This window comes from Anser anser (assembly GCF_964211835.1).
Source record: "Anser anser genome assembly, chromosome: W".
Taxonomy (NCBI): Eukaryota; Metazoa; Chordata; class Aves; order Anseriformes; family Anatidae; genus Anser; species Anser anser.
Genome location: NC_139731.1, coordinates 3,205,899 through 3,277,987, shown reverse-complemented (window position 1 = coordinate 3,277,987; position 72,089 = coordinate 3,205,899).

Below are 72,089 nucleotides of genomic sequence, written 5' to 3'. Positions count from 1 at the left end.
TTGTCGACCCCCATGGCCACACTCCCACATCTCCTCTTTCTTTATTAACATAAGAAAGCACAATTAACACAAATTAAGAAGGCAGGATCAACACTAACTAAAACACGGAGAAAAACTGGCAGGCATACTAAGACTATCTTTAACAAACTTTGCAACCCCATCCCTGGTAGTGGCAGGCACTGAGTGCTGCCCAGCCGGGGGGCTCTAGCTGCCTCTCCAACTCCTGGAGTCCTTGTTTGTGGGTCCTGCCTATGCCAGCGAGACCCTCCCATATGCTGTTTTTTGTTTGTCCCTGTTCTGATAGCCTGTCCCTATTCATTCCTTTTTTGGTTTTGTCCCTGTTCTGTTAGACTATCCCTGTTCCTGTTCTTCATGTCCCTGTTTAAGGTGTCTCCTGAATCACCCTTCTTTGTTCCCTCTCAAGGCTTTACTTTCCTCATGGCCTCATCTTTAAGAGTCGGATGTGATCACCAACCATGGGGCTTGTCGACCCCCATGGCCACACTCCTGTTAGCGTAGCAACCACATAACCACCAAGTGATTATATGAAGGTGCTTTATTCAGCGCTGGAAGCCGGGGCAGGTGCCCAAATCTGGCTTCAAGTCCCGTTACTTCCCAGCCGTTATTTATACATACAATATTGCGTCAGGTATACATATTCATTACAGGTTGCAACATCAGCCTCGCTTTTCATTCTAATTAGCTCCCCTCCCCTTTGCACATGCGTGGCGCACTCTGGTGGTCGTCCAGGTGGTCGTCCAGATGAAGTAAGGAGTCTTCCTCTCCGCTAAACTCTTTCACCTTTCTCACTCGACGCATGCTCCCTCCGCTCCTTGGTTCTGCTTCAACTCATTTCATCATCTCCAGGCCCTTATCCAAGGTCAGGTTGTACCTATTCCCTCCCAGGGTTCCCCTTCAACGATTCCTTTAAATGTTCAATGTACTCCCTAGGTTTCCAGTATACATAGATTACTTGATAATGTAAGTACATTTAATAATATTTAATTATACCGTATGATCCATCACCTGAGAAACATTAATAGAACATCCATTCGATTCTCCCCAACACTAACATTTCCCCCCTTTGAAAATACTTCACTCACACCAAGAGCAAGTATTTTCATTACTATTAAAACATAATTATATACATCCTGTTTACCGGTAACATGCATATTCGGGTTCGGTTCAGGAGACTCATAAGGTTTTCCATACATGATTTCATAGGGACTTACTGACATCCCACTTCTTGGCTTTATTCTAATTCTTAGCAAAGCTATCGGTAAGGCCTGTGGCCACTGTATCTTAGCCTCCTGACAGATTTTGCTTAATTGTCCTTTTAAAGTTTGGTTCATCCTCTCTACTTGACCACTAGATTGAGGCCTCCATGGGGTATGTAAGTTCCAGGTAATTCCTAGTAACCTACTAACCTCTTTAACCACATTGGCAATGAAATGTGGTCCCCTGTCTGAAGAAATACCCAATGGTACACCAAATCTAGGGACTATTTCCCGTAGTAACCATTTTACCGTTTCTTTAGCTTGGTTGGTTCGACAGGGAAGGGCCTCTGGCCATCCTGAAAAAGTATCAACCCCTACCAATAGGTATTTATAACCTCTTGCTTTAGGCAGTTCCACGAAATCTATTTGCCAGTAATCTCCAGGCTCTATTCCAGCTCTAGTTCTCCCCATCTCAGCATGTTTCCTTGCTACCGGGTTATTCTTTAAGCAAAGCTCACATTTTGACATTACTGACTTTGCCATTGTTAACATGTGTACCGAGATGACACCTCGTTTCAAATAGGTCACCATTGCTCCTGCACCCCAGTGACATTCATTATGTTTTATTTGTAAGATTTCTCGCATTATTATAGGAGGCACTATGAGTTGTCCTGTCGTAGTCACATACCATCCGTCAGGATTCTTCCGGGCCTTCATCAAATTTGCAAGTCTCTCATCTTCTGCTGAATACTTTGGGTCTTTAGGTAATTTAAAACAAGAGAGGCCTACCTTCGATGGAATTAGAGCCATTACTTTCCGTACTTCACGCGCGACCTTCCGGGCCGTCAAATCTGCCAATCTGTTACCTTCTGCAATCTCTGACATCCCTCCTTGATGAGCTTTACAATGCATTATGGCCACCTGTTGGGGTTTCTGTACAGCTGTTATTAATTTCAATATTTCTTCCTGATATTTTATATTAGTCCCTTGTGAGGATAGCATTCCCCTTTCTTTCCATAATGCCCCATGTACGTGGACTACCCCGAATGCATATTTTGAATCTGTCCAAATATTCACATTCTTACCCTCGCTTAGTTCCAGGGCTCGTGTCAGGGCAACTATTTCTGCTCGTTGGGCTGAAGTCCCCGGAGGTAGGGAATTTGCCTCAATCACTACCTTTGATGTTGTTACCGCGTATCCTGCATAACGAGTCCCATTTTCCACAAAGCTGCTTCCATCCGTGAAAAGTTCCCAATCCGGTCTCTCCAGAGGCTGATCTTTTAAGTCTGTTCTGCTGGCATAGGTATGTTCGATGATCTCCACGCAATCATGACTGAGGTCTCCTTCCTCCGCAGTTGTTCCTAGAAACACTGCTGGGTTCAATAGGTTAGTAGTTCTTAAGATTCATTCGGCTGGGCGATAGCCAATGGCCCCCCTTTTGCCTGTATTAAAAGGACTGTGGCTGCCATGGCCCTTAAACACGAGGGCCATCCGGCGCTTACCGCATCCAATTGTTTAGAAAAATACCCCACAGGTCTTTTCCAGCTCCCAAGTCGCTGGGTCAGTACTCCTAATGCCAATCGTTGTCTCTCATGCACAAACAGCTGAAAGTCCTTTAATAAGTCCGGCAAGCCCAAGGCAGGCGCCTTTATCAGGGCTTCTTTTAATTTCTTAAAGGCCTCTTGTTGTGGCTTCCCAGGTAAATGTACAGGCCTTTTGGGTTTCATAGAGGGGCTTTGCTATGAGTCCATAGTCCCCAGTAGACCCACAGTCTACACCACCCGGCCATACCTAGGAAAGCCCGTAGTTCGTGCAGATTTCGCGGCTCGGGGATTTCACAAATAGCTTGTATTCGGTTAACTCCCAATTTTCTTTGTCCTTGAGAAATTTCACATCCCAAATAAATTACTGTTGTGCACGCGATTTGTGCCTTTTGTTTAGAAACCTTGTACCCATTTAGTTCCAATTGATTCAAAATATCAATAGTTACCTGAATACATTCTGACTCTCCTTCGGTAGCTATTAATATATCGTCCGCATATTGTAGCAGCAAGTATCGGTCCTTTGGTACCTGAATCTGTTCTTGGTTAATCCAGTCTTCTATTTCTTTAGCTAGTTGACTGCCGAAGAGGGTCGGGCTATTCTTGAATCCTTGAGGCAATCTTGTCCAGGTCAGTTGCATCTTTCGTCCGTTCCGTGGACTTTCCCATTCAAAAGCAAAAAGTTTTCTACTATCCTTGTCAATGGGTATGCAGAAGAAGGCATCTTTTAAATCAATTACAGTAAACCACTTATATTTTTTCTTTTACAGATGTTAACAATGTATAAGGATTAGCCACCACTGGGTGAATATCTTTTGTTATTTCGTTTATTGCCCTAAGGTCCTGCACTAGCCTGTATTCCCCATTAGGTTTCTTTACTGGGAAAATTGGGGTATTATATTCAGATTTGCATTCCTCCAGAATGTGGTAGCTAAGAAATTTATCTATAATCTTTACTATCCCTAGCCTAGCTTCTAGCTTCAATGGGTACTGTTTAATCCATACCGGTCGGGCCCCTTCCTTAAGTTCAATTTTTACTGGCTGGGCTACTTTTGATTTTCCAGGCACGTCCGTTTCCCAAATTGCAGGCATTACTGCATTTTCTACCTCTTTTGGGATATGAGGAACAGCCTTCTCTTTAATCATTAATATTTGTCCCACTTTTGATTCCGGGATTCTCATAATCAATTCTCCATCTTCAAACATTATAGTTTAGTTAGCAAATCCCGTCCCAAAAGAGGAATAGGGCATTCTGGTACATATAAAAATTCATGCGTAATTTCTTTACCTCCAAACTGTAAATCAAGGGGTTGTAAGAACGGCCGTATTTCCTCCTTCCCGGTGGCACCTACAATAGTAGTTTTCCTTTCCCCTATCTTACCACTTAATCTATTGAGTACTGAATATGTGGCCCCTGTATCAATTAAAAATTTTACTTCCTTATTTCCTATTTGTATTTTTTACCAAGGGCTCTTTAGTTTCTTTCAATCTCTCTAAAAAGGCGGAAGGTGATTCCGCTTTTTCTTGCCTGACATTATACAATTTTGACCAATTTATGGTCCGGGGCATGGCATTCTGTACCCCGATTTGTACCCAATCTTGATATCTCTTCAGCCTCCTTATTCCATCCCCTGTGTTATAATCCCGTTGGGGATCCTCGGTGGGGAAGTTTTGATCTAGATTTCCAAGCACTAATCCATTACGTATATCTTCTCGGGCTCTCTCTCTGGCTGCCCGTAATACCATGTCCTTTTCTGTTGAATCCATCAAAGTATCCAGGATCACCTGGAGATCATCCCAATCGGGATTTTGGGTTTTAATTATCATTTTCATTATCCTAGCTACTTTATCTGGGTTTTCCCTGTAGGTGCCGGCTGCTTGCTTCCATATCATTAAATCCCCAGCTGAAAAAGGCACCTTGACATATACCGGTCCTTCTGTCCCCACTCCTTGCCTGAGGGGAGCGATTATTTTCCCTCCCTGTCCTGGCTCTTCCGGCGGAGCCGACGGCGCAACTTCCAGATCAATATTTCCATTATTATATTATTATATTATATTATTATATTATTATATACATTATTATATTATTATATTATATTATTTCCCATAATACTTATTATTCTCTATTGCCTGATGCTGTATACAGCGTCCCTCCTTAGTACATGCACAACAACGTTCCTCAGTTTAAACTTCAAGCACCATTATTCCACAAGCATGCTGCCATTCAGGCTTTCGGCGCAAATAAAAGAATAATTCCACATACGGCAGTTCATCATATTTTCCTTCCCACTTACAAAATAGCATTATTGTAAAATTGTATTATATTGCAATGTTCCATTCTCAGGCCAAGTTTCTTGGTCCTCTAGTTTATACTGTGGCCACCAAATATTACAATAATCAATCAGCTTTCCTTTCCGCATTTCTTGACCAAAACCTCCCTCTTTCCAGTGTGCTAGCAAACACCCCAGCGGGGATGTCCGCGGGATAGGTACATCTTTTCCCAGAATTTCTTTAATCTTTTTCATTTTGAGCTTATAATACGGACCCGAAAGCTGCCGGAGCAACAACACACTCTCCCGAAAGCTGCCGGAGCAACAACACACTCTCCCGAAAGCTGCCGGAGCAACAACACACTCTCCCGAAAGCTGCTGGAGCAACAACACACTCTCCCGAAAGCTGCTGGAGCAACAACACACTCTCCCGAAAGCTGCCGGAGCAACAACACACTCTCCCGAAAGCTGCAGCAACACACTCTCCCGAAAGCTGCCGGAGCAGCAACACACTCTCCCGAAAGCTGCTGGAGCAACAACACACTCTCCCGAAAGCTGCTGGAGCAACAACACACTCTCCCGAAAGCTGCTGGAGCAACAACACACTCTCCCGAAAGCTGCCGGAGCAACAACACACTCTCCCGAAAGCTGCCGGAGCAACAACACACTCTCCCGAAAGCTGCAGCAAGACACTCTCCCGAAAGCTGCTGGAGCAACAACACACTCTCCCGAAAGCTGCCGGAGCAACAACACACTCTCCCGAAAGCTGCCGGAGCAGCAACACACTCTCCCGAAAGCTGCCGGAGCAGCAACACACTCTCTCGAAAGCTGCCGGAGCAGCAACACACTCTCCCGAAAGCTGCCGGAGCAGCAACACACTCTCTCGAAAGCTGCCGGAGCAGCAACACACTCTCTCGAAAGCTGCCGGAGCAGCAACACACTCTCTCGAAAGCTGCCGGAGCAGCAACACACTCTCTCGAAAGCTGCCGGAGCAGCAACACACTCTTCCGAAAGCTGCCGGAGCAGCAACACACTCTCCCAAAAGCTGCCGGAGCAGCAACAGCACACTTTCCGGAAGCTGCCGGAGCAGCAGCGTGCTTTCCCAAAAGCTGCCGGAGCAGCAGCGTGCTTTCCCAAAAGCTGCCGGAGCAGCAGCAGCACGCTTTTTACATACCAATAATACCAGGTGCTGACCCTTCAGCACAAACCAATACAATTACCAATGCCGAACCTGCAGAGCTTTCGCTCTGTCTAACGGACGGCGCCTAGGCTTACCCCGGGAGCTCCCTGCCCAACCGAGCGTGGCTTTCGCCGCGTCTGACCGGCAGGCTTTCCCAACCAAATCGGTACCGAATACCCAAAGTTGAAAGCACCTTTGCTTACCACTCCAGTGGTACGTCGTGAGCAGCGGAGGTCGGTCGTGGTCGACTGCTCCCCGAGAATCCCTCGGTGCCGGCTGGAGCGAAACCGAGACACGATCCGCCTCAGCAGTGCCCACGCTGTCCCATCTGGGTCGCCAAAATGTTAGCGTAGCAACCACATAACCACCAAGTGATTATATGAAGGTGCTTTATTCAGCGCTGGAAGCCGGGGCAGGTGCCCAAATCTGGCTTCAAGTCCCGTTACTTCCCAGCCGTTATTTATACATACAATATTGCGTCAGGTATACATATTCATTACAGGTTGCAACATCAGCCTCGCTTTTCATTCTAATTAGCTCCCCTCCCCTTTGCACATGCGTGGCGCACTCTGGTGGTCGTCCAGGTGGTCGTCCAGATGAAGTAAGGAGTCTTCCTCTCCGCTAAACTCTTTCACCTTTCTCACTCGACGCATGCTCCCTCCGCTCCTTGGTTCTGCTTCAACTCATTTCATCATCTCCAGGCCCTTATCCAAGGTCAGGTTGTACCTATTCCCTCCCAGGGTTCCCCTTCAACGATTCCTTTAAATGTTCAATGTACTCCCTAGGTTTCCAGTATACATAGATTACTTGATAATGTAAGTACATTTAATAATATTTAATTATACCGTATGATCCATCACCTGAGAAACATTAATAGAACATCCATTCGATTCTCCCCAACACTAACACTCCCACATCTCCTCCTTCTTTATTAACATAAGAAAGCGCAATTAACACAAATTAAGAAGGCAGGATCAACACAAACTAAAACACAGAGAAAAACTGCCAGACATACTAAGTCTATCTTTAACAACCTTTGTAAAACCATCCCTGGGAGAGGCAGGCACTGAGTGCTGCCCACCCGGGGGGCTCTGGCTGCCCCTCCAACTCCTGGAGTCCTTGTTTGTGGGTCCTGCGTAAGCCAGCGTGACCCTCCCATAAGCTCTTTTTGTTCGTCCCTGTTCTGTTAGCCTGTACCTATTCATTCCTTTTTTTTTCTTTTTCCTGTTCCGTTTGCCTGTCCCTATTCATTCCTTTTTTGTTTTTGTCCCTGTTCTGTTAGCCTGTCCCTGTTCCTGTTCTTCATGTCCCTGTTTGTTTTCTTCTCGTCCCTGTTCGTTTTCTTGTCCCTGTTGGGGGGCGATTTGTGGCGTAAAGACCGCACGGACAACGGGGTTCTTTCAGGATCTGTAACTGCTACCTCTTTATTGATGACATAACTTGAACTCTCTCTTACTTAGGGCATAACTTCATCTCTCAGAGTGAGGGCACAACTTCATTCTATCCCTTATTCAGGAAAGGCTCCCTTCCTATAACTTCCGCCTCACAGCAGTACCTTTCCACTAACTAGTCATTGGTCAACAACTTTGCCCGGCAACACCAAACACCCAGCCACTTCCATGCATTAATGGCTGGAGAACAAGGCCACCCCAGACAAGAAGGTGTCACCTGAATCACCCTTCTTTGTTCCCACTCAACTCTTTAAATTCCTGATGGTCTCATCCTTAAGAGTCCGATGTTATCACCAACCATGGGGCTTGTCGACCCCCATGGCCACACTCCCACATCTTCCCCTTCTTTATTAACATAAGAAAGCGCGATTAACACAAATTAAGAAGGCAGGATCAACACAAACTAAAAAACAGAGAAAAACTGCCAGGCATACTAATTCCATCTTTAACAAACTTTGTAACCCTATCCCTGGGAGAGGCAGGCACTGAGTGCTTCCCAGCTGGGGGGCTCTGGCTGCCCCTCCAACTCCTGGAGTCCTTGTTTGTGGGTCCTGCCTATGCCAGCGAGACCCTCCCATAGGCTGTTTTTTGTTTGTCCCTGTTCTGATAGCCTGTCCCTATTCATTCCTTTTTCGTTTTCCTCCCTGTTCTGTTAGACTATCCCTGTTCCTGTTCTTCATGTCCCTGGTTAAGGTGTCTCCTGAATCACCCTTCTTTGTTCCCTCTCAAGGCTTTCCTTTCCTGATGGTCTTATCCTTAAGAGTCCGATGTTATCACCAACCATGGGGCTTGTCGACCCCCATGGTCACACTCCCACATCTTCCCCTTCTTTATTAACATAAGAAAGCACAATTAACACAAATTTAGAAGGCAGGATCAACACAAACAAAAACACAGAGAAAAACTGCCAGGCATACTAATTCTATCTTTAACAACCTCTGTAAAACCATCCCTGGGAGAGGCAGGCACTGAGTACTGCCCAGCCGGGGGGCTCTGGCTGCCCCTCCAACTCCTGGAGTCCTTGTTTGTGGGTCCAGCATATGCCAGTGGGACCCTCCCATATGCTGTTTTTTGTTTCTCCCTGCTCTGTTAGCCTGTCCCTGTTCCTGTTCTTCATGTCCCTGTTTAAGGTGTCTCCTGAATCACCCTTCTTTGTTCCCTCTCAAGGCTTTACTTTCCTCATGGCCTCATCTTTAAGAGTCGGATGTTATCACCAACCATGGGACTTGTCGACCCCCATGGCCAGGCTCCCACATCTCCCCCTTCTTTATTAACCTAAAAGAGCTCGATTAACACAAATTAAGAAAGCAGGTTTAACACAAATTAAGAAGGTGCGATTAACAGAAATTAAGAAAGCACTATTAACACAAACTAAAACACAGAGAAAAACTGCCAGGCATACTAATTCCATCTTTAACAAACTTTGTAACCCCATCCCTGGGAGAGGCAGGCACTGAGTGCTGCCCAGCCGGGGGGCTCTGGCTGCCCCTCCAACTCCTGGAGTCCTTGTTTGGGGGTCCTGACTATGCCAGCGAGACCCTCCCATACGCTGTTTTTTGTTTGTCCCTGTTCTGATAGCCTGTCCCTATTAATTCCTTTTTTGTTTTTGTCCCTGTTCTGTTAGACTATCCCTGTTCCTGTTCTTCATGTCCCTGTTTAAGGTGTCTCCTGAATCACCCTTCTTTGTTCCCTCTCAAGGCTTTACTTTCCTCATAGTCTCATCTTTTAGAGTCGGATGTGATCACCAACCATGGGGCTTGTCGACCCCCATGGCCACACTCCCACATCTTCCCCTTCTTTATTAACATAAGAAAGCGCAATTAACACAAATTAAGAAGGCAGGATCAACACAAACTAAAACACAGAGAAAAACTGCCAGGCATACTAATTCCATCTTTAACAAACTTTGTAAAACCATCCCTGGGAGAGGCAGGCACTGAGTGCTGCCCAGCCAGGGGGCTCTGGCTGCCCCTCCAACTCCTGGAGTCCTTGTTTGTGGGTCCTGCCTATGCCAGCGAGACCCTCCCATACGCTGTTTTTTGTTTGTCCCTGTTCTGATAGCCTGTCCCTATTCATTCCCTTTTTGTTTTTGTCCCTGTTCTGTTAGACTATCCCTGTTCCTGTTCTTCATGTCCCTGCTTAAGGTGTCTCCTGAATCACCCTTCTTTGTTCCCTCTCAAGGCTTTACTTTCCTGATGGTCTCTACTTTAACAGTCGGATGTTATCACCAACCATGGGGCTTGTCGACCCCCATGGCCACACTCCCACATCTTCCCCTTCTTTATTAACATAAGAAAGCGCGATTAACACAAATTAAGAAGGCAGGATCAACACAAACTAAAAAACAGAGAAAAACTGCCAGGCATACTAATTCCATCTTTAACAAACTTCGTAACCCCATCCCTGGGAGAGGCAGGCACTGAGTGCTGCCCAGCCGGGGGGCTCTGGCTGCCCCTCCAACTCCTGGAGTCCTTGTTTGGGGGTCCTGCCTATGCCAGCGAGACCCTCCCATAGGCTGTTTTTTGTTTGTCCCTGTTCTGATAGCCTGTCCCTATTCATTACTTTTTTGTTTTCGTCCCTGTTCTGTTAGACTATCCCTGTTCCTGTTCTTCATGTCCCTGTTTAAGGTGTCTCCTGAATCACCCTTCTTTGTTCCCTCTCAAGGCTTTACTTTCCTGATTGTCTCTACTTTAATAGTCGGATGTGATCACCAACCATGGGGCTTGTCGACCCCCATGGCCACACTCCCACATCTTCCCCTTCTTTATTAACTTAAGAAAGCGCGATTAACACAAATTAAGAAGGCAGGATCAGCACAAATTAAAACACAGAGAAAAGCTGCCAGGCATACTAAGTCTATGTTTAACAACCTTTGTAAAACCATCCCTGGGAGAGGCAGGCACTGAGTACTGCCCAGCCGGGGGGCTCTGGCTGCCCCTCCGACTACTGGAGTCCTTGTTTGTGGGTCCAGCATATGCCAGTGGGACCCTCCCATATGCTGTTTTTTGTTTCTCCCTGCTCTGTTAGCCTGTCCCTGTTCCTGTTCTTCATGTCCCTGCTTAAGGTGTCTCCTGAATCACCCTTCTTTGTTCCCTCTCAAGGCTTTCCTTTCCTGATGGTCTCATCCTTAAGAGTCGGATGTTATCACCAACCATGGGGCTTGCCGACCCCCATGGCCACACTCCCACATCTTCCCCTTCTTTATTAACATAAGAAAGCGCAATTAACACAAATTAAGAAGGCAGGATCAACACAAACTAAAACACAGAGAAAAACTGCCAGGCATACTAAGACTATCTTTAACAAACTTTGCAACCCCATCCCTGGGAGAGGCAGGCACTGAGTGCTGCCCAGCCGGGGGGCTCTGGCTGCCCCTCCAACTCCTGGAGTCCTTGTTTGTGGGTCCTGCGTAAGCCAGCGTGACCCTCCCATAAGCTCTTTTTGTTCGTCCCTGTTCTGTTAGCCTGTACCTATTCATTCCTTTTCTGTTTTTGTCCCTGTTCCGTTTGCCTGTCCCTATTCATTCCTTTTTTGTTTTTGTCCCTGTTCTGTTAGCCTGTCCCTGTTCCTGTTCTTCATGTCCCTGTTTGTTTTCTTCTCGTCCCTGTTCGTTTTCATGTCCCTGTTGGGGGGCGATTTGTGGCGTAAAGACCGCACGGACAACGGGGTTCTTTCAGGATCTGTAACTGCTACCTCTTTATTGATGACATAACTTGAACTCTCTCTTACTGAGGGCATAACTTCATCTCTCAGAGTGAGGGCACAACTTCATTCTATCCCTTATTCAGGAAAGGCTCCCTTCCTATAATTTCCGCCTCACAGCAGTACCTTTCCACTAACTAGTCATTGGTTAACAACTTTGCCCGGCAACAGCAAACACCCAGCAACTTCCATGCTTTAATGGCTGGAGAACAAGCCACCCCAGACAACAAGGTGTCACCTGAATCACCCTTCTTTGTTCCCTCTCAACTCTTTAAATTCCTGATGGTCTCATCCTTAAGAGTCGGATGTTATTACCAACCATGGGGCTTCTCGACCCCCATGGCCACACTCCCACATCTTCCCCTTCTTTATTAACTTAAGAAAGCGCGATTAACACAAATTAAGAAGGCAGGATCAGCACAAACTAAAACACAGAGAAAAACTGCCAGGCATACTAAGTCTATCTTCAACAAACTTTGCAACCCCATCCCTGGGAGAGGCAGGCACTGAGTGCTGCCCAGCTGGGGGGCTCTGGCTGCCCCTCCAACTCCTGGAGTCCTTCTTTGTGGGTCCTGCCTATGCCAGTGGGACCCTCCCATATGCTGTTTTTTGTTTCTCCCTGCTCTGTTAGCCTGTCCCTGTTCCTGTTCTTCATGTCCCTGTTTCAGGTGTCTCCTGAATCACCCTAATTTGTTCCCTCTCAACTCTTTACTTTCCTGATGGCCTCATCTTTAAGAGTTGGATGTTATCACCAACCATAGGGCTTGTGGACCCCCATGGCCATGCTCCCACATCTCCCCCTTCTTTATTAACATAAAAGAGCTCGATTAACACAAATTAAGAAAGCAGGTTTAACACAAATTAAGAAGGCGCGATTAACAGAAATTAAGAAAGCAAGAGAAACACAAATTAAGAAAGCACTCAACACAAATTAAAATACAGAGGAAAAGTGCCAGGCATACTAATTCCATCTTTAACAAACTTTGTAACCCCATCCCTGGGAGAGGCAGGCACTGAGTGCTTCCCAGCTGGGGGGCTCTGGCTGCCCCTCCAACTCCTGGAGTCCTTGTTTGTGGGTCCTGCCTATGCCAGTGGGACCCTCCCATATGCTGTTTTTTGTTTCTCCCTGCTCTGTTAGCCTGTCCCTGTTCCTGTTCTTCATGTCCCTGTTTAAGGTGTCTCCTGAATCACCCTTCTTTGTTCCCTCTCAAGGCTTTACTTTCCTGATGGTCTCATCTTTAAGAGTCGGATGTGATCACCAACCATGGGGCTTGTCGACCCCCATGGCCACACTCCCACACCTCCTCCTTCTTTATTAACATAAGAAAGCGCAATTAACACAAATTAAGAAGGCAGGATCAACACAAACTAAAACACAGAGAAAAACTGCCAGGCATACTAAGACTATCTTTAACAAACTTTGCAACCCCATCCCTGGGAGAGGCAGGCACTGAGTGCTGCCCAACCGTGGGGCTCTGGCTGCCCCTCCACCTGCTGGAGTCCTTGTTTGTGGGTCCTGCGTAAGCCAGCGTGACCCTCCCATAAGCTCTTTTTGTTCGTCCCTGTTCTGTTAGCCTGTACCTATTCATTCCTTTTTTGTTTTTGTCCCTGTTCTGTTAGCCTGTCCCTGTTCCTGTTCTTCATGTCCCTGTTTGTTTTCTTCTCGTCCCTGTTCGTTTTCATGTCCCTGTTGGGGGGCGATTTGTGGCGTAAAGACCGCACGGACAACGGGGTTCTTTCAGGATCTGTAACTGCTACCTCTTTATTGATGACATAACTTGAACTCTCTCTTACTGAGGGCATAACTTCATCTCTCAGAGTGAGGGCACAACTTCATTCTATCCCTTATTCAGGAAAGGCTCCCTTCCTATAACTTCCGCCTCACAGCAGTACCTTTCCACTAACTAGTCATTGGTCAACAACTTTGCCCGGTAACAGCAAACACCCAGCAACTTCCATGCTTTAATGGCTGGAGAACAAGCCACCCCAGACAACAAGGTGTCACCTGAATCACCCTTTTTTTTTTCCCTCTCAACTCTTTAAATTCCTGATGGTCTCATCCTTAAGAGTCGGATGTGATCACCAACCATGGGGCTTGTCGACCCCCATGGCCACACTCCCACATCTTCCCCTTCTTTATTAACTTAAGAAAGCGCGATTAACACAAATTAAGAAGGCAGGATCAGCACAAATTAAAACACAGAGAAAAGCTGCCAGGCATACTAAGTCTATGTTTAACAACCTTTGTAAAACCATCCCTGGGAGAGGCAGGCACTGAGTACTGCCCAGCCGGGGGGCTCTGGCTGCCCCTCCGACTACTGGAGTCCTTGTTTGTGGGTCCAGCATATGCCAGTGGGACCCTCCCATATGCTGTTTTTTGTTTCTCCCTGCTCTGTTAGCCTGTCCCTGTTCCTGTTCTTCATGTCCCTGCTTAAGGTGTCTCCTGAATCACCCTTCTTTGTTCCCTCTCAAGGCTTTCCTTTCCTGATGGTCTCATCCTTAAGAGTCGGATGTTATCACCAACCATGGGGCTTGCCGACCCCCATGGCCACACTCCCACATCTTCCCCTTCTTTATTAACATAAGAAAGCGCAATTAACACAAATTAAGAAGGCAGGATCAACACAAACTAAAACACAGAGAAAAACTGCCAGGCATACTAAGACTATCTTTAACAAACTTTGCAACCCCATCCCTGGGAGAGGCAGGCACTGAGTGCTGCCCAGCCGGGGGGCTCTGGCTGCCCCTCCAACTCCTGGAGTCCTTGTTTGTGGGTCCTGCGTAAGCCAGCGTGACCCTCCCATAAGCTCTTTTTGTTCGTCCCTGTTCTGTTAGCCTGTACCTATTCATTCCTTTTCTGTTTTTGTCCCTGTTCCGTTTGCCTGTCCCTATTCATTCCTTTTTTGTTTTTGTCCCTGTTCTGTTAGCCTGTCCCTGTTCCTGTTCTTCATGTCCCTGTTTGTTTTCTTCTCGTCCCTGTTCGTTTTCATGTCCCTGTTGGGGGGCGATTTGTGGCGTAAAGACCGCACGGACAACGGGGTTCTTTCAGGATCTGTAACTGCTACCTCTTTATTGATGACATAACTTGAACTCTCTCTTACTGAGGGCATAACTTCATCTCTCAGAGTGAGGGCACAACTTCATTCTATCCCTTATTCAGGAAAGGCTCCCTTCCTATAACTTCCGCCTCACAGCAGTACCTTTCCACTAACTAGTCATTGGTCAACAACTTTGCCCGGTAACAGCAAACACCCAGCAACTTCCATGCTTTAATGGCTGGAGAACAAGCCACCCCAGACAACAAGGTGTCACCTGAATCACCCTTTTTTTTTTCCCTCTCAACTCTTTAAATTCCTGATGGTCTCATCCTTAAGAGTCGGATGTGATCACCAACCATGGGGCTTGTCGACCCCCATGGCCACACTCCCACATCTTCCCCTTCTTTATTAACTTAAGAAAGCGCGATTAACACAAATTAAGAAGGCAGGATCAGCACAAATTAAAACACAGAGAAAAGCTGCCAGGCATACTAAGTCTATGTTTAACAACCTTTGTAAAACCATCCCTGGGAGAGGCAGGCACTGAGTACTGCCCAGCCGGGGGGCTCTGGCTGCCCCTCCGACTACTGGAGTCCTTGTTTGTGGGTCCAGCATATGCCAGTGGGACCCTCCCATATGCTGTTTTTTGTTTCTCCCTGCTCTGTTAGCCTGTCCCTGTTCCTGTTCTTCATGTCCCTGCTTAAGGTGTCTCCTGAATCACCCTTCTTTGTTCCCTCTCAAGGCTTTCCTTTCCTGATGGTCTCATCCTTAAGAGTCGGATGTTATCACCAACCATGGGGCTTGCCGACCCCCATGGCCACACTCCCACATCTTCCCCTTCTTTATTAACATAAGAAAGCGCAATTAACACAAATTAAGAAGGCAGGATCAACACAAACTAAAACACAGAGAAAAACTGCCAGGCATACTAAGACTATCTTTAACAAACTTTGCAACCCCATCCCTGGGAGAGGCAGGCACTGAGTGCTGCCCAGCCGGGGGGCTCTGGCTGCCCCTCCAACTCCTGGAGTCCTTGTTTGTGGGTCCTGCGTAAGCCAGCGTGACCCTCCCATAAGCTCTTTTTGTTCGTCCCTGTTCTGTTAGCCTGTACCTATTCATTCCTTTTCTGTTTTTGTCCCTGTTCTGATAACCTGTCCCTATTCATTCCCTTTTTGTTTTTGTCCCTGTTCTGTTAGACTATCCCTGTTCCTGTTCCTCATGTCCCTGCTTAAGGTGTCTCCTGAATCACCCTTCTTTGTTCCCTCTCAAGGCTTTCCTTTCCTGATGGTCTCATCCTTAAGAGTCGGATGTTATCACCAACCATGGGGCTTGCCGACCCCCATGGCCACACTCCCACATCTTCCCCTTCTTTATTAACATAAGAAAGCGCAATTAACACAAATTAAGAAGGCAGGATCAACACAAACTAAAACACAGAGAAAAACTGCCAGGCATACTAAGACTATCTTTAACAAACTTTGCAACCCCATCCCTGGGAGAGGCAGGCACTGAGTGCTGCCCAGCCGGGGGGCTCTGGCTGCCCCTCCAACTCCTGGAGTCCTTGTTTGTGGGTCCTGCGTAAGCCAGCGTGACCCTCCCATAAGCTCTTTTTGTTCGTCCCTGTTCTGTTAGCCTGTACCTATTCATTCCTTTTCTGTTTTTGTCCCTGTTCTGATAACCTGTCCCTATTCATTCCCTTTTTGTTTTTGTCCCTGTTCTGTTAGACTATCCCTGTTCCTGTTCCTCATGTCCCTGCTTAAGGTGTCTCCTGAATCACCCTTCTTTGTTCCCTCTCAAGGCTTTACTTTCCTGATGGTCTCATCTTTAAGAGTCGGATGTGATCACCAACCATGGGGCTTGTCGACCCCCATGGCCACACTCCCACACCTCCTCCTTCTTTATTAACATAAGAAAGCGCAATTAACACAAATTAAGAAGGCAGGATCAACACAAACTTAAACACAGACAAAAACTGCCAGGCATACTAAGTCTATCTTTAACAACCTTTGTAAAACCATCCCTGGGAGAGGCAGGCACTGAGTGCTGCCCAGACGGGGGGCTCTGGCTACCCCTCCAACTCCTGGAGTCCTTGTTTGTGGGTCCTGCCTATACCAGCGTGACCCTCCCATATGCTGTTTTTTGTTTGTCCCTGTTCTGATAGCCTGTCCCTGTTCCTGTTCTTCATGTCCCTGTTTAAGGTGTCTCCTGAATCACCCTTCTTTGTTCCCTCTCAACTCTTTACATTCCTGATGGTCTCATCCTTAATAGTCTGATGTTATCACAAACCATGGGGCTTGTCCACCCCCATGGCCACACTCCCACATCTCCCCCTTCTTTATTAACATAAGAAAGCGCAATTAACACAAATTAAGAAGGCAGGATCAACACAAACTAAAACACAGAGAAAAACTGCCAGGCATACTAATTCCATCTTTAACAAACTTTGTAAACCCATCCCTGGCAGAGGGAGACACTAAGTGCTGCCCAGCCGGGGGGCTCTGGCTGCCCCTCCAACTCCTGGAGTCCTTGTTTGTGGGTCCAGCATATGCCAGTGGGACCCTCCCATATGCTGTTTTTTGTTTCTCCCTGCTCTGTTAGCCTGTCCCTGTTCCTGTTCTTCATGTCCCTCTTTAAAGTGTCTCCTGAATCACCCTTCTTTGTTCCCTCTCAACTCTTTACTTTCCTGATGGCCTCATCTTTAAGAGTGGGATGTTATCACCAACCATGGGGCTTGTCGACCCCCATGGCCACACTCCCACATCTCCCCCTTCTTTATTAACATAAAAGAGCTCGATTAACACAAATTAAGAAAGCAGGTTTAACACAAATTAAGAAGGCGCGATTAACAGAAATTAAGAAAGCAAGAGAAACACAAATTAAGAAAGCACTCTTAACACAAATTAAAATACAGAGAAAAACTGCCAGGCATACTAATTCCATCTTTAACAAACTTTGTAACCCCATCCCTGGGAGAGGCAGGCACTGAGTGCTGCCCAGCTGGGGGGCTCTGGCTGCCCCTCCAACTCCTGGAGTCCTTGTTTGTGGGTCCTGCCTATGCCAGCGAGACCCTCCCATACGCTGTTTTTTGTTTGTCCCTGTTCTGATAGCCTGTCCCTATTCATTCCTTTTTTTGTTTTCGTCCCTGTTCTGTTAGACTATCCCTGTTCCTGTTCTTCATGTCCCTGGTTAAGGTGTCTCCTGAATCACCCTTCTTTGTTCCCTCTCAACTCTTTACTTTCCTGATGGCCTCATCTTTAAGAGTCGCATGTTATCACCAACCATGGGACTTATCGACCCCCATGGCCACACTCCCACATCTCCCCCTTCTTTATTAACATAAGAAAGCGCGATTAACACAAATTGAGAAGGCAGGATCAACACAAACTAAAACACAGAGAAAAACTGCCAGGCATACTAAGTCTATCTTTAACAATCTTTGTAAAACCGTCCCTGGGAGAGGCAGGAACTGAGTGCTGCCCAGCCGGGGGGCTCTGGCTGCCCCTCCAACTCCTGGAGTCCTTGTTTGTGGGTCCAGCATATGCCAGTGGGACCCTCCCATATGCTATTTTTTGTTTCTCCCTGCTCTGTTAGCCTGTCCCTGTTCCTGTTCTTCATGTCCCTGTTTAACATGTCTCCTGAATCACCCTTCTTTGTTCCCTCTCAACTCTTTAGTTTCCTGATGGTCTCTACTTTAAGAGTCCGATGTTATCACCAACCATGGGGCTTGTCGTCCCCCATGGCCACACTCCCACATCTCCTCCTTCTTTATTAACATAAGAAAGCGCGATTAACACAAATTAAGAAGGCAGGATCAGCACAAACTAAAACACAGAGAAAAACTGCCAGGCATACTAAGTCTATCTTCAACAAACTTTGCAACCCCATCCCTGGGAGTGGCAGGCACTGAGTGCTGCCCAGCCGGGGGGCTCTGGCTACCCCTCAACCTCCTGGAGTCCGTGTTTGTGGGTCCTGCGTAAACCATCGTGACCCTCCCATATGCTCTTTTTGGTCATCCCTGTTCTGTTAGCCTGTACCTGATCATTCCTTTTCTCTTTTTGTCCCTGTTTCGTTTTCCTGTCCCTATTCATTCCTTTTTTGTTTTTGTCCCTGTTCTGTTAGACTATCCCTGTTCCTGCTCTTCATGTCCCTGCTTAAGGTGTCTCCTGAAACACCCTTCTTTGTTCCCTCTCAAGGCTTTACTTTCCTCATGGTCTCGTCTTTAAGAGTCGGATGTGATCACCAACCATGGGGCTTGTCGACCCCCATGGTCACGCTCCCACATCTCCTCCTTCTTTATTAACATAAAAGAGCTCGATTAACACAAATTAAGAAAGCAGGTTTAACACAATTTAAGAAGGCGCGATTAACAGAAATTAAGAAAGCAAGAGTAACACAAATTAAGAAAGCACTATTAACACAAATTAAAATACAGAGAAAAACTGCCAGGCATACTAATTCCATCTTTAACAAACTTTGTAACCCCATCCCTAGGAGAGGCAGGCACTGAGTGCTGCCCAGCCGGGGGGCTCTGGCTGCCCCTCCAACTCCTGGAGTCCTTGTTTGGGGGTCCTGCGTAAGCCAGCGTGACCCTCCCATACCCTCTTTTTGTTTGTCCCTGTTCTGTTAGCCTGTACCTATTCATTCCTTTTCTGTTTTTGTCCCTGTTCGGTTTGCCTGTCCCTATTCATTCCTTTTTTGTTTTTGTCCCTGTGCTGTTAGCCTGTCCCTGTTCCTGTTCTTCATGTCCCTGTTTGTTTTCTTCTTGTCCCTGTTCGTTTTCATGTCCCTGTTGGGGGGCGATTTGTGGCGTAAAGACCGCATGGACAACGGGGTTCTTTCAGGATCTGTAACTGCTACATCTTTATTGATGACATAACTTGAACTCTCTCTTACTGAGGGCATAACTTCATCTCTCAGAGTGAGGGCACAACTTCATTCTATCCCTGATTCAGGAAAGGCTCCCTTCCTATAATTTCCGCCTCACAGCAGTACCTTTCCACTAACTAGTCATTGGTCAACAACTTTGCCCGGCAACAGCAAACACCCAGCAACTTCCATGCTTTAATGGCTGTAGAACAAGCCACCCCAGACAACAAGGTGTCACCTGAATCACCCATCTTTGTTCCCTCTCAACTCTTTAAATTCCTGATGGTCTCATCCTTAAGAGTTGGATGTTATTACCAACCATGGGGCCTGTCGACCCCCATGGCCACACTCCCACATCTCCCCCTTCTTTATTAACATAAGAAAGCGCGATTAACACAAATTAAGAAGGCAGGATCAACACAAACTAAAACACAGAGAAACGCTGCCAGGCATACTAAGACTATCTTTAACAACCTTTGTAAAACCATCCCTGGGAGAGGCAGGCACTGAGTACTGCCCAGCCAGGGGGCTCTGGCTGCCCCTCCAACTCCTGGAGTCCTTGTTTGTGGGTCCAGCATATGCCAGTGGGACCCTAGCATATGCTGCTTTTTGTTTCTCCCTGCTCTGTTAGCCTGTCCCTGTTCCTGTTCTTCATGTCCCTGTTTAAGGTGTCTCCTGAATCACCTTTCTTTGTTCCCTCTCAACTCTTTACTTTCCTGATGGCCTCATCTTTAAGATTTGGATGTTATCACATACCATGGGACTTGTCGACCCCCATGGCCACACTCCCACATCTTCCCCTTCTTTAATAACTTAAGAAAGCGCGATTAACACAAATTAAGAAGGCAGGATCAGCACAAACTAAAACACAGATAAAAACTGCCAGGCATACTAAGTCTATCTTTAACAATCTTTGTAAAACCATCCCTGGGAGAGGCAGGCACTGAGTGCTGCCCAGCCGGGGGGCTCTGGCTGACCCTCCAACTCCTGGAGTCCTTGTTTGTGGGTCCTGCCTATGCCAGCGAGACCCTCCGATATGCTGTTTTTTGTTTGTCCCTGTTCCGTTTTCCTGTCCCTATTCATTCCTTTTTTGTTTTCGTCCCTGTTCTGTTAGACTATCCCTGTTCCTGTTCTTCATGTCCCTGTTTAAGGTGTCTCCTGAATCACCCTTCTTTGTTCCCTCTCAACTCTTTACTTTCCTGATGGCCTCATCTTTAATAGTCGGATGTTATCACCAACCATGGGGCTTCTCGACCCCCATGGCCACCCTCCCACATCTCCCCCTTCTTTATTAACATAAAAGAGCTCGATTAACACAAATTAAGAAAGCAGGTTTAACACAAATTAAGAAGGCGCGATTAACAGAAATTAAGAAAGCAAGAGAAACACAAATTAAGAAAGCACTATTAACACAAATTAAAATACAGAGAAAAACTGCCATGCATACTAATTCCGTCTTTAACAAACTTTGTAACCCCATCCCTGGGAGAGGCAGGCACTGAGTGCTGCCCAGCCGGGGGGCTCTGGCTGCCCCTCCAACTCCTGGAGTCCTTGTTTGAGGGTCCTGCGTATGCCAGCGAGACCCTCCCATATGCTGTTTTTTGTTTGTCCCTGTTCTGATAGCCTGTCCCTATTCATTCCTTTTTTGTTTTTGTCCCTGTTCTGTTAGACTCTCCCTGTTCCTGTTCTTCATGTCCCTGTTTAAGGTGTCTCCTGAATCACCCTTCTTTGTTCCCTCTCAGGGCTTTACTTTCCTGATGGTCTCATTCTTAAGAGTCGGATGTGATCACCAACCATGGGGCTTGTCGACCCCCATGGCCACACTCCCACATCTCCTCCTTCTTTATTAACGTAAGAAAGCGCAATTAACACAAATTAAGAAGGCAGGATCAACACAAACTAAAACACAGAGAAAAGCTGCCAGGCATACTAAGACTATCTTTAACAAACTTTGCAACCCCATCCCTGGGAGTGGCAGGCACTGAGTGCTGCCCAGCCGGGGGGCTCTGGCTGCCCCTCCAACTCCTGGAGTCCTTGTTTGGGGGTCCTGTGTAAGCCAGCGTGACCCTCCCATACCCTCTTTTTGTTCGTCCCTGTTCTGTTAGCCTGTACCTATTCATTCCTTTTCTGTTTTTGTCCCTGTTCCGTTTGCCTGTCCCTATTCATTCCTTTTTTGTTTTTGTCCCTGTGCTGTTAGCCTGTCCCTGTTCCTGTTCTTCATTCCCCTGTTTGTTTTCTTCTCGTCCCTGTTCGTTTTCATGTCCCTGTTGGGGGGCGATTTGTGGCGTAAAGACCGCACGGACAACGGGGTTCTTTCAGGATCTGTAACTGCTACCTCTTTATTGATGACATATCTTGAACTCTCTTACTGAAGGCATAACTTCATCTCTCAGAGTGAGGGCACAACTTCATTCTATCCCTTATTCAGGAAAGGCTCCCTTCCTATAACTTCCGCCTCACAGCAGTACCTTTCCACTAACTAGTCATTGGTCAACAACTTTGCCCGGCAACACCAAACACCCAGCAACTTCCATGCTTTAATGGCTGGAGAACAAGCCACCCCAGACAACAAGGTGTCACCTGAATCACCCTTCTTTGTTCCCTCTCAACTCTTTAAATTCCTGATGGTCTCATCCTTAAGAGTTGGATGTTATTACCAACCATGGGGCCTGTCGACCCCCATGGCCACACTCCCACATCTCCCCCTTCTTTATTAACTTAAGAAAGCGCGATTATCACAAATTCAGAAGGCAGGATCAACACAAACTAAAACACAGAGAAAAACTGCCAGGCATACTAAGTCTATCTTTAACAACCTTTGTAAAACCATCCCTGGGAGAGCCAGGCACTTTTGTCTCCTGAATCACCCTTCTTTGTTCCCTCTCAACTCTTTACTTTCCTGATGGTCTCTACTTTAACAGTCGGATGTTATCACCAACCATGGGACTTGTCGACCCCCATGGCCATGCTCCCACATCTCCCCCTTCTTTATTAACATAAAAGAGCTCGATTAACAGAAATTAAGAAAGCAGGTTTAACACAAATTAAGAAGGCGCGATTAACAGAAATTAAGAAAGCAAGAGTAACACAAATTAAGAAAGCACTATTAACACAAACTAAAATACAGAGAAAAACTGCCAGGCATACTAATTCCATCTTTAACAAACTTTGTAACCCCATCCCTGGGAGAGGCAGGCACTGAGTGCTGCCCAGCCGGGGGGCTCTGGCTGCCCCTCCAACTCCTGGAGTCCTTGTTTGGGGGTCCGGCCTATGCCAGCGAGACCCTCCCATAAACTGTTTTTTGTTTGTCCCTGTTCTGATAGCATGTCCCTATTCATTCCTTTTTTGTTTTGTCCCTGTTCTGTTAGCCTGTCCCTGTTCCTGTTCTTCATGTCCCTGCTTAAGGTGTCTCCTGAATCACCCTTCTTTGTTCCCTCTCAAGGCTTTACTTTCCTGATGGTCTCATCTTTAAGAGTCGGATGTGATCACCAACCATGGGGCTTGTCGACCCCCATGGCCACACTCCCACATCTTCCCCTTCTTTATTAACATAAGAAAGCGCGATTAACACAAATTAAGAAGGCAGGATCAACACAAAATAAAACACAGAGAAAAACTGCCAGGCATACTAAGACTATCTAACAAACTTTGCAACCCCATCCCTGGGAGTGGCAGGCACTGAGTGCTGCCCAGCTGGGGGGCTCTGGCTGCCCCTCCAACTCCTGGAGTCCTTGTTTGTGGGTCCTGCATATGCCAGCGGGACCATCCCATACAATTTTTTTTTGTTTGTCCCTGTTCTGTTAGCCTGTCCCTGTTCCTGTTCTTCATGTCTCTGCTTAAGGTGTCTCCTGAATCACCCTTTGTTCCCTCTCAGGGCTTTACTTTCCTGATGGTCTCATCCTTAAGAGTCGGATGTGATCACCAAGCATGGGGCTTGTCGACCCCCATGGCCACACTCCCACATCTTCCCCTTCTTTATTAACTTAAGAAAGCGCGATTAACACAAATGAAGAAGGCAGGATCAGCACAAACTAAAACACAGAGAAAAACTACCAGGCATACTAAGTCTATCTTTAACAATCTTTGTAAAACCGTCCCTGGGAGAGGCAGGAACTGAGTGCTGCCCAGCCGGGGGGCTCTGGCTGCCCCTCCAACTCCTGGAGTCCTTGTTTGTGGGTCCAGCATACGCCAGTGGGACCCTCCCATATGCTGTTTTTTGTTTCTCCCTGCTCTGTTAGCGTGTCCCTGTTCCTGTTCTTCATGTCCCTGTTTAACGTGTCTCCTGAATCACCCTTCTTTGTTCCCTCTCAACTCTTTAGTTTCCTGATGGTCTCTACTTTAAGAGTCCGATGTTATCACCAACCATGGGGCTTGTCGACCCCCATGGCCACACTCCCACATCTTCCCCTAATTCATAAACTTAAGAAAGCGCGATTAACACAAATTAAGAAGGCAGGTTTAACACAAATTAATAAGTCTATCTTTAACAGAAATTAAGAAAGCTAGAGAAACACAAATTAAGAAACCACTATTAACACAAATTAAAATACAGAGAAAAACTGCCAGGCATACTAATTCCATCTTTAACAAACTTTGTAACCACAACCCTGGGAGAGGCAGGCACTGAGTGCTGCCCAGCTGGGGGGCTCTGGCTGCCCCTCCAACTCCTGGAGTCCTTGATTGTGGGTCCTGCCTATGCCAGCGAGACCCTCCCATACGCTGTTTTTTGTTTGTCCCTGTTCTGATAGCCTGTCCCTATTCATTCCTTTTTTGTTTTTGTCCCTGTTCTGTTAGACTATCCCTGTTCCTGTTCTTCATGTCCCTGGTTAAGGTGTCTCCTGAATCACCCTTCTTTGTTCCCTCTCAAGGCTTTACTTTCCTGATGGACTCATCTGTAAGAGTCGGATGTGATCACCAACCATGGGGCTTGTCGACCCCCATGGCCACACTCCCACATCTTCCCCTTCTTTATTAACTTAAGAAAGCGCGATTAACACAAATTAAGAAGGCAGGATCAACACAAACTAAAACACAGAGAAAAACTGCCAGGCATACTAAGTCTATCTTCAACAAACTTTGCAACCCCATCCCTGGGAGAGGCAGGCACGGAGTGCTGCCCAGCCGGGGGGCTCTGGCTGCCCCTCCAACTCCTGGAGTCCTTGTTTGTGGGTCCAGCATATGCCAGTGGGACCCTCCCATATGCTGTTTTTTGTTTCCTCCTGCTCTGTTAGCCTGCCCCTGTTCCTGTTCTTCATGTCCCTGTTTAAGGTGTCACCTGAATCACCCTTCTTTGTTCCCTCTCAACTCTTTAAATTCCTGATGGTCTCATCCTTAAGAGTCTGATGTTATTACCAACCATGGGGCTTGTCGACCCCCATGGCCACACTCCCACATCTTCCCCTTCTTTATTAACATAAGAAAGCGCGATTAACACAAATTAAGAAGGCAGGATCAACACAAACTAAAACACAGAGAAAAACTGCCAGGCATACTAAGTCTATCTTTAACAACCTTTGTAAAACCAACCCTGGGAGAGGCAGGCACTGAGTGCTGCCCAGCCGGGGGGCTCTGGCTGCCCCTCCAACTCCTGGAGTCCTTGTTTCTGGGTCCTGCCCATGCCAGCGAGACCCTCCCATATGCTGTTTTTATTTGTCCCTGTTCAGATAGCCTGTCCCTATTCATTCCTTTTTTTGTTTTTGTCCCTGTTCTGTTAGCCTGTCCCTGTTCCTGTTCTTCATGTCCCTGTTTAAGGTGTCTCCTGAATCACCCTTCTTTGTTCCCTCTCAACTCTTTACTTTCCTGATGGCCTCATCTTTAAGATTTGGATGTTATCACATACCATGGGACTTGTCGACCCCCATGGCCACACTCCCACATCTTCCCCTTCTTTATTAACTTAAGAAAGCGCGATTAACACAAATTAAGAAGGCAGGATCAGCACAAACTAAAACACAGAGAAAAACTGCCAGGCATACTAAGTCTATCTTTAACAATCTTTGTAAAACCATCCCTGGGAGAGGCAGGCACTGAGTGCTGCCCAGCCGGGGGGCTCTGGCTGACCCTCCAACTCCTGGAGTCCTTGTTTGTGGGTCCTGCCTATGCCAGCGAGACCCTCCCATATGCTGTTTTTTGTTTGTCCCTGTTCCGTTTTCCTGTCCCTATTCATTCCTTTTTTGTTTTCGTCCCTGTTCTGTTAGACTATCCCTGTTCCTGTTCTTCATGTCCCTGTTTAAGGTGTCTCCTGAATCACCCTTCTTTGTTCCCTCTCAACTCTTTACTTTCCTGATGGCCTCATCTTTAAGAGTCGCATGTTATCACCAAACATGGGACTTGTCCAGCCCCATGGCCACACTCCCACATCTCCCCCTTCTTTATTAACATAAAAGAGGTCGATTAACACAAATTAAGAAAGCAGGTTTAACACAAATTAAGAAGGCGCGATTAACAGAAATTAAGAAAGCAAGAGAAACACAAATTAAGAAAGCACTATTAACACAAATTAAAATACAGAGAAAAACTGCCAGGCATACTAATTCCATCTTTAACAAACTTTGTAACCCCATCCCTGGGAGAGGCAGGCACTGAGTGCTGCCCAGCCGGGGGGCTCTGGCTGCCCCTCCAACTCCTGGAGTCCTTGTCTGTGGGTCCTGCATATGCTAGCGGGACCATCCCATACAATTTTTTTTTGTTTGTCCCTGTTCTGTTAGCCTGTCCCTGTTCCTGTTCTTCATGTCCCTGCTTAAGGTGTCTCCTGAATCACCCTTTGTTCCCTCTCAGGGCTTTACTTTCCTGATGGTCTCATCCTTAAGAGTCGGATGTGATCACCAACCATGGGGCTTGTCGACCCCCATGGCCACACTCCCACATCTTCCCCTTCTTTATTAACTTAAGAAAGCGCGATTAACACAAATTAAGAAGGCAGGATCAGCACAAACTAAAACACAGAGAAAAACTACCAGGCATACTAAGTCTATCTTTAACAATCTTTGTAAAACCAGCCGTGGGAGAGGCAGGCACTGAGTGCTGCCCAGCCGGGGGGCTCTGGCTGACCCTCCAACTCCTGGAGTCCTTGTTTGTGGGTCCTGCCTATGCCAGCGAGACCCTCCCATATGCTGTTTTTTGTTTGTCCCTGTTCCGTTTTCCTGTCCCTATTCATTCCTTTTTTGTTTTCGTCCCTGTTCTGTTAGACTATCCCTGTTCCTGTCCTTCATGTCCCTGTTTAAGGTGTCTCCTGAATCACCCTTCTTTGTTCCCTCTCAAGGGTTTACATTCCTGATGGTCTCTACTTTAATAGTCGGATGTTATCACCAACCATGGGGCTTGTCGACCCCCATGGCCACACTCCCACATCTTCCCCTTCTTTATTAACATAAGAAAGCGCGATTAACACAAATTAAGAAGGCAGGATCAACACAAACTAAAACACAGAGAAAAACTGGCAGGCATACTAAGTCTATCTTTAACAATCTTCGTAAAACACTCCCTGGGAGAGGCAGGCACTGAGTGCTGCCCAGCCGGGGGGCTCTGGCTGCCCCTCCAACTCCTGGAGTCCTTGATTGTGGGTCCAGCATATGCCAGTGGGACCCTCCCATATGCTGTTTTTTGTTTCCTCCTGCTCTGTTAGCCTGCCCCTGTTCCTGTTCTTCATGTCCCTGTTTAAGGTGTCTCCTGAATCACCCTTCTTTGTTCCCTCTCAAGGCTTTACTTTCCTGATGGTCTCTACTTTAATAGTCGGATGTTATCACCAACCATGGGACTTGTTGACCCCCATGGCCACACTCCCACATCTCCCCCTTCTTTATTAACATAAGAAAGCGCAATTAACACAAATTAAGAAGGCAGGATCAACACAAACTAAAACACAGAGAAAAACTGCCAGGCATACTAATTCCATCTTTAACAAACTTTGCAACCCCATCCCTGGGAGTGGCAGGCACTGAGTGCTGCCCAGCTGGGGGGCTCTGGCTGCCCCTCCACCTCCTGGAGTCCTTGTTTGTGGGTCCTGCGTAAGCCAGCGTGACCCTCCCATAAGCTCTTTTTGTTCGTCCCTGTTCCGTTTGCCTGTCCCTATTCATTCCTTTTTTGTTTTTGTCCCTGTTCTGTTAGCCTGTCCCTGTTCCTGTTCTTCATTCCCCTGTTTGTTTTCTTCTCGTCCCTGTTCGTTTTCATGTCCCTGTTGGGGGGCGATTTATGGCGTAAAGACCGCACGGACAACGGGGTTCTTTCAGGATCTGTAACTGCTACCTCTTTATTGATAGCATAACTTGAACTCTCTCTTACTGAAGGCATAACTTCGTCTCTCAGAGTGAGGGCACAACTTCATTCTATCCCTTATTCAGGAAAGGCTCCCTTCCTATAATTTCCGCCTCACAGCAGTACCTTTCCACTAACTAGTCATTGGTCAACAACTTTGCCCGGCAACACCAAACACCCAGCAACTTCCATGCTTTAATGGCTGGAGAACAAGCCACCCCAGACAACAAGGTGTCACCTGAATCACCCTTCTTTGTTCCCTCTCAACTCTTTAAATTCCTGATGGTCTCATCCTTAAGAGTTGGATGTTATTACCAACCATGGGGCCTGTCGACCCCCATGGCCACACTCCCACATCTCCCCCTTCTTTATTAACTTAAGAAAGCGCGATTATCACAAATTCAGAAGGCAGGATCAACACAAACTAAAACACAGAGAAAAACTGCCAGGCATACTAAGTCTATCTTTAACAACCTTTGTAAAACCATCCCTGGGAGAGCCAGGCACTTTTGTCTCCTGAATCACCCTTCTTTGTTCCCTCTCAACTCTTTACTTTCCTGATGGTCTCTACTTTAACAGTCGGATGTTATCACCAACCATGGGACTTGTCGACCCCCATGGCCATGCTCCCACATCTCCCCCTTCTTTATTAACATAAAAGAGCTCGATTAACAGAAATTAAGAAAGCAGGTTTAACACAAATTAAGAAGGCGCGATTAACAGAAATTAAGAAAGCAAGAGTAACACAAATTAAGAAAGCACTATTAACACAAACTAAAATACAGAGAAAAACTGCCAGGCATACTAATTCCATCTTTAACAAACTTTGTAACCCCATCCCTGGGAGAGGCAGGCACTGAGTGCTGCCCAGCCGGGGGGCTCTGGCTGCCCCTCCAACTCCTGGAGTCCTTGTTTGGGGGTCCGGCCTATGCCAGCGAGACCCTCCCATAAACTGTTTTTTGTTTGTCCCTGTTCTGATAGCATGTCCCTATTCATTCCTTTTTTGTTTTGTCCCTGTTCTGTTAGCCTGTCCCTGTTCCTGTTCTTCATGTCCCTGCTTAAGGTGTCTCCTGAATCACCCTTCTTTGTTCCCTCTCAAGGCTTTACTTTCCTGATGGTCTCATCTTTAAGAGTCGGATGTGATCACCAACCATGGGGCTTGTCGACCCCCATGGCCACACTCCCACATCTTCCCCTTCTTTATTAACATAAGAAAGCGCGATTAACACAAATTAAGAAGGCAGGATCAACACAAAATAAAACACAGAGAAAAACTGCCAGGCATACTAAGACTATCTAACAAACTTTGCAACCCCATCCCTGGGAGTGGCAGGCACTGAGTGCTGCCCAGCTGGGGGGCTCTGGCTGCCCCTCCAACTCCTGGAGTCCTTGTTTGTGGGTCCTGCATATGCCAGCGGGACCATCCCATACAATTTTTTTTTGTTTGTCCCTGTTCTGTTAGCCTGTCCCTGTTCCTGTTCTTCATGTCTCTGCTTAAGGTGTCTCCTGAATCACCCTTTGTTCCCTCTCAGGGCTTTACTTTCCTGATGGTCTCATCCTTAAGAGTCGGATGTGATCACCAACCATGGGGCTTGTCGACCCCCATGGCCACACTCCCACATCTTCCCCTTCTTTATTAACTTAAGAAAGCGCGATTAACACAAATGAAGAAGGCAGGATCAGCACAAACTAAAACACAGAGAAAAACTACCAGGCATACTAAGTCTATCTTTAACAATCTTTGTAAAACCGTCCCTGGGAGAGGCAGGAACTGAGTGCTGCCCAGCCGGGGGGCTCTGGCTGCCCCTCCAACTCCTGGAGTCCTTGTTTGTGGGTCCAGCATACGCCAGTGGGACCCTCCCATATGCTGTTTTTTGTTTCTCCCTGCTCTGTTAGCGTGTCCCTGTTCCTGTTCTTCATGTCCCTGTTTAACGTGTCTCCTGAATCACCCTTCTTTGTTCCCTCTCAACTCTTTAGTTTCCTGATGGTCTCTACTTTAAGAGTCCGATGTTATCACCAACCATGGGGCTTGTCGACCCCCATGGCCACACTCCCACATCTTCCCCTAATTCATAAACTTAAGAAAGCGCGATTAACACAAATTAAGAAGGCAGGTTTAACACAAATTAATAAGTCTATCTTTAACAGAAATTAAGAAAGCTAGAGAAACACAAATTAAGAAACCACTATTAACACAAATTAAAATACAGAGAAAAACTGCCAGGCATACTAATTCCATCTTTAACAAACTTTGTAACCACAACCCTGGGAGAGGCAGGCACTGAGTGCTGCCCAGCTGGGGGGCTCTGGCTGCCCCTCCAACTCCTGGAGTCCTTGATTGTGGGTCCTGCCTATGCCAGCGAGACCCTCCCATACGCTGTTTTTTGTTTGTCCCTGTTCTGATAGCCTGTCCCTATTCATTCCTTTTTTGTTTTTGTCCCTGTTCTGTTAGACTATCCCTGTTCCTGTTCTTCATGTCCCTGGTTAAGGTGTCTCCTGAATCACCCTTCTTTGTTCCCTCTCAAGGCTTTACTTTCCTGATGGACTCATCTGTAAGAGTCGGATGTGATCACCAACCATGGGGCTTGTCGACCCCCATGGCCACACTCCCACATCTTCCCCTTCTTTATTAACTTAAGAAAGCGCGATTAACACAAATTAAGAAGGCAGGATCAACACAAACTAAAACACAGAGAAAAACTGCCAGGCATACTAAGTCTATCTTCAACAAACTTTGCAACCCCATCCCTGGGAGAGGCAGGCACGGAGTGCTGCCCAGCCGGGGGGCTCTGGCTGCCCCTCCAACTCCTGGAGTCCTTGTTTGTGGGTCCAGCATATGCCAGTGGGACCCTCCCATATGCTGTTTTTTGTTTCCTCCTGCTCTGTTAGCCTGCCCCTGTTCCTGTTCTTCATGTCCCTGTTTAAGGTGTCACCTGAATCACCCTTCTTTGTTCCCTCTCAACTCTTTAAATTCCTGATGGTCTCATCCTTAAGAGTCTGATGTTATTACCAACCATGGGGCTTGTCGACCCCCATGGCCACACTCCCACATCTTCCCCTTCTTTATTAACATAAGAAAGCGCGATTAACACAAATTAAGAAGGCAGGATCAACACAAACTAAAACACAGAGAAAAACTGCCAGGCATACTAAGTCTATCTTTAACAACCTTTGTAAAACCAACCCTGGGAGAGGCAGGCACTGAGTGCTGCCCAGCCGGGGGGCTCTGGCTGCCCCTCCAACTCCTGGAGTCCTTGTTTCTGGGTCCTGCCCATGCCAGCGAGACCCTCCCATATGCTGTTTTTATTTGTCCCTGTTCAGATAGCCTGTCCCTATTCATTCCTTTTTTTGTTTTTGTCCCTGTTCTGTTAGCCTGTCCCTGTTCCTGTTCTTCATGTCCCTGTTTAAGGTGTCTCCTGAATCACCCTTCTTTGTTCCCTCTCAACTCTTTACTTTCCTGATGGCCTCATCTTTAAGATTTGGATGTTATCACATACCATGGGACTTGTCGACCCCCATGGCCACACTCCCACATCTTCCCCTTCTTTATTAACTTAAGAAAGCGCGATTAACACAAATTAAGAAGGCAGGATCAGCACAAACTAAAACACAGAGAAAAACTGCCAGGCATACTAAGTCTATCTTTAACAATCTTTGTAAAACCATCCCTGGGAGAGGCAGGCACTGAGTGCTGCCCAGCCGGGGGGCTCTGGCTGACCCTCCAACTCCTGGAGTCCTTGTTTGTGGGTCCTGCCTATGCCAGCGAGACCCTCCCATATGCTGTTTTTTGTTTGTCCCTGTTCCGTTTTCCTGTCCCTATTCATTCCTTTTTTGTTTTCGTCCCTGTTCTGTTAGACTATCCCTGTTCCTGTTCTTCATGTCCCTGTTTAAGGTGTCTCCTGAATCACCCTTCTTTGTTCCCTCTCAACTCTTTACTTTCCTGATGGCCTCATCTTTAAGAGTCGCATGTTATCACCAAACATGGGACTTGTCCAGCCCCATGGCCACACTCCCACATCTCCCCCTTCTTTATTAACATAAAAGAGGTCGATTAACACAAATTAAGAAAGCAGGTTTAACACAAATTAAGAAGGCGCGATTAACAGAAATTAAGAAAGCAAGAGTAACACAAATTAAGAAAGCACTATTAACACAAAATAAAACACAGAGAAAAACTGCCAGGCATACTAATTCCATCTTTTACAAACTTTGTAACCCCATCCCTGGGAGAGGCAGGCACTGAGTGCTGCCCAGCCGGGGGGCTCTGGCTGCCCCTCCAACTCCTGGAGTCCTTGTTTGTGGGTCCGGCCTATGCCAGCGAGACCCTCCCATACGCTGTTTTTTGTTTGTCGCTCTTCTGATAGCATGTCCCTATTCATTCCTTTTTTGTTTTTGTCCCTGTTCTGTTAGCCTGTCCCTGTTCCTGTTCTTCATGTCCCTGTTTAAGGTGTCTCCTGAATCACCCTTCTTTGTTCCCTCTCAAGGCTTTACTTTCCTGATGGCCTCTACTTTAATAGTCGGATGTGATCACCAACCATGGGACTTGTCGACCCCCATGGCCACGCTCCCACATCTCCCCCTTCTTTATTAACATAAAAGAGCTCGATTAACACAAATTAAGAAAGCAGGTTTAACACAAATTAAGAAGGCGCGATTAACAGAAATTAAGAAAGCAAGAGAAACACAAATTAAGAAAGCACTATTAACACAAATTAAAATACAGAGAAAAACTGCCAGGCATACTAATTCCATCTTTAACAAACTTTGTAACCCCATCCCTGGGAGAGGCAGGCACTGAGTGCTGCCCAGCCGGGGGGCTCTGGCTGCCCCTCCAACTCCTGGAGTCCTTGTCTGTGGGTCCTGCATATGCTAGCGGGACCATCCCATACAATTTTTTTTTGTTTGTCCCTGTTCTGTTAGCCTGTCCCTGTTCCTGTTCTTCATGTCCCTGCTTAAGGTGTCTCCTGAATCACCCTTTGTTCCCTCTCAGGGCTTTACTTTCCTGATGGTCTCATCCTTAAGAGTCGGATGTGATCACCAACCATGGGGCTTGTCGACCCCCATGGCCACACTCCCACATCTTCCCCTTCTTTATTAACATAAGAAAGCGCGATTAACACAAATTAAGAAGGCAGGATCAACACAAACTAAAACACAGAGAAAAACTGGCAGGCATACTAAGTCTATCTTTAACAATCTTCGTAAAACACTCCCTGGGAGAGGCAGGCACTGAGTGCTGCCCAGCCGGGGGGCTCTGGCTGCCCCTCCAACTCCTGGAGTCCTTGATTGTGGGTCCAGCATATGCCAGTGGGACCCTCCCATATGCTGTTTTTTGTTTCCTCCTGCTCTGTTAGCCTGCCCCTGTTCCTGTTCTTCATGTCCCTGTTTAAGGTGTCTCCTGAATCACCCTTCTTTGTTCCCTCTCAAGGCTTTACTTTCCTGATGGTCTCTACTTTAATAGTCGGATGTTATCACCAACCATGGGACTTGTTGACCCCCATGGCCACACTCCCACATCTCCCCCTTCTTTATTAACATAAGAAAGCGCAATTAACACAAATTAAGAAGGCAGGATCAACACAAACTAAAACACAGAGAAAAACTGCCAGGCATACTAATTCCATCTTTAACAAACTTTGCAACCCCATCCCTGGGAGTGGCAGGCACTGAGTGCTGCCCAGCTGGGGGGCTCTGGCTGCCCCTCCACCTCCTGGAGTCCTTGTTTGTGGGTCCTGCGTAAGCCAGCGTGACCCTCCCATAAGCTCTTTTTGTTCGTCCCTGTTCCGTTTGCCTGTCCCTATTCATTCCTTTTTTGTTTTTGTCCCTGTTCTGTTAGCCTGTCCCTGTTCCTGTTCTTCATTCCCCTGTTTGTTTTCTTCTCGTCCCTGTTCGTTTTCATGTCCCTGTTGGGGGGCGATTTATGGCGTAAAGACCGCACGGACAACGGGGTTCTTTCAGGATCTGTAACTGCTACCTCTTTATTGATAGCATAACTTGAACTCTCTCTTACTGAAGGCATAACTTCGTCTCTCAGAGTGAGGGCACAACTTCATTCTATCCCTTATTCAGGAAAGGCTCCCTTCCTATAATTTCCGCCTCACAGCAGTACCTTTCCACTAACTAGTCATTGGTCAACAACTTTGCCCGGAAACAGCAAACACCCAGCAACTTCCATGCTTTAATGGCTGGAGAACAAGCCACCCCAGACAACAAGGTGTCACCTGAATCACCCTTCTTTGTTCCCTCTCAACTCTTTAAATTCCTGATGGTCTCATCCTTAAGAGTCGGATGTTATTACCAACCATGGGGCCTGTCGACCCCCATGGCCACACTCCCACATCTCCCCCTTCTTTATTAACTTAAGAAAGCGCGATTAACACAAATTAAGAAGGCAGGATCAGCGCAAACTAAAACACAGATAAAAACTGCCAGGCATACTAAGTCTATCTTTAACAATCTTTGTAAAACCAGCCGTGGGAGAGGCAGGCACTGAGTGCTGCCCAGCCGGGGGGCTCTGGCTGACCCTCCAACCCCTGGAGTCCTTGTTTGTGGGTCCTGCCTATGCCAGCGAGACCCTCCCATATGCTGTTTTTTGTTTGTCCCTGTTCCGTTTTCCTGTCCCTATTCATTCCTTTTTTGTTTTCGTCCCTGTTCTGTTAGACTATCCCTGTTCCTGTTCTTCATGTCCCTGTTTAAGGTGTCTCCTGAATCACCCTTCTTTGTTCCCTCTCAACTCTTTACTTTCCTGATGGCCTCATCTTTAAGAGTCGCATGTTATCACCAACCATGGGACTTGTCGACCCCCATGGCCACACTCCCACATCTCCCCCTTCTTTATTAACATAAAAGAGGTCGATTAACACAAATTAAGAAAGCAGGTTTAACACAAATTAAGAAGGCGCGATTAACAGAAATTAAGAAAGCAAGAGTAACACAAATTAAGAAAGCACTATTAACACAAAATAAAACACAGAGAAAAACTGCCAGGCATACTAATTCCATCTTTTACAAACTTTGTAACCCCATCCCTGGGAGAGGCAGGCACTGAGTGCTGCCCAGCCGGGGGGCTCTGGCTGCCCCTCCAACTCCTGGAGTCCTTGTTTGTGGGTCCGGCCTATGCCAGCGAGACCCTCCCATACGCTGTTTTTTGTTTGTCCCTGTTCTGATAGCATGTCCCTATTCATTCCTTTTTTGTTTTTGTCCCTGTTCTGTTAGCCTGTCCCTGTTCCTGTTCTTCATGTCCCTGTTTAAGGTGTCTCCTGAATCACCCTTCTTTGTTCCCTCTCAAGGCTTTACTTTCCTGATGGTCTCTACTTTAATAGTCGGATGTGATCACCAACCATGGGACTTGTCGACCCCCATGGCCACGCTCCCACATCTCCCCCTTCTTTATTAACATAAAAGAGCTCGATTAACACAAATTAAGAAAGCAGGTTTAACACAAATTAAGAAGGCGCGATTAACAGAAATTAAGAAAGCAAGAGAAACACAAATTAAGAAAGCACTATTAACACAAATTAAAATACAGAGAAAAACTGCCAGGCATACTAATTCCATCTTTAACAAACTTTGTAACCCCATCCCTGGGAGAGGCAGGCACTGAGTGCTGCCCAGCCGGGGGGCTCTGGCTGCCCCTCCAACTCCTGGAGTCCTTGTCTGTGGGTCCTGCATATGCTAGCGGGACCATCCCATACAATTTTTTTTTGTTTGTCCCTGTTCTGTTAGCCTGTCCCTGTTCCTGTTCTTCATGTCCCTGCTTAAGGTGTCTCCTGAATCACCCTTTGTTCCCTCTCAGGGCTTTACTTTCCTGATGGTCTCATCCTTAAGAGTCGGATGTGATCACCAACCATGGGGCTTGTCGACCCCCATGGCCACACTCCCACATCTTCCCCTTCTTTATTAACTTAAGAAAGCGCGATTAACACAAATTAAGAAGGCAGGATCAGCACAAACTAAAACACAGAGAAAAACTACCAGGCATACTAAGTCTATCTTTAACAATCTTTGTAAAACCAGCCGTGGGAGAGGCAGGCACTGAGTGCTGCCCAGCCGGGGGGCTCTGGCTGCCCCTCCAACTCCTGGAGTGCTTGTTTGTGGGTCCTGCCTATGCCAGCGAGACCCTCCCATATGCTGTTTTTTGTTTGTCCCTGTTCCGTTTTCCTGTCCCTATTCATTCCTTTTTTGTTTTCCTCCCTGTTCTGTTAGACTATCCCTGTTCCTGTCCTTCATGTCCCTGTTTAAGGTGTCTCCTGAATCACCCTTCTTTGTTCCCTCTCAAGGGTTTACATTCCTGATGGTCTCTACTTTAATAGTCGGATGTTATCACCAACCATGGGGCTTGTCGACCCCCATGGCCACACTCCCACATCTTCCCCTTCTTTATTAACATAAGAAAGCGCGATTAACACAAATTAAGAAGGCAGGATCAACACAAACTAAAACACAGAGAAAAACTGGCAGGCATACTAAGTCTATCTTTAACAATCTTCGTAAAACACTCCCTGGGAGAGGCAGGCACTGAGTGCTGCCCAGCCGGGGGGCTCTGGCTGCCCCTCCAACTCCTGGAGTCCTTGTTTGTGGGTCCAGCATATGCCAGTGGGACCCTCCCATATGCTGTTTTTTGTTTCCTCCTGCTCTGTTAGCCTGCCCCTGTTCCTGTTCTTCATGTCCCTGTTTAAGGTGTCTCCTGAATCACCCTTCTTTGTTCCCTCTCAAGGCTTTACTTTCCTGATGGTCTCTACTTTAATAGTCGGATGTTATCACCAACCATGGGACTTGTCGACCCCCATGGCCACACTCCCACATCTCCCCCTTCTTTATTAACTTAAGAAAGCGCGATTAACACAAATTAAGAAGGCGGGATCAACACAAACTAAAACACAGAGAAAAACTGCCAGGCATACTAATTCCATCTTTAACAAACTTTGCAACCCCATCCCTGGGAGTGGCAGGCACTGAGTGCTGCCCAGCCGGGGGGCTCTGGCTGCCCCTCCACCTCCTGGAGTCCTTGTTTGTGGGTCCTGCGTAAGCCAGCGTGACCCTCCCATAAGCTCTTTTTGTTCGTCCCTGTTCCGTTTGCCTGTCCCTATTCATTCCTTTTTTGTTTTTGTCCCTGTTCTGTTAGCCTGTCCCTGTTCCTGTTCTTCATTCCCCTGTTTGTTTTCTTCTCGTCCCTGTTCGTTTTCATGTCCCTGTTGGGGGGCGATTTATGGCGTAAAGACCGCACGGACAACGGGGTTCTTTCAGGATCTGTAACTGCTACCTCTTTATTGATAGCATAACTTGAACTCTCTCTTACTGAAGGCATAACTTCGTCTCTCAGAGTGAGGGCACAACTTCATTCTATCCCTTATTCAGGAAAGGCTCCCTTCCTATAATTTCCGCCTCACAGCAGTACCTTTCCACTAACTAGTCATTGGTCAACAACTTTGCCCGGAAACAGCAAACACCCAGCAACTTCCATGCTTTAATGGCTGGAGAACAAGCCACCCCAGACAACAAGGTGTCACCTGAATCACCCTTCTTTGTTCCCTCTCAACTCTTTAAATTCCTGATGGTCTCATCCTTAAGAGTCGGATGTTATTACCAACCATGGGGCCTGTCGACCCCCATGGCCACACTCCCACATCTCCCCCTTCTTTATTAACTTAAGAAAGCGCGATTAACACAAATTAAGAAGGCAGGATCAGCGCAAACTAAAACACAGATAAAAACTGCCAGGCATACTAAGTCTATCTTTAACAATCTTTGTAAAACCAGCCGTGGGAGAGGCAGGCACTGAGTGCTGCCCAGCCGGGGGGCTCTGGCTGACCCTCCAACTCCTGGAGTCCTTGTTTGTGGGTCCTGCCTATGCCAGCAAGACCCTCCCATATGCTGTTTTTTGTTTGTCCCTGTTCCGTTTTCCTGTCCCTATTCATTCCTTTTTTGTTTTCGTCCCTGTTCTGTTAGACTATCCCTGTTCCTGTTCTTCATGTCCCTGTTTAAGGTGTCTCCTGAATCACCCTTCTTTGTTCCCTCTCAACTCTTTACTTTCCTGATGGCCTCATCTTTAAGAGTCGCATGTTATCACCAACCATGGGACTTGTCGACCCCCATGGCCACACTCCCACATCTCCCCCTTCTTTATTAACATAAAAGAGGTCGATTAACACAAATTAAGAAAGCAGGTTTAACACAAATTAAGAAGGCGCGATTAACAGAAATTAAGAAAGCAAGAGTAACACAAATTAAGAAAGCACTATTAACACAAAATAAAACACAGAGAAAAACTGCCAGGCATACTAATTCCATCTTTTACAAACTTTGTAACCCCATCCCTGGGAGAGGCAGGCACTGAGTGCTGCCCAGCCGGGGGGCTCTGGCTGCCCCTCCAACTCCTGGAGTCCTTGTTTGTGGGTCCGGCCTATGCCAGCGAGACCCTCCCATACGCTGTTTTTTGTTTGTCCCTGTTCTGATAGCATGTCCCTATTCATTCCTTTTTTGTTTTTGTCCCTGTTCTGTTAGCCTGTCCCTGTTCCTGTTCTTCATGTCCCTGTTTAAGGTGTCTCCTGAATCACCCTTCTTTGTTCCCTCTCAAGGCTTTACTTTCCTGATGGTTTCTACTTTAATAGTCGGATGTGATCACCAACCATGGGACTTGTCGACCCCCATGGCCACGCTCCCACATCTCCCCCTTCTTTATTAACATAAAAGAGCTCGATTAACACAAATTAAGAAAGCAGGTTTAACACAAATTAAGAAGGCGCGATTAACAGAAATTAAGAAAGCAAGAGAAACACAAATTAAGAAAGCACTATTAACACAAATTAAAATACAGAGAAAAACTGCCAGGCATACTAATTCCATCTTTAACAAACTTTGTAACCCCATCCCTGGGAGAGGCAGGCACTGAGTGCTGCCCAGCCGGGGGGCTCTGGCTGCCCCTCCAACTCCTGGAGTCCTTGTCTGTGGGTCCTGCATATGCTAGCGGGACCATCCCATACAATTTTTTTTTGTTTGTCCCTGTTCTGTTAGCCTGTCCCTGTTCCTGTTCTTCATGTCCCTGCTTAAGGTGTCTCCTGAATCACCCTTTGTTCCCTCTCAGGGCTTTACTTTCCTGATGGTCTCATCCTTAAGAGTCGGATGTGATCACCAACCATGGGGCTTGTCGACCCCCATGGCCACACTCCCACATCTTCCCCTTCTTTATTAACTTAAGAAAGCGCGATTAACACAAATTAAGAAGGCAGGATCAGCACAAACTAAAACACAGAGAAAAACTACCAGGCATACTAAGTCTATCTTTAACAATCTTTGTAAAACCAGCCGTGGGAGAGGCAGGCACTGAGTGCTGCCCAGCCGGGGGGCTCTGGCTGCCCCTCCAACTCCTGGAGTCCTTGTTTGTGGGTCCTGCCTATGCCAGCGAGACCCTCCCATATGCTGTTTTTTGTTTGTCCCTGTTCCGTTTTCCTGTCCCTATTCATTCCTTTTTTGTTTTCGTCCCTGTTCTGTTAGACTATCCCTGTTCCTGTCCTTCATGTCCCTGTTTAAGGTGTCTCCTGAATCACCCTTCTTTGTTCCCTCTCAAGGGTTTACATTCCTGATGGTCTCTACTTTAATAGTCGGATGTTATCACCAACCATGGGGCTTGTCGACCCCCATGGCCACACTCCCACATCTTCCCCTTCTTTATTAACATAAGAAAGCGCGATTAACACAAATTAAGAAGGCAGGATCAACACAAACTAAAACACAGAGAAAAACTGGCAGGCATACTAAGTCTATCTTTAACAATCTTCGTAAAACACTCCCTGGGAGAGGCAGGCACTGAGTGCTGCCCAGCCGGGGGGCTCTGGCTGCCCCTCCAACTCCTGGAGTCCTTGTTTGTGGGTCCAGCATATGCCAGTGGGACCCTCCCATATGCTGTTTTTTGTTTCCTCCTGCTCTGTTAGCCTGCCCCTGTTCCTGTTCTTCATGTCCCTGTTTAAGGTGTCTCCTGAATCACCCTTCTTTGTTCCCTCTCAAGGCTTTACTTTCCTGATGGTCTCTACTTTAATAGTCGGATGTTATCACCAACCATGGGACTTGTCGACCCCCATGGCCACACTCCCACATCTCCCCCTTCTTTATTAACATAAGAAAGCGCAATTAACACAAATTAAGAAGGCAGGATCAACACAAACTAAAACACAGAGAAAAACTGCCAGGCATACTAATTCCATCTTTAACAAACTTTGCAACCCCATCCCTGGGAGTGGCAGGCACTGAGTGCTGCCCAGCCGGGGGGCTCTGGCTGCCCCTCCACCTCCTGGAGTCCTTGTTTGTGGGTCCTGCGTAAGCCAGCCTGACCCTCCCATAAGCTCTTTTTGTTCGTCCCTGTTCCGTTTGCCTGTCCCTATTCATTCCTTTTTTTGTTTTTGTCCCTGTTCTGTTAGCCTGTCCCTGTTCCTGTTCTTCATTCCCCTGTTTGTTTTCTTCTCGTCCCTGTTCGTTTTCATGTCCCTGTTGGGGGGCGATTTATGGTGTAAAGACCGCACGGACAACGGGGTTCTTTCAGGATCTGTAACTGCTACCTCTTTATTGATAGCATAACTTGAACTCTCTCTTACTGAAGGCATAACTTCGTCTCTCAGAGTGAGGGCACAACTTCATTCTATCCCTTATTCAGGAAAGGCTCCCTTCCTATAATTTCCGCCTCACAGCAGTACCTTTCCACTAACTAGTCATTGGTCAACAACTTTGCCCGGAAACAGCAAACACCCAGCAACTTCCATGCTTTAATGGCTGGAGAACAAGCCACCCCAGACAACAAGGTGTCACCTGAATCACCCTTCTTTGTTCCCTCTCAACTCTTTAAATTCCTGATGGTCTCATCCTTAAGAGTCGGATGTTATTACCAACCATGGGGCTTGTCGACCCCCATGGCCACACTCACACATCTTCCCCTTCTTTATTAACATAAGAAAGCGCGATTAACACAAATTAAGAAGGAAGGATCAACACAAACTAAAACACAGAGAAAAACTGCCAGGCATACTAAGTCTATCTTTAACAACCTTTGTAAAACCAACCCTGGGAGAGGCAGGCACTGAGTGCTGCCCAGCCGGGGGGCTCTGGCTGCCCCTCCAACTCCTGGAGTCCTTGTTTCTGGGTCCTGCCTATGCCATCGAGACCCTCCCATATGCTGTTTTTTGTTTGTCCCTGTTCCGTTTTCCTGTCCCTATTCATTCCTTTTTTGTTTTCGTCCCTGTTCTGTTAGACTATCCCTGTTCCTGTTCTTCATGTCCCTGTTTAAGGTGTCTCCTGAATCACCCTTCTTTGTTCCCTCTCAACTCTTTACTTTCCTGATGGCCTCATCTTTAAGAGTCGCATGTTATCACCAACCATGGGACTTGTCGACCCCCATGGCCACACTCCCACATCTCCCCCTTCTTTATTAACATAAAAGAGGTCGATTAACACAAATTAAGAAAGCAGGTTTAACACAAATTAAGAAGGCTCGATTAACAGAAATTAAGAAAGCAAGAGTAACACAAATTAAGAAAGCACTATTAACACAAAATAAAACACAGAGAAAAACTGCCAGGCATACTAATTCCATCTTTTACAAACTTTGTAACCCTGTTAGCGTAGCAACCACATAACCACCAAGTGATTATATGAAGGTGCTTTATTCAGCGCTGGAAGCCGGGGCAGGTGCCCAAATCTGGCTTCAAGTCCCGTTACATCCCGATCATTATTTATACATTCAACATTGCGTCAGGTATACATATTCATTACAGGTTGCAACATCAGCCTCGCTTTTCATTCTAATTAGCTCCCCTCCCCTTTGCACATGCGTGGCGCACTCTGGTGGTCGTCCAGGTGGTCGTCCAGATGAAGTAAAGAGTCTTCCTCTCCGCTAAACTTTTCACCTTTCTTACTCGACGCATGCTCCCTCCGCTCCTTGGTTCTGCTTCAACTCATTTCATCATTTCCAGGCCCTTATCCAAGGTCAGGTTGTACCTATTCCCTCCCAGGGTTCCCCTTCAACGATTCCTTTAAATGTTCAGTGTACTCCCTAGGTTTCCAGTATACATAGATTACTTGATAATGTAAGTACATTTAATAATATTTAATTATACCGTATGATCCATCACCTGAGAAACATTAATAGAACATCCATTCGATTCTCCCCAACACTAACATTTCCCCCCTTTGAAAATACTTCACTCATACCAAGAGCAAGTATTTTCATTACTATTAGGTTGAATCAGGTTAGTAGAGGTTAGTGTGTATAACTTGATATAGAGATTAGTAAGTATAATCTTAACGCATCTTTGTTAGTCTACTATCTTATTGATTCCTCTATGCCTGCTTGTTAACGCTAGTACTATAGGATGGGGGTGGAGTAAGTGGGATAGGGTGTTCTGGGTGATTCCCAGTAACCTACTAACCTCCTTAACCACATTGGCAATGAAATGTGGTCCCCTGTCTGAAGAAATACCCAATGGTACACCAAATCTAAGGATTATTTCCTGTAGTAACCATTTTACCGTTTCCTTTGCTTGGTTGGTGCGACAGGGAAGGGCCTCCGGCCATCCTGAAAAAGTATCAACCCCTACCAATAGGTATTTATAACCTCTTGCTTTAGGCAGTTCCACGAAATCTATTTGCCAGTAATCTCCAGGCTCTATTCCAGCTCTAATTCTCCTCATCTCAGCATGTTTCCTTGCTACCGGGTTATTCTTTAAGCAAAGCTCACATTTTGACATTACTGACTTTGCCATTGTTAACATGTGTACCGAGATGACACCTCGTTTCAAATAGGTCACCATTGCTCCTGCACCCCAGTGACATTCATTATGTTTTATTTGTAAGATTTCTCGCATTATTATAGGAGGCACTATGAGTTGTCCTGTCGTAGTCACATACCATCCGTCAGGATTCTTCCGGGCCTTCATCAAATTTGCAAGTCTCTCATCTTCTGCTGAATACTTTGGGTCTTTAGGTAATTTAAAACAAGAGAGGCCTACCTTCGATGGAATTAGAGCCATTACTTTCCGTACTTCACGCGCGACCTTCCGGGCCGTCAAATCTGCCAATCTGTTACCTTCTGCAATCTCTGACATCCCTCCTTGATGAGCTTTACAATGCATTATGGCCACCTGTTGGGGTTCTGTACAGCTATTATTAATTTCAATATTTCTTCCTGATATTTTATATTAGTCCCTTGTGAGGATAGCATTCCCCTTTCTTTCCATAATGCCCCATGTACGTGGACTACCCGAAATGCATATTTTGAATCTGTCCAAATATTCACATTCTTACCCTCGCTTAGTTCCAGGGCTCGTGTCAGGGCCACTATTTCTGCTCGTTGGGCTGAAGTCCCCGGAGGTAGGGAATTTGCCTCAATCACTACCTTTGATGTAGTTACTGCGTATCCTGCGTAACGAGTCCCATTTTCCACGAAGCTGCTTCCATCCGTGAAAAGTTCCCAATCTGGTCTCTCCAGAGGCTGATCTTTTAAGTCTGTTCTGCTGGCATAGGTATGTTCGATGATCTCCACGCAATCATGACTGAGGTCTCCTTCCTCCGCAGTTGTTCCTAGAAACACTGCTGGGTTCAATAGGTTAGTAGTTCTTAAGATTCATTCGGCTGGGCGATAGCCAATGGCCCCCCTTTTGCCTGTATTAAAAGGACTGTGGCTGCCATGGCCCTTAAACACGAGGGCCATCCGGCGCTTACCGCATCCAATTGTTTAGAAAAATACCCCACAGGTCTTTTCCAGCTCCCAAGTCGCTGGGTCAGTACTCCTAATGCCAATCGTTGTCTCTCATGCACAAACAGCTGAAAGTCCTTTAATAAGTCCGGCAAGCCCAAGGCAGGCGCCTTTATCAGGGCTTCTTTTAATTTCTTAAAGGCCTCTTGTTGTGGCTTCCCAGGTAAATGTACAGTCCTTTTGGGTTTCATAGAGGGGCTTTGCTATGAGTCCATAGTCCCCAGTAGACCCACAGTCTACACCACCCGGCCATACCTAGGAAAGCCCGTAGTTCGTGCAGATTTCGCGGCTCGGGGATTTCACAAATAGCTTGTATTCGGTTAACTCCCAATTTTCTTTGTCCTTGAGAAATTTCACATCCCAAATAAATTACTGTTGTGCACGCGATTTGTGCCTTTTGTTTAGAAACCTTGTACCCATTTAGTCCCAATTGATTCAAAATATCAACAGTTACCTGAATACATTCTGACTCTCCTTCGGTAGCTATTAATATATCGTCCACATATTGTAACAGCAGGTATCGATCCTTTGGTACCTGAATTTGTCCTTGGTTAATCCAGTCTTCTATTTCTTTAGCTAGTTGACTGCCGAAGAGGGTCGGGCTATTCTTGAATCCTTGAGGCAACCTTGTCCAGGTTAGTTGCATCTTTCGTCCGTTCCGTGGATTTTCCCATTCAAAAGCAAAAAGTTTTCTACTATCCTTGTCAATGGGTATGCAGAAGAAGGCATCTTTTAAATCAATTACAGTAAACCACTTATATTTTTCTTTTACAGATGTTAACAATGTATAAGGATTAGCCACCACTGGGTGAATATCTTTTGTTATTTCGTTTATTGCCCTAAGGTCCTGCACTAGCCTGTATTCCCCATTAGGTTTCTTTACTGGGAAAATTGGGGTATTATATTCAGATTTGCATTCCTCCAGAATGTGGTAGCTAAGAAATTTATCTATAATCTTTACTATCCCTAGCCTAGCTTCTAGCTTCAATGGGTACTGTTTAATCCATACCGGTCGGGCCCCTTCCTTAAGTTCAATTTTTACTGGCTGGGCTACTTTTGATTTTCCAGGCACGTCCGTTTCCCAAATTGCAGGCATTACTGCATTTTCTACCTCTTTTGGGATATGAGGAACAGCCTTCTCTTTAATCATTAATATTTGTCCCACTTTTGATTCCGGGATTCTCATAATCAATTCTCCATCTTCAAACATTATAGTTTAGTTAGCAAATCCCGTCCCAAAAGAGGAATAGGGCATTCTGGTACATATAAAAATTCATGCGTAATTTCTTTACCTCCAAACTGTAAATCAAGGGGTTGTAAGAACGGCCGTATTTCCTCCTTCCCGGTGGCACCTACAATAGTAGTTTTCCTTTCCCCTATCTTACCACTTAATCTATTGAGTACTGAATATGTGGCCCCTGTATCAATTAAAAATTTTACTTCCTTATTTCCTATTTGTATTTTTTACCAAGGGCTCTTTAGTTTCTTTCAATCTCTCTAAAAAGGCGGAAGGTGATTCCGCTTTTTCTTGCCTGACATTATACAATTTTGACCAATTTATGGTCCGGGGCATGGCATTCTGTACCCCGATTTGTACCCAATCTTGATATCTCTTCAGCCTCCTTATTCCATCCCCTGTGTTATAATCCCGTTGGGGATCCTCGGTGGGGAAGTTTTGATCTAGATTTCCAAGCACTAATCCATTACGTATATCTTCTCGGGCTCTCTCTCTGGCTGCCCGTAATACCATGTCCTTTTCTGTTGAATCCATCAAAGTATCCAGGATCACCTGGAGATCATCCCAATCGGGATTTTGGGTTTTAATTATCATTTTCATTATCCTAGCTACTTTATCTGGGTTTTCCCTGTAGGTGCCGGCTGCTTGCTTCCATATCATTAAATCCCCAGCTGAAAAAGGCACCTTGACATATACCGGTCCTTCTGTCCCCACTCCTTGCCTGAGGGGAGCGATTATTTTCCCTCCCTGTCCTGGCTCTTCCGGCGGAGCCGACGGCGCAACTTCCAGATCAATATTTCCATTATTATATTATTATATTATATTATTATATTATTATATACATTATTATATTATTATATTATATTATTTCCCATAATACTTATTATTCTCTATTGCCTGATGCTGTATACAGCGTCCCTCCTTAGTACATGCACAACAACGTTCCTCAGTTTAAACTTCAAGCACCATTATTCCACAAGCATGCTGCCATTCAGGCTTTCGGCGCAAATAAAAGAATAATTCCACATACGGCAGTTCATCATATTTTCCTTCCCACTTACAAAATAGCATTATTGTAAAATTGTATTATATTGCAATGTTCCATTCTCAGGCCAAGTTTCTTGGTCCTCTAGTTTATACTGTGGCCACCAAATATTACAATAATCAATCAGCTTTCCTTTCCGCATTTCTTGACCAAAACCTCCCTCTTTCCAGTGTGCTAGCAAACACCCCAGCGGGGATGTCCGCGGGATAGGTACATCTTTTCCCAGAATTTCTTTAATCTTTTTCATTTTGAGCTTATAATACGGACCCGAAAGCTGCCGGAGCAACAACACACTCTCCCGAAAGCTGCCGGAGCAACAACACACTCTCCCGAAAGCTGCCGGAGCAACAACACACTCTCCCGAAAGCTGCTGGAGCAACAACACACTCTCCCGAAAGCTGCTGGAGCAACAACACACTCTCCCGAAAGCTGCCGGAGCAACAACACACTCTCCCGAAAGCTGCAGCAACACACTCTCCCGAAAGCTGCCGGAGCAGCAACACACTCTCCCGAAAGCTGCTGGAGCAACAACACACTCTCCCGAAAGCTGCTGGAGCAACAACACACTCTCCCGAAAGCTGCTGGAGCAACAACACACTCTCCCGAAAGCTGCCGGAGCAACAACACACTCTCCCGAAAGCTGCCGGAGCAACAACACACTCTCCCGAAAGCTGCAGCAAGACACTCTCCCGAAAGCTGCTGGAGCAACAACACACTCTCCCGAAAGCTGCCGGAGCAACAACACACTCTCCCGAAAGCTGCCGGAGCAACAACACACTCTCCCGAAAGCTGCTGGAGCAACAACACACTCTCCCGAAAGCTGCTGGAGCAACAACACACTCTCCCGAAAGCTGCCGGAGCAACAACACACTCTCCCGAAAGCTGCAGCAACACACTCTCCCGAAAGCTGCCGGAGCAGCAACAGCACACTTTCCAGAAGCTGCCGGAGCAGCAGTGTGCTTTCCCAAAAGCTGCCGGAGCAGCAGCGTGCTTTCGCAAAAGCTGCCGGAGCAGCAGCAGCACGCTTTCTACATACCAATAATACCTGGTGCTGACCCTTCAGCACAAACCAATACAGTTACCAATGCCGAACCTGCAGAGCTTTCGCTCTGTCTAACGGACGGCGCCTAGGCTTACCCCGGGAGCTCCCTGCCCAACCGAGCGTGGCTTTCGCCGCGTCTGACCGGCAGGCTTTCCCAACCAAATCGGTACCGAATACCCAAAGTTGAAAGCACCTTTGCTTACCACTCCAGTGGTACGTCGTGAGCAGCGGAGGTCGGTCGTGGTCGACTGCTCCCCGAGAATCCCTCGGTGCCGGCTGGAGCGAAACCGAGACACGATCCGCCTCAGCAGTGCCCACGCTGTCCCTTTTGGTCGCCAAAATGTTAGCGTAGCAACCACATAACCACCAAGTGATTATATGAAGGTGCTTTATTCAGCGCTGGAAGCCGGGGCAGGTGCCCAAATCTGGCTTCAAGTCCCGTTACATCCCGATCATTATTTATACATTCAACATTGCGTCAGGTATACATATTCATTACAGGTTGCAACATCAGCCTCGCTTTTCATTCTAATTAGCTCCCCTCCCCTTTGCACATGCGTGGCGCACTCTGGTGGTCGTCCAGGTGGTCGTCCAGATGAAGTAAAGAGTCTTCCTCTCCGCTAAACTTTTCACCTTTCTTACTCGACGCATGCTCCCTCCGCTCCTTGGTTCTGCTTCAACTCATTTCATCATTTCCAGGCCCTTATCCAAGGTCAGGTTGTACCTATTCCCTCCCAGGGTTCCCCTTCAACGATTCCTTTAAATGTTCAGTGTACTCCCTAGGTTTCCAGTATACATAGATTACTTGATAATGTAAGTACATTTAATAATATTTAATTATACCGTATGATCCATCACCTGAGAAACATTAATAGAACATCCATTCGATTCTCCCCAACACTAACAACCCCATCCCTGGGAGAGGCAGGCACTGACTGCTGCCACACCGGGGGGCTCTGGCTGCCCCTCCAACTCCTGGAGTCCTTGTTTGGGGGTCCGGCCTATGCCAGCGAGACCCTCCCATACGCTGTTTTTTGTTTGTCCCTGTTCTGATAGCATGTCCCTATTCATTCCTTTTTTGTTTTTGTCCCTGTTCTGTTAGCCTGTCCCTGTTCCTGTTCTTCATGTCCCTGTTTAAGGTGTCTCCTGAATCACCCTTCTTTGTTCCCTCTCAAGGCTTTACTTTCCTGATGGTCTCTACTTTAATAGTCGGATGTGATCACCAACCATGGGGCTTGTCGACCCCCATGGCCACACTCCCACATCTTCCCCTTCTTTATTAACATAAGAAAGCGCGATTAACACAAATTAAGAAGGCAGGATCAACACAAATTAAGAAGACGCGATTAACAGAAATTAAGAAAGCAAGAGTAACACAAATTAAGAAAGCACTATTAACACAAACTAAAATACAGAGAAAAACTGCCAGGCATACTAATTCCATCTTTAACAAACTTTGTAACCCCATCCCTGGGAGAGGCAGGCACTGAGTGCTGCCCAGCTGGGGGGCTCTGGCTGCCCCTCCAACTCCTGGAGTCCTTGTTTGTGGGTCCTGCCTATGCCAGCGAGACCCTCCCATACGCTGTTTTTTGTTTGTCCCTGTTCTGTTAGCCTGTCCCTGTTCCTGTTCTCCATGTCCCTGTTTAAGGTGTCTCCTGAATCACCCTTCTTTGTTCCCTCTCAAGGGTTTACTTTCCTGATGGCCTCATCTTTAAGAGTCGCATGTTATCAACAACCATGGGACTTGTCGACCCCCATGGCCACGCTCCCACATCTCCCACTTCTTTATTAACATAAAAGAGCTCGATTAACAAAAATTAAGAAAGCAGGTTTAACACAAATTAAGAAGGCGCGATTAACAGAAATTAAGAAAGCAAGAGAAACACAAATTAAGAAAGCACTATTAACACAAACTAAAACACAGAGAAAAACTGCCAGGCATACTAATTCCATCTTTAAAAGACTTTGTAACCCCATCCCTGGGAGAGGCAGGCACTGAGTGCTGCCCAGCCGGGGGGCTCTGGCTGCCCCTCCAACTCCTGGAGTCCTTGTCTGTGGGTCCTGCATATGCTAGCGGGACCATCCCATACAATTTTTTTTTGTTTGTCCCTGTTCTGTTAGCCTGTCCCTGTTCCTGTTCTTCATGTCCCTGCTTAAGGTGTCTCCTGAATCACCCTTTGTTCCCTCTCAGGGCTTTACTTTCCTGATGGTCTCATCCTTAAGAGTCGGATGTGATCACCAACCATGGGGCTTGTCGACCCCCATGGCCACACTCCCACATCTTCCCCTTCTTTATTAACTTAAGAAAGCGCGATTAACACAAATTAAGAAGGCAGGATCAGCACAAACTAAAACACAGAGAAAAACTACCAGGCATACTAAGTCTATCTTTAACAATCTTTGTAAAACCAGCCGTGGGAGAGGCAGGCACTGAGTGCTGCCCAGCCGGGGGGCTCTGGCTGACCCTCCAACTCCTGGAGTCCTTGTTTGTGGGTCCTGCCTATGCCAGCGAGACCCTCCCATATGCTGTTTTTTGTTTGTCCCTGTTCCGTTTTCCTGTCCCTATTCATTCCTTTTTTGTTTTCGTCCCTGTTCTGTTAGACCATCCCTGTTCCTGTCCTTCATGTCCCTGTTTAAGGTGTCTCCTGAATCACCCTTCTTTGTTCCCTCTCAAGGGTTTACATTCCTGATGGTCTCTACTTTAATAGTCGGATGTTATCACCAACCATGGGGCTTGTCGACCCCCATGGCCACACTCCCACATCTTCCCCTTCTTTATTAACATAAGAAAGCGCGATTAACACAAATTAAGAAGGCAGGATCAACACAAGCTAAAACACAGAGAAAAACTGGCAGGCATACTAAGTCTATCTTTAACAATCTTCGTAAAACACTCCCTGGGAGAGGCAGGCACTGAGTGCTGCCCAGCCGGGGGGCTCTGGCTGCCCCTCCAACTCCTGGAGTCCTTGATTGTGGGTCCAGCATATGCCAGTGGGACCCTCCCATATGCTGTTTTTTGTTTCCTCCTGCTCTGTTAGCCTGCCCCTGTTCCTGTTCTTCATGTCCCTGTTTAAGGTGTCTCCTGAATCACCCTTCTTTGTTCCCTCTCAACTCTTTACTTTCCTGATGGTCTCTACTTTAATAGTCGGATGTTATCACCAACCATGGGACTTGTTGACCCCCATGGCCACACTCCCACATCTCCCCCTTCTTTATTAACATAAGAAAGCGCAATTAACACAAATTAAGAAGGCAGGATCAACACAAACTAAAACACAGAGAAAAACTGCCAGGCATACTAATTCCATCTTTAACAAACTTTGCAACCCCATCCCTGGGAGTGGCAGGCACTGAGTGCTGCCCAGCCGGGGGGCTCTGGCTGCCCCTCCACCTCCTGGAGTCCTTGTTTGTGGGTCCTGCGTAAGGCAGCGTGACCCTCCCATAAGCTCTTTTTGTTCGTCCCTGTTCTGTTAGCCTGTACCTATTCATTCCTTTTCTGTTTTTGTCCCTGTTCCGTTTGCCTGTCCCTATTCATTCCTTTTTTGTTTTTGTCCCTGTTCTGTTAGCCTGTCCCTGTTCCTGTTCTTCATTCCCCTGTTTGTTTTCTTCTTGTCCCTGTTCGTTTTCATGTCCCTGTTGGGGGGCGATTTATGGCGTAAAGACCGCACGGACAACGGGGTTCTTTCAGGATCTGTAACTGCTACCTCTTTATTGATAGCATAACTTGAACTCTCTCTTACTGAAGGCATAACTTCATCTCTCAGAGTGAGGGCACAACTTCATTCTATCCCTTATTCAGGAAAGGCTCCCTTCCTATAATTTCCGCCTCATAGCAGTACCTTTCCACTAACTAGTCATTGGTCAACAACTTTGCCCGGAAACAGCAAACACCCAGCAACTTCCATGCTTTAATGGCTGGAGAACAAGCCACCCCAGACAACAAGGTGTCACCTGAATCACCCTTCTTTGTTCCCTCTCAACTCTTTAAATTCCTGATGGTCTCATCCTTAAGAGTAGGATGTTATTACCAACCATGGGGCCTGTCGACCCCCATGGCCACACTCCCACATCTCCCCCTTCTTTATTAACTTAAGAAAGCGCGATTAACACAAATTAAGAAGGCAGGATCAGCGCAAACTAAAACACAGATAAAAACTGCCAGGCATACTAAGTCTATCTTTAACAATCTTTGTAAAACCAGCCGTGGGAGAGGCAGGCACTGAGTGCTGCCCAGCCGGGGGGCTCTGGCTGACCCTCCAACTCCTGGAGTCCTTGTTTGTGGGTCCTGCCTATGCCAGCAAGACCCTCCCATATGCTGTTTTTTGTTTGTCCCTGTTCCGTTTTCCTGTCCCTATTCATTCCTTTTTTGTTTTCGTCCCTGTTCTGTTAGACTATCCCTGTTCCTGTTCTTCATGTCCCTGTTTAAGGTGTCTCCTGAATCACCCTTCTTTGTTCCCTCTAAACTCTTTACTTTCCTGATGGCCTCATCTTTAAGATTTGGATGTTATCACCAACCATGGGACTTGTCGACCCCCATGGCCACGCTCCCACATCTCCCCCTTCTTTATTAACATAAAAGAGCTCGATTAACACAAATTAAGAAAGCAGGTTTAACACAAATTAAGAAGGCGCGATTAACAGAAATTAAGAAAGCGCGATTAACACAAATTAAGAAGGCAGGATCAACACAAACTAAAACACAGAGAAAAACTGCCAGGCATACTAAGACTATCTTTAACAAACTTTGCAACCCCATCCCTGGGAGTGGCAGGCACTGAGTGCTGCCCAGCCGGGGGGCTCTGGCTGCCCCTCCAACTCCTGGAGTCCTTGTTTGAGGGTCCAGCATATGCCAGTGGGACCCTCCCATATGCTGTTTTTTGTTTCCTCCTGCTCTGTTAGCCTGCCCCTGTTCCTGTTCTTCATGTCCCTGTTTAAGGTGTCACCTGAATCACCCTTCTTTGTTCCCTCTCAACTCTTTAAATTCCTGATGGTCTCATCCTTAAGAGTCGGATGTTATTACCAACCATGGGGCTTGTCGACCCCCATGGCCACACTCCCACATCTTCCCCTTCTTTATTAACATAAGAAAGCGCGATTAACACAAATTAAGAAGGCAGGATCAACACAAACTAAAACACAGAGAAAAACTGCCAGGCATACTAAGTCTATCTTTAACGATCTTTGTAAAACCATCCCTGGGAGAGGCAGGCACTGAGTGCTGCCAAGCCGGGGGGCTCTGGCTGACCCTCCAACTCCTGGAGTCCTTGTTTGTGGGTCCTGCCTATGCCAGCGAGACCCTCCCATATTCTGTTTTTTGTTTGTCCCTGTTCCGTTTTCCTGTCCCTATTCATTCCTTTTTTGTTTTCGTCCCTGTTCTGTTAGACTATCCCTGTTCCTGTTCTTCATGTCCCTGTTTAAGGTGTCTCCTGAATCACCCTTCTTTGTTCCCTCTCAACTCTTTACTTTCCTGATGGCCTCATCTTTAAGAGTCGCATGTTATCACCAACCATGGGACTTGTCGACCCCCATGGCCATGCTCCCACATCTCCCCCTTCTTTATTAACATAAAAGAGCTCGATTAACATAAAATAAGAAAGCAGATTTAACACAAATTATGAAGGCGCGATTAACAGAAATTAAGAAAGCAAGAGTAACACAATTTAAGAAAGCACTATTAACACAAACTAAAACACAGAGAAAAACTGCCAGGCATACTAATTCCATCTTTAACAAACTTTGTAAAACCAACCCTGGGAGAGGCAGGCACTGAGTGCTGCCCAGCCGGGGGGCTCTGGCTGCCCCTCCAACTCCTGGAGTCCTTGTTTGGGGGTCCTGCGTAAGCCAGCGTGACCCTCCCATACGCTCTTTTTGTTCGTCCCTGTTCTGTTAGCCTGTACCTATTCATTCCTTTTCTGTTTTTGTCCCTGTTCTGTTTGCCTGTCCCTATTCATTCCTGTTTTGTTTTTGTCCCTGTTCTGTTAGCCTGTCCCTGTTCCTCTTCTTCATGTCCCTGTTTGTTTTCTTCTCGTCCCTGTTCGTTTTCATGTCCCTGTTGGGGGGCGATTTGTGGCGTAAAGACCGCACGGACAACGGGGTTCTTTCAGGATCTGTAACTGCTACCTCTTTATTGACAACATAACTTGAACTCTCTCTTACTGAGGGCATAACTTCATCTCTCAGAGTGAGGGCACAACTTCATTCTATCCCTTATTCAGGAAAGGCTCCCTTCCTATAATTTCCGCCTCACAGCAGTACCTTTCCACTAACTAGTCATTGGTCAACAACTTTGCCCGGCAACAGCAAACACCCAGCAACTTCCATGCTTTAATGGCTGGAGAACAAGCCACCCCAGACAACAAGGTGTCACCTGAATCACCCTTCTTTGTTCCCTCTCAACTCTTTAAATTCCTGATGGTCTCATCCTTAAGAGTCGGATGTTATTACCAACCATGGGGCTTGTCGACCCCCATGGCCACACTCCCACATCTTCCCCTTCTTTATTAACATAAGAAAGCGCAATTAACACAAATTAAGAAGGCAGGATCAACACAAACTAAAACACAGATAAAAACTGCCAGGCATACTAAGTCTATCTTTAACAATCTTTGTAAAACCATCCCTGGGCGAGGCAGGCACTGAGTGCTGCCCAGCCGGGGGGCTCTGGCTGCCCCTCCAACTCCTGGAGTCCTTGTTTGTGGGTCCTGCCTATGCCAGCGAGACCCTCCCATACGCTGTTTTTTGTTTGTCGCTGTTCTGATAGCATGTCCCTATTAATTCCTTTTTCGTTTTGTCCCTGTTCTGTTAGCCTGTCCCTGTTCCTGTTCTTCATGTCCCTGCTTAAGGTGTCTCCTGAATCACCCTTCTTTGTTCCCTCTCAAGGCTTTACTTTCCTGATGGTCTCTACTTTAATAGTGGGATGTGATCACCAACCATGGGGCTTGTCAACCCCCATGGCCACACTCCCACATCTTCCCCTTCTTTATTAAAATAAGAAAGCGCGATTAACACAAATTAAGAAGGCAGGATCAACACAAACTAAAACACAGAGAAAAACTGCCAGGCATAGTAAGTCTATCTTTAACAACCTTTGTAAAACCAGCCGTGGGAGAGGCAGGCACTGAGTGCTGCCCAGCCGGGGGGCTCTGGCTGCCCCTCCAACTCCTGGAGTCCTTGTTTGTGGGTCAAGCATATGCCAGTGGGACCCTCCCATATGCTGTTTTTTGTTTCTCCCTGCTCTGTTAGCCTGTCCCTGTTCCTGTTCTTCATGTCCCTGTTTAAGGTGTCTCCTGAATCACCCTTCTTTGTTCCCTCTCAACTCTTTACTTTCCTGATGGCCTCATCTTTAAGAGTCGCATGTTATCACCAACCATGGGACTTGTCGACCCCCATGGCCATGCTCCCACAACTCCCCCTTCTTTATTAACATAAAAGAGCTCGATTAACACAAATTAAGAAAGCAGGTTTAACACAAATTAAGAAGGCGTGATTAACAGGAAATAAGAAAGGAAAAGTAACACAAATTAGGAAAGAACTATTAACACAAACTAAAACACAGAGAAAAACTGCCAGGCATACTAATTCCATCTTTAACAAACTTTGTAACCCCATCCCTGGGAGAGGCAGGCACTGAGTGCTGCCTAGCTGGGGGGCTCTGGCTGCCCCTCTGTTGTGGTTTAACCCGGCTGGCAGCTAAACACCACACAGCCGTTCGCTCACCCTCCCCCTTCCCTCTCTGGGATGGGGGAGAGAAACGGGAAAGTGAAGCCGGTGAGTTGAGATAAAGACAGTTTATTAAGACCGGAATATAATAATAACAATAATAATAATAATAGTGATAATGATAATAGTATTAATAATAATAATGTGTATGAAAACAAGTGATGCACAATGCAATTGCTCACCACCCGCTGACCGATGCCCAGCCTATCCCCGAGCAGCCAGCCCCCCCACCCCGGCCAGCCACCCCTATATATTGTTTAGCATTCAAAAGCATTCTTCTTACGGGTTACTTGGTAGAGCGGGTTTACAATCAGACTGTAATTTGGAATATGCATTCTCCAAAACCCCACGACACCTAGGAAAGTTTGTGTTTCTTTTTTGCTAGTTGGTGGAGACATAGCTGTTATTTTGTTGATCACATCCATTGGGATTTGACGACGTCCATCTTGCCATTTTTTTCCTAAAAACTGGATCTCTCGTGCAGGTCCTTTAACTTTATTCTGTTTTATGGCAAAACCGGCCTTCAGAAGGATTTGGACTATTTTCTTCCCTTTCTCGAAAACTTCCTGTGCTGTGTCACCCCACACAATGATGTCATCGATGTACTGCAGGTGTTCAGGAGCTTCCCCCTGCTCCAGCGCAGACTGGATCAGTCCATGGCAAATGGTAGGGCTGTGTTTCCACCCCTGGGGCAGCCGATTCCAAGTATATTGGACTCCCCTCCAAGTGAAAGCAAACTGTGGCCTGCACTCTGCTGCTAGAGGGATGGAGAAAAATGCATTAGCGATATCAATTGTGGCATACCACTTGGCTGCCTTTGATTCCAGTTCATACTGGAGTTCTAGCATGTCCGGCACTGCAGCACTCAGTGGTGGCGTGACTTCGTTCAGGCCACGATAGTCCACTGTTAGTCTCCACTCACCATTAGACTTTCGCACTGGCCATATAGGACTATTAAAAGGTGAATGAGTCTTGCTGATCACTCCTTGGCTCTCCAGTTGACGAATTAGCTTATGGATGGGACTCAGGGAGTCTCGGTTGGTGCGATATTGCCGCCGGTGCACAGTTGTGGTAGCGATCGGCACTTGCTGTTCTTCAACCCTCAGCAACCCCACAACAGAAGGGTCCTCTGAGAGACCAGGCAAGGTAGACAACTGTTTAATGTCCTCTGTCTCCAAGGCAGCTATGCCAAAAGCCCAGCGGAACCCTTTTGGGTCCTTGAAATATCCTCTTCTAAGATAGTCTATGCCAAGGATGCACGGAGCATCTGGGCCAGTCACAATACGGTGCTTTTGCCACTCATTACCGGTTAGACTCACTTCAGCCTCCAATACAGTTAACTGCTGGGATCCCCCCGTCACACCATAAATACAGATGGGCTCTGGCCCTTTATAGCTTGATGGCATTAGAGTACATTGTGCACCGGTGTCTACCAAAGCCTTATACTTCTGTGCGTCTGACGTGCCAGGCCATCGAATCCACACAGTCCAATAAACTCGATTGTCCCTTTCCTCCCCCTGGCTGGAGGCAGGGCCCCTCTAGTCCTGGTCAGAATCTTCGTTTCTGTGTTTAAAGGACTGCCTGCTGGAAGTTGGAGCAGCAAACTTTTCAGAGAACTCCTTTTTCCCAATTGTTTTCCTTTGCAATTCACATACCCGTGCCTCTAGGGTCGCAGTAGATTTTCCATCCCATTTTCTCATGTCCTCTCCATGGTCACGTAGGTAAAACCACAGGGTGGCGCGGTGTGTGTGCCCACCATATTGTCTTCCTTGCATAGATGAACGTTTACCCCTAATAGCTGAGACACTGGTTTGTACAGGTGGGGAGGAAAATAATCTCTCTTCAAGTTGGTGGATTCACAGATTCACAGATTTCACAGATTTCTCTAGGTTGGAAGAGACCTCAAGATCATCGAGTCCAACCTCCGACCTAACACTAAGTACTCCACTAAACCATATCCCTAAGCTCTACATCTAAACGTCTTTTAAAGACCTCCAGGGATGGTGACTCCACCACCTCCCTGGGCAGCCCGTTCCAATGCTTAATAACCCTTTCGGTAAAGAAGTACTTCCTAACATCCAACCTAAAACTCCCCTGTCGCAACTTTAGCCCATTCCCCCTCGTCCTGTCACTAGGCACGTGGGAGAATAGACCAACCCCCACCTCGCTACAGCCTCCTTTCAGGTAACTGTAGAGAGCGATGAGGTCGCCCCTGAGCCTCCTCTTCTCCAGGCTGAACAAGCCCAGCTCCCTCAGCCGCTCCTCGTAAGACTTGTTCTCCAGACCCCTCACCAGCTTGGTCGCCCTTCTCTGGACTCGCTCGAGCACGTCCATGTCCTTCCTGTAGCGAGGGGCCCAAAACTGAACACAGTACTCGAGGTGCGGCCTCACCAGAGCCGAGTACAGGGGCACAATCACTTCCCTCGACCTGCTGGCCACACTGCTTCTTATACAGGCCAGGATGCCGTTGGCCTTCTTGGCCACCTGAGCACACTGCTGGCTCATATTCAGCCGACTATCCACCAATACTCCCAGGTCCTTCTCGGCCAGGCAGCTTTCCAGCCACTCATCTCCCAGCCTGTAGCTCTGCTTGGGGTTGTTGCAGCCCAGGTGCAGGACCCGGCACTTGGCCTTGTTGAACTTCATGCAGTTGACCTCAGCCCATCGCTCCAGCCTATCCAGATCCTCCTGCAGAGCCTTCCTGCCCTCGAGCAGATCGACACACGCACTTAGCTTGGTGTCGTCTGCAAACTTACTGAGGGTGCACTGGACGCCCTCATCCAGATCATCAATAAAGATATTAAAGAGGACCGGCCCCAGTACCGAGCCCTGGGGGACTCCACTAGTGACCGGCCTCCAACCAGATTTGACTCCATTCACCACAACTCTCTGGGCCCGGCCATCCAGCCAGTTTCTAACCCAGCGAAGCGTACGCCAGTCCAAGCCCCGAGCAGCCAGTTTCTCGAGGAGAATGTTGTGGGGAACGGTGTCAAAAGCCTTACTGAGGTCAAGGTAGACCACGTCCACAGCCTTTCCCTCATCCACCAAGCGCGTCACTTGGTCATAGAAGGAGATCAGGTTCGTCAAGCAGGACCTGCCTTTCATAAACCCATGCTGACTGGGCCTGATCGCCTGCTTGCCCTGCAAGTGCCGCGTGATGACCCTCAAGATAATCTGCTCCATGAGCTTCCCCGGCACTGAGGTCAAACTGACAGGCCTATAGTTCCCCGGGTCTGCCCTCCGGCCCTTCTTATAGATGGGCGTCACATTGGCTAGCCGCCAGTCAACCGGGACCTCCCCCGATAGCCAGGACTGCCGATAAATGATGGAAAGCGGCTCGGCCAGATCCTCCGCCAGTTCTCTCAGTACCCTCGGGTGGATCCCATCCGGCCCCATCGACTTGCGCACATCCAAGCTCCGTAGCAGGTCGCCAACCATTTCCTCATGGATAGCGAAGGCCACATCCTGCTCCCCATCCCCTTCCACCAGCTCAGGGCACTGGGTGTCCGGAGAACAACCGGTATTGCCGCTAAAGACTGAGGCAAAGGCGGCATTAAGCACCTCAGCCTTTTCCTCATCCTTAGTAACTAGGTTTCCCCTCGCATCCAGTAAAGGATGGAGATTCTCCCTAGTCCTCCGTTTCGCGTTGATGTATTTGTAAAAGGATTTTTTGTTGTCTTTAACGGCAGTAGCCAGATTGAGCTCCAGATGAGCTTTGGCCTTTCTAATTTTCTCCCTGCACAGCCTCGCTACATCCTTGTAGTCCTCCTCAGTGGCCCGCCCTTTTTTCCAAAGATTATAAACCCTCTTTTTTCTGCTAAGCTCCAGCCGCAACTCTCTGTTGAGCCAGGCCGGTCTTCTTCCACGCCGGCTCATCTTTGGGCACGTGGGGACGGACCGCTCCTGTGCCATCACGATTTCCTTCTTGAGGAGCGCCCAGCCTTCCTGGACTCCTCTGCCCTTCAGAACCGCCTCCCAAGGGACTCGGCCAACCAGCGTCCTGAGCAGCTCAAAGTCAGCCCTCCGGAAGTCCAAGACAGCAGTTTTACTGGTCCCCTTCCTGGCCTCGCCAAGAATAGAGAACTCTACCATTTCGTGGTCACTCTGCCCCAGACAGCTTCCGACCACCACATCTCCCACCAGTCCTTCTCTGTTTGTGAAGAGAAGGTCTAGCGGGGCAACTCCCCTGGTAGGTTCACTGACCAGCTGCGTCAGGAAGCTATCTCCCACGCTCTCCAGAAACCTCCTAGACTGCTTTCTCTGTGCCGTGTTGTGTTTCCAGGATATGTCCGGGAAGTTGAAGTCCCCCACGAGGACAAGCGCCGACGATTTTGCAACTTCTGTCAGTTGCCTATAAAACTCCTCATCCGTCTCCTCATCCTGGTTCGGCGGTCTATAACAGACCCCCACCAGGATGCTAGCCTTGCCGGCCTTCCCGCGGATCCTAACCCACAGGGATTCAACCTTATCATTCCCAGCCTGGAGTTCCACAACATCAAAAGATTCTCTAATGTAGAGAGCCACGCCACCACCCCTTCTGTGCTGCCTGTCCCTCCTGAAGAGCCGATAGCCAGGCATTGCAGCACTCCAGTCGTGGGAGCGGTCCCACCACGTCTCCGTGATGGCAACCAAGTCGTAGCCTGCCTGCTGCACAATGGCTTCCAGCTCCTCCTGTTTGTTACCCATGCTGCGTGCATTAGTGTAGATGCACTTCAGCTGGGCCATCGCCTTCTTCCCCGGCCTAGCCATTGTTTCCCCCGGCACAGCTCCAACAAGCCTTGTTTGAGCCCCGTCCCCCTTCTTACCTAGTTTAAAGCTCTCTCTATGAGCCCCGCCAGCTCCTGGCCTAGGATCCGTTTTCCCCTTGGAGATAGAGACCCATCTGGGGCCATCAGGCCGGGTGCCGAGTAAAGCTCCCCATGGTGAAAAAACCCAAAATTTCTATGCTGGCACCAGCCTCTGAGCCACCTATTAACCACATGAGCTTTCCGTGTCCTCTCCGTGCCTCTCCCTTCCCCCGTAGGGATAGACGAAAACACCACCTGCACTCCCGCACCCTCCACCAATCGTCCCAGCCCCCTATAGTCCTGTTTGATGGCTCTTTTCAGATGGATCTTTGATGGATCTTTTCAGAAAGTTTCTCCAAAGTATTCTCTTTTAGCTGGTGGACACTGGTTCGTTCAGGTGGAGGGGAAGATAAATTCTCTTTAAGTTGGTGGACCTCTTCAGAGAGTTTCTCCACAGCTGAGACACAGGCCTGTAGGGAAGAGGAGAGATTTCCTTTGTACTGCCGGAGTATTTTAGTCACTTCATTCACTGTGGGATTCTCCTCCGCTTTCCAGGCTAGTATTGCCAATGAGCTGGCATATGATGATGGTGCACTCTGTACAAACTTCCGCCACATGGGTAGTGTACACCGGACTGCATCTGGATCTGCGGATGTTTGTGCGTCGTCTAGGTCCTTATAAATTACTTCCCGTACGGCCAATTCCCTCAGGTACTGAATTCCCTTCTCCATGGTGGTCCATTTGCCTGGTAGACATACAAGTTCTTCCTTGAAGGGATACCTTTCCTTCACAGCTGACAGGAGACGCCTCCAGAGGCTGCGAGATCGTGCTCCATCTCCAATTGCTTTGTCAATGCACGCGTCCCTAGCAAGGGATCCCAGCCGCCTGGCTTCCTTGCCCTCTAATTCCACATAATTGGCTCCCGTGTCCCAGCACCGGAGCAGCCAGGTGACAAGCTGCTCGCCTATACAGCGACCAAAATCTTTTCGCACATCTCGTAGCTCACGCTGGTATAGAGTCCGGGTAGTTACTGTTGATTTTTCGACATCCTCATCCTCATCTTCAGTCTCCTGCACCTTTGATGGCCCAGCCTCGTCTTCACTATGCCCAGACTTAGCAGAAGACTGTCTGCGTTCTAAACGACCTGAGCCTCTATACCATTTTTTCACCTTGTCTACAGGGGCAACTTGCAATGCTACAGCTCGTTTCTCTAACCCAGCCACAGGGTCTGCCACAGGGGTTGGAATACCCTCTGCGGGGTCAACTTGCACTGCTACAGCTCGTTTCTCTGACCCAGACACAAGAGTGGGAGCAGCTGCAGGAGCTGGAGCTGCTACAGGGGCTGGAGTGGCTGCAGGAGCTGGAGCTGGAGCAGCTGCAGGGGCTGGAGCGGCTGCAGGAGCTGGAGCTGGAGCGGCTGCAGGGGCTGGAGCGGCTGCAGGAGCTGGAGCTGGAGCTGGAGCGGCTGCAGGGGCTGGAGTGGCTGCAGGAGCTGGAACTGGAGCGGCTGCAGGAGCTGGAGCGGCTGCAGGGGCTGGAGCTGGAGTGGCTGCAGGAGCCGGAGCGGCTGCAGGAGCTGGAGCGGCTGCAGGAGCTGGAGCTGGAGCGGCTGCAGGAGCTGGAGCTGGAGCGGCTGCAGGAGCTGGAGCGGCTGCAGGAGCTGGAACTGGAGCGGCTGCAGGAGCTGGAGCTGGAGCGGCTGCAGGAGCTGGAACTGGAGTGGCTGCAGGAGCTGGAGCGGCTGCAGGAGCTGGAACTGGAGCGGCTGCAGGAGCTGGAACTGGAGTGGCTGCAGGAGCTGGAGCGGCTGCAGGAGCTGGAGCTGGAGCGGCTGCAGGAGCTGGAGCTGGAGCAGCTGCAGGAGCTGGAGCGGCTGCAGGAGCTGGAACTGGAGCTAGGTTGCTAGTAGCATCAATTGCAGCTCGATAGGCACAAGCCAGACCCCAGCACGCCACAGTGATTTGTGTCACTTTGGAACTGCCAGAGTCATGACACCTTTTTTTCAAGCATTCTGCCAGCTTTTTAGGATTTTGCAGTTGTTCAGGGGTGAATGTCCAAAACACTGGAGGTGACCACTGCTCTAGAAACCTGCCCATATCCTCCCACACTCCCTGCCACTCGCAACTACCCCGCCTCAAGACAGATCTCCGGATGAGATTCCTAAGTAGCTGTTTAACCCTCAACAAAACCTGAAGCGCATTCAGGAGACATAACATACCAGCTACTATGAGGGAAAATTAACTCTGTCCTAACTGGAACCAGGACAGATATCCACCCCTTATTCCATACCATTTATGTCATGCTCAGGTTACACTCTTTCCAATACATTCTAATTAATCACCATTTTCATCTATGATATATAGCAATCATGGTAGTGATGACATACAGTATTATATAATAATTAACATACTACAATTCAACTCATGGGCTATTCTCACCCAGTATCAAATCACCTTGAGGTACACACCTCATTAACTCTGTCCTAACTGGAACCAGGACAGCATACTAAGTCTATCTTTAACAACCTTTGTAAAACCATCCCTGGGAGAGGCAGGCACTGAGTGCTGCCCAGCCGGGGGGCTCTGGCTGCCCCTCCAACTCCTGGAGTCCTAGTTTTGGGTCCAGCATATGCCAGTGGGACCCTCCCATATGCTGTTTTTTGTTTCTCCCTGCTCTGTTAGCCTGTCCCTGTTCCTGTTCTTCATGTCCCTGTTTAAGGTGTCTCCTGAATCAGCCTTCTTTGTTCCCTCTCAACTCTTTACTTTCCTGATGGCCTCATCTTTAAGAGTCGGATGTTATCACCAACCATGGGACTTGTCGACCCCCATGGCCAGGCTCCCACATCTCCCCCTTCTTTATTAACATAAAAGAGCTCGATTAACACAAATTAAGAAAGCAGGTTTAACACAAATTAAGAAGGCGCGATTAACAGAAATTAAGAAAGCAAGAGTAACACAAATTAAGAAAGCACTATTAACACAAACTAAAATACAGAGAAAAACTGCCAAGCATACTATTCCATCTTTAACAAACTTTGTAACCCCATCCCTGGGAGAGGCAGGCACTGAGTGCTGCCCAGCCGGGGGGCTCTGGCTGCCCCTCCACCTCCTGGAGACCTTGTTTGTGGGTCCTGCGTAAGCCAGCGTGACCCTCCCATAAGCTCTGTTAGTTCGTCCCTGTTCTGTTAGCCTGTACCTATTCATTCCTATTCTGTTTTTGTCCCTGTTCCGTTTGCCTGTCCCTATTCATTCCTTTTTTGTTTTTGTCCCTGTTCTGTTAGCCTGTCCCTGTTCCTGTTCTTCATGTCCCTGTTTGTTTTCTTCTCGTCCCTGTTTGATTTCTTCATGTCCGTGTTTGGGCGCGATTTGTGGTGTAAAGACCGCACAGACAACGGGGTTCTTTCAGGATCTGTAACTGCTACCTCTTTATTGATGACATAACTTCAACTCTCTCTTACTGAGGGCATAACTTCATCTCTCAGAGTGAGGGCACAACTTCATTCTATCCCTTATTCAGGAAAGGCTCTCTTCCTATAACTTCCGCCTCACAGCAGTACCTTTCCACTAACTAGTCATTGGTCAACAACTTTGCCCGGCAACAGCAAACACCCAGCAACTTCCATGCTTTAATGGCTGGAGAACAAGCCACCCCAGACAAGAAGGTGTCACCTGAATCACCCTTCTTTGTTCCCTCTCAACTCTTTACTTTCCTGATGGCCTCATCTTTAAGAGTCGGATGTTATCACCAACCATGGGACTTGTGGACCCCCATGGCCATGCTCCCACATCTCCCCCTTCTTTATTAACATAGAAGAGCTCGATTAACACAAATTAAGAAAGCAGGTTTAACACAAATTAAGAAGGCGTGATTAACAGAAAATAAGAAAGGAAAAGTAACACAAATTAGGAAAGAACTATTAACACAAACTAAAATACAGAGAAAAACGGCCAGGCATACTAATTCCATCTTTAACAAACTTTGTAACCCCATCCCTGGGAGAGGCAGGCACTGAGTGCTGCCTAGCTGGGGGGCTCTGGCTGCCCCTCTGTTGTGGTTTAACCCGGCTGGCAGCTAAACACCACACAGCCGTTCGCTCACCCTCCCCCCTCCCTCTCTGGGATGGGGGAGAGAAACGGGAAAGTGAAGCCGGTGAGTTGAGATAAAGACAGTTTATTAAGACCGGAATATAATAATAACAATAATAATAATAATAGTGATAATGATAATAGTATTAATAATAATAATGTGTATGAAAACAAGTGATGCACAATGCAATTGCTCACCACCCGCTGACCGATGCCCAGCCTATCCCCGAGCAGCCAGCCCCCCCACCCCGGCCAGCCACCCCTATATATTGTTTAGCATTCAAAAGCATTCTTCTTACGGGTTACTTGGTAGAGCGGGTTTACAATCAGACTGTAATTTGGAATATGCATTCTCCAAAACCCCACGACACCTAGGAAAGTTTGTGTTTCTTTTTTGCTAGTTGGTGGAGACATAGCTGTTATTTTGTTGATCACATCCATTGGGATTTGACGACGTCCATCTTGCCATTTTTTTCCTAAAAACTGGATCTCTCGTGCAGGTCCTTTAACTTTATTCTGTTTTATGGCAAAACCGGCCTTCAGAAGGATTTGGACTATTTTCTTCCCTTTCTCGAAAACTTCCTGTGCTGTGTCACCCCACACAATGATGTCATCGATGTACTGCAGGTGTTCAGGAGCTTCCCCCTGCTCCAGCGCAGACTGGATCAGTCCATGGCAAATGGTAGGGCTGTGTTTCCACCCCTGGGGCAGCCGATTCCAAGTATATTGGACTCCCCTCCAAGTGAAAGCAAACTGTGGCCTGCACTCTGCTGCTAGAGGGATGGAGAAAAATGCATTAGCGATATCAATTGTGGCATACCACTTGGCTGCCTTTGATTCCAGTTCATACTGGAGTTCTAGCATGTCCGGCACTGCAGCACTCAGTGGTGGCGTGACTTCGTTCAGGCCACGATAGTCCACTGTTAGTCTCCACTCACCATTAGACTTTCGCACTGGCCATATAGGACTATTAAAAGGTGAATGAGTCTTGCTGATCACTCCTTGGCTCTCCAGTTGACGAATTAGCTTATGGATGGGACTCAGGGAGTCTCGGTTGGTGCGATATTGCCGCCGGTGCACAGTTGTGGTAGCGATCGGCACTTGCTGTTCTTCAACCCTCAGCAACCCCACAACAGAAGGGTCCTCTGAGAGACCAGGCAAGGTAGACAACTGTTTAATGTCCTCTGTCTCCAAGGCAGCTATGCCAAAAGCCCAGCGGAACCCTTTTGGGTCCTTGAAATATCCTCTTCTAAGATAGTCTATGCCAAGGATGCACGGAGCATCTGGGCCAGTCACAATACGGTGCTTTTGCCACTCATTACCGGTTAGACTCACTTCAGCCTCCAATACAGTTAACTGCTGGGATCCCCCCGTCACACCATAAATACAGATGGGCTCTGGCCCTTTATAGCTTGATGGCATTAGAGTACATTGTGCACCGGTGTCTACCAAAGCCTTATACTTCTGTGCGTCTGACGTGCCAGGCCATCGAATCCACACAGTCCAATAAACTCGATTGTCCCTTTCCTCCCCCTGGCTGGAGGCAGGGCCCCTCTAGTCCTGGTCAGAATCTTCGTTTCTGTGTTTAAAGGACTGCCTGCTGGAAGTTGGAGCAGCAAACTTTTCAGAGAACTCCTTTTTCCCAATTGTTTTCCTTTGCAATTCACATACCCGTGCCTCTAGGGTCGCAGTAGATTTTCCATCCCATTTTCTCATGTCCTCTCCATGGTCACGTAGGTAAAACCACAGGGTGGCGCGGTGTGTGTGCCCACCATATTGTCTTCCTTGCATAGATGAACGTTTACCCCTAATAGCTGAGACACTGGTTTGTACAGGTGGGGAGGAAAATAATCTCTCTTCAAGTTGGTGGATCTTTTCAGAAAGTTTCTCCAAAGTATTCTCTTTTAGCTGGTGGACACTGGTTCGTTCAGGTGGAGGGGAAGATAAATTCTCTTTAAGTTGGTGGACCTCTTCAGAGAGTTTCTCCACAGCTGAGACACAGGCCTGTAGGGAAGAGGAGAGATTTCCTTTGTACTGCCGGAGTATTTTAGTCACTTCATTCACTGTGGGATTCTCCTCCGCTTTCCAGGCTAGTATTGCCAATGAGCTGGCATATGATGATGGTGCACTCTGTACAAACTTCCGCCACATGGGTAGTGTACACCGGACTGCATCTGGATCTGCGGATGTTTGTGCGTCGTCTAGGTCCTTATAAATTACTTCCCGTACGGCCAATTCCCTCAGGTACTGAATTCCCTTCTCCATGGTGGTCCATTTGCCTGGTAGACATACAAGTTCTTCCTTGAAGGGATACCTTTCCTTCACAGCTGACAGGAGACACCTCCAGAGGCTGCGAGATCATGCTCCATCTCCAATTGCTTTGTCAATGCACGCGTCCCTAGCAAGGGATCCCAGCCGCCTGGCTTCCTTGCCCTCTAATTCCACATAATTGGCTCCCGTGTCCCAGCACCGGAGCAGCCAGGTGACAAGCTGCTCACCTATACAGCGACCAAAATCTTTTCGCACATCTCGTAGCTCACGCTGGTATAGAGTCCGGGTAGTTACTGTTGATTTTTCGACATCCTCATCCTCATCTTCAGTCTCCTGCACCTTTGATGGCCCAGCCTCGTCTTCACTATGCCCAGACTTAGCAGAAGACTGTCTGCGTTCTAAACGACCTGAGCCTCTATACCATTTTTTCACCTTGTCTACAGGGGCAACTTGCACTGCTACAGCTCGTTTCTCTAACCCAGCCACAGGGTCTGCCACAGGGGTTGGAATACCCTCTGCGGGGTCAACTTGCACTGCTACAGCTCGTTTCTCTGACCCAGACACAGGAGTGGGAGCAGCTGCAGGAGCTGGAGCTACTGCAGGGGCTGGAGTGGCTGCGGGAGCTGGAGCTGGAGCGGCTGCAGGAGCTGGAGCGGCTGCAGGAGCTGGAGCTGGAGCAGCTGCAGGGGCTGGAGCGGCTGCAGGAGCTGGAGCTGGAGCGGCTGCAGGGGCTGGAGCGGCTGCAGGAGCTGGAGCTGGAGCTGGAGCGGCTGCAGGGGCTGGAGCGGCTGCAGGAGCTGGAACTGGAGCGGCTGCAGGAGCTGGAGCGGCTGCAGGGGCTGGAGCTGGAGCGGCTGCAGGAGCCGGAGCGGCTGCAGGAGCTGGAGCGGCTGCAGGAGCTGGAGCTGGAGCAGCTGCAGGAGCTGGAGCGGCTGCAGGAGCTGGAACTGGAGCGGCTGCAGGAGCTGGAGCTGGAGCGGCTGCAGGAGCTGGAGCTGGAGTGGCTGCAGGAGATGGAGCGGCTGCAGGAGCTGGAACTGGAGCAGCTGCAGGAGCTGGAACTGGAGTGGCTGCAGGAGCTGGAGCTGGAGCAGCTGCAGGAGCTGGAGCGGCTGCAGGAGCTGGAACTGGAGCGGCTGCAGGAGCTGGAGCTGGAGCTAGGTTGCTAGTAGCATCAATTGCAGCTCGATAGGCACAAGCCAGACCCCAGCACGCCACAGTGATTTGTGTCACTTTGGAACTGCCAGAGTCATGACACCTTTTTTTCAAGCATTCTGCCAGCTTTTTAGGATTTTGCAGTTGTTCAGGGGTGAATGTCCAAAACACTGGAGGTGACCACTGCTCTAGAAACCTGCCCATATCCTCCCACACTCCCTGCCACTCGCAACTATCCCGCCTCAAGACAGATCTCCGGATGAGATTCCTAAGTAGCTGTTTAACCCTCAACAAAACCTGAAGCGCATTCAGGAGACATAACAACAAGAGCAGGCTGGTCTGAGTATCCCAAGGATATTCAACATCTCGGAGAACCACCGTAACTAGCTCGGGGGATAAGAGGGTGGTGGTGAAGGAGAAAGGGAGAGTGAACAGGTAGGGAAACATGTCTTCCCCTGTCCCCTTCACAGATTGGCTCCCTAACGAAAACAGGCAATAGGTGTAATTGCTAATAGTTTCCTACAGCTAATAGTTTCCTAATAGTTTCCAACACTCCTCTCGTAGGGCTGCACACAATCCTCCTTGTTGTAGAAAAATCAGATCTAATCCCCTACGATTTTGTCGTACAGATTTCTCTAAAGCTGATACAGATTGCTCGATACGGGCCAAATCCTCATCTACAGCAATGCATAGAGAGGTAAATTCTTGGCTTTGTTTTACCAGAGAGGTAATTCCAGTTCCGGCTCCTGCAGCCCCCAGAATCATCAGAGTGGCTAAAGTAACAGCCGTAATAGGCTCTCTCTTCCCTAAGTGTTTTTTTGCCATAGCATGTTGGATGTACATATACTCCTCAGAATGGTAAAGAATCCTAGGTATAATTACTACCTGTACACAAAAATCATGAGACGAGCTGAACAATTTCAAAGATAAGCATGGAGTTACCCCCAGAGACGAACATACCCATCTGGTGTTATCTGCTGGTATTAACCATTTTTCTTTGTCTAATTGTGTAACATTTTCTGTAATATTGCATAGATGGAACTTCTCACCAGGGACCGTGCCTACGCACCTGCCATTCCCAGTTACTTCCGTTAACGTTATTCCTACATCCCTTCCCCAATGGCATTGTGGGGGATCGGTTTCGTTTGAACGGGTGGTTTCTCCCAGATCCCCAGTGGCGTCGTAATATGAGGGCCTTATATCAAGACATAACCAGCAAGGTCTAGGCACGTCTGGATTTGGTTGATTCAACAACTGATAACTAGCATTCATGATTCTCCATATGTTATTCCCGGTCACCCCTTCATTTCTAATCCCGTACTCCGGGTTTACTGATTTATTAGCAACCTCCAGTGGTTTAGGGCTATTAGGAGTTAGCATTCTAAAAGCTTGTGTAGGCTGAATCCTCAAAACACTCCCCGACAGTTTCTGATTTGGTCCCACCCATTGGGGACTCTTAGTCTCTTCCTTCTTTATATAGATGATGCCTCCCCTATCAGTCCCCCAGCAGTAGTTATCTGCTGAACAACATGGTGATCTTCCCATCTAATCAGGCTCCATTTAAAAGGTTTGTGAGGGTGCGCAGACCCAGGAACAGTGTAAACAATCGTACCCATTACTATGTATCGCAAAAAAAAATGGCTAGGGCCCATTTTCCAGAGTTCTTTACCTGGCCACGTAATTCCCCACCGTTTCACTCTCTGCCTCGCTTGTCAGTTCGGTTGCAGAGAACTACAAGGTGCAGGTTCTTCTTGGCAGCAGCAGTGTTCTTCAGGGGAGTTTCTCAGGTAACCGCGACCTTTTTCTGATCAAACAGGGTCCCCTTTCCTCCTCTTTTTTTTTTTTTTTTTTTTATTTTTTTACGATACATAGACAGTTAGACCATACTTATCGAGTTTGTTTCAACGTGAGCTTTAAGTCATCAGGGCCTGCGACCACTTCCCATTTGCTTTTCTGGATCGGTCCTTTCACGCGACTGGCATGCGTTCACCCCTTCTCAGCCGTCCGGATAGCCGTCTCTGTGATAAGTAAAACAACATAGGGGCCTCCCCACCGTGGTGTTAAAGACGTTTCTTTCCATGTCTTAATTAGAACCCTATCTCCAGGTTGTATCCTATGGATTGCTAAATCTAGCCACCAAGCCTTTCGCTTGCAACTCCCTCCGTCGGTTCATAAGCTGTATTAAATAAGGTTTTAATTGGATATCCTGTACCTGGGGGTGATCAGATGGCATCTCTAAATCATAAGGCATACCATACAGCCTTTCAAAAGGTGAGATTCCGACATCGGCTCGGGGCTACGTCCGGATATTCAATAGTGCAAACGGTAAACATTTCACCCAGGAGGTTTTAGTCTCTATCATAAGCTTTGTTAGTTGCTTTTTAATTTCACCATTCATTCGTTCTACCTTTCCCGAACTCTGAGGATGCCAGGGAGTGTGATATTCCCATTTAATTCCCAGAGCCTTCATCGTGTCTCGGGATACCTTTGACATAAAGTGTGGGCCTCGATCAGAGTCAATTGCTTCTATTACCCCGTATCTGGGTATGATGCTTTCTAATAATATCTTTACCACGGTTTGAGCTGTGGCCCTTGCCGTAGGGAATGCTTCAACAAAGTTTGTGAGGTGGTCTACAATAACTAATAAGTATCTATATCGCCCCGTTTTTGGAAGTTCAGTAAAATCTAATTGAATCTTTGCAAAAGGTCGATATGCCAATTCTCGTCCTCCTCCCGGGACCCTTTTTCTCATGTGTTGAGCATTTACCCTCCGACAAGTTATGCAATCATTTACGATTCTCTTTGCTATAGTATAAATCCCTATACACATATAATATGTGGCAAATTGATCCACCAACGCCTGAGTACCCCAGTGCGTCTGTTCATGAAATCTCCGTAGCACCCTCATAGCTACTGATTTTGGTAACACTTCCCGTCCATCAGGCAGTACCCATTTCCCTTTATCGTTTTTTTTTTTTTTTTTTTGAACCCCCATTTGTGTCATCTTGTCTTCTTCTGTATTAGTGAAACAGAGTAAGGGGAGGGGAATGGGTCCATTCGACCACAGGGAGTTAGTCGGCCCGCACTTGTAGCAGTTTTTATAAGGCGGGCTTTCTTCCTCTGAACAATTGCATTCAATCCCATCAACTCCCCATTCACTCCAGCAATCATAACATGGAAATTCCTTTAAGCCTTTCCCACAGTATTAAGTATTATATTAAGCATTATTATATATTATTATATTATTAATTATTATATTAATTATTATATATTAAGTATAAGTATTAAGTATTTCCCACAGTCTGGGCAATCTTCCCTCGTTCTTATAATTCTTATACTCATTAATGCTGCCCTTTTTGCCTCCTGATCTGCTAGATTATTACCCCTAACCTGAGGGGTGAGGCCTTTTTGATGCCCTTTTATATGTACTACAGCAATTTCTTTGGGCTCTCTGATAGCTTGTAAAACCTGGGTAATCAATTCCTGATGTATTAAACCCTTTCCTTGTGAATTGATGAGCCCCCTTTCTTCCCATATTTTACCAAATGTATGTACTACCCCATAAGCATATTTTGAATCTGTATATGTTGTACCGCTTTTATTTTTCAACAATTTTAGGGCCCGCAATATGGCATATAGCTCGCAAGCTTGGGCAGACCAGCTAGGACTCAAAGGTCCAGATTCCACTATCTCAAATGTTTTCCCGTTTACTAACGCGTATCCTGATTTTTGCTTTCCCTCGACTACTCTCGAAGAACCATCCACATATATCTGTTCACCGATGGGTAATTCCACCTCCTCTAGATCAGGTCTCAATTTCGTTTGCTCTTCTATATTTCGGAGGCAATCGTATCCTAAGGACTCATTTGGTTCCCCATAAAGAAACTGAGCAGGGTTCTGTAGGGAGGTTGTTCCTAAGGTTAATTTTGGAGAGGAAATCAAAATTCCTTCATATTTTAATAATCTGGCGTCAGTGATCCATTTCTCTGCCTTCTGTTGCAGTACCCCGCATATATTGTGTAGAGATATTACTTTGATTTCCCCCCCAAAAGTGATCTTCTGTGCTTCTTCCGCTAACAAGGCAGCAGCTACCACTACCTGCAAACAGTTTGGCCAACCCCGGCTAACCGGATCCAATAATTTAGACAAATAAGCCACAGGTTTTTTTTTTTTTTTTTTACTCCCTGCCCATTCTTGGGCCAGCACTCCGTATGCCGTGCCTGCTGCGCTGTTCACAAAAAAAAAAAAAAAAAAAAAAAAAAAACAGCCTCCTTAAATCTGGTAAGCTTAACACTGGGGGGGGCATACTAGTTCCTCCTTTAACTTGTTCAGTCATTCCTCATCTTCTTTTGTCCATTTGAGTAATCCATCCTTATTCAGCTTGTTATATAAAAATTTAACCTTTCCACTGTAATCTTCTATCCATTGTCTACAGTATCCGGTCAACCCTAACAGTTGCCGTACCTGCCTTTTAGTTCGCGGGGACGCTAAAGCCAATATTCCACTGATTCTGCCTGGGTCTAACTTCTTAGTCCCCTTGTTAGCGTAGCAACCACATAACCACCAAGTGATTATATGAAGGTGCTTTATTCAGCGCTGGAAGCCGGGGCAGGTGCCCAAATCTGGCTTCAAGTCCCGTTACTTCCCAGCCATTATTTATACATTCAACATTACGTAAGGTATACATATTCATTACAGGTTGCAACATCAGCCTCGCATTCCATTCTAATTAGCTCCCCTCCCCTTTGCACATGCGTGGCGCACTCTGGTGGTCGTCCAGGTGGTCGTCCAGATGAAGTAAGGAGTCTTCCTCTCCGCTAAACTTTTCACCTTTCTCACTCGACGCATGCTCCCTCCGCTCCTTGGTTCTGCTTCAACTCATTTCAGCATTTCCAGGCCCTTATCCAAGGTCAGGTTGTACCTGTTCCCTCCCAGGGTTCCCCTTCAAGGATTCCTTTAAATGTTCAGTGTACTCCCTAAGTTTCCAGTGTACATAGATTAATTGATAATGTAAGTACATTTGGCAATGCTTAATTATACTGTATGTCCCATTACCTAAGAGACATTAGTAAAACATCCATTCGATTCTCCCCAACACTAACATTTCCCCCCTTTGAAAATACTTCACTCATACCAAGAGCAAGTATTTTCATTACTATTAAAACATAATTATATACATCCTGTTTACCGGTAACATGCATATTCGGGTTCGGTTCAGGAGACTCATAAGGTTTTCCATACATGATTTCATAGGGACTTACTGACATCCCACTTCTTGGCTTTATTCTAATTCTTAGCAAAGCTATCGGTAAGGCCTGTGGCCACTGTATCTTAGCCTCCTGACAGATTTTGCTTAATTGTCCTTTTAAAGTTTGGTTCATCCTCTCTACCTGACCACTAGATTGAGGCCTCCATGGGGTATGTAAGTTCCAGGTAATTCCCAGTAACCTACTAACCTCCTTAACCACATTGGCAATGAAATGTGGTCCCC